The following is a 72,089-nucleotide window of genomic DNA, read 5'->3' on the forward strand; positions in this document are numbered from 1 at the left end:
CCTCATCCACTGCTTTCTCTGTAGCTTCCCACCAGATGTGTGCTTTCTCACCTCTGGCTGTTTGCAGGTACTGCCTTTCTCTGTCTTTCTGGATACTTTGTCTTCACTGTTCTCCACCTTAGAGCCTATAGTGCTGGCACAAGTCTGACACATAAGCCTTCTGTGTGCTCCAGTAGTTCCCTGTACTACACGTGCATAGAATGTGACCAGTGTGGACATTCTGTCCATCTGATTTGGGAGGGTTATATCATATGGTTGCTGAGTAGTGGCTCTTGTCATGAGTCTACTGCTTGTCCTAGTACATGGTTGTTGACAAGATAACAATGGAAAACTATACGACATTTAGATAGATGATAACGGAGTCTGGGTGCAACCATTGGCATATTGCATTCTTCTCATTTTGTGATGTAGTGGTACATACATAACTTTATTCTCAACTATGAGTGGTGCACCAAATATGCCTTACTGACTTATGCTAACTTAATTCTAAATCCTTTGAAATTGAGCATATTATTCTTGCTTCTCTGTCCAGTTTCTGCTCGATTGCATCCTTGTTCCTTAGAAGCTCCTCCCTCCGGACCACTATGCTGACATTCACAATTTATGTCAAGAAGAATGAAAAACATATAGAAGTTTTAAAGAAAATCATTTTCTGAAAGATGACAGAAAACTGAACTGTTTGCATATTCATTTTAAGAGTTTTCTATTAAAATACACTAAGTAGAAATCATTCATTTAAAACTATTTATGGCATCAGGAGCCTTTTGGTGAATTATTTAAGTGATAACCAGTCCTTCTGCCCAAGTGCTACCTCCCTCAATATTATTCATATCACCAAATACTTTGGTAGAGAGAAAAAAAACAGTTGAATGGTGGCTTACCTGCATTTTTCTCCTCTGTAAAACTTTTATGCTGCTCCCTCACCTAGCCTCCATTAACTTCCCATAGCTCCTCATAGAGGGATGGGACCTTATGAGTCTTTCTCAATTCATGATGTAGTGGTGAAGCCTCATTATTGTATAGCTCTGCTCCAGGAAAACACGGCTGCATGGAATTCCTGAGTGCAGTCACTGGTTCCTGTCCTGAAGACCCAGTTTCACAGCCATTCTCCCCCTACTTCGACTTTTACATCCTTTCTGGCTCCCTCTTATGCAGTAACACCTGAGCTCTGGGTGCTGCTGTGATAGTTAACTTTTGCCAATTTGACAGAAACCTAGACATAATGTGGGAAGAGGGAGGGAACTTCTCTGTCACATTTTCCAATAGGTAAGTCAGTGGGGACCTTTTCTTGATTAATTTTTGATGTAGGAAGGCCCAGATTACTGTGGGTAGTGGCAATCTGGACAGATGGTCCTCATTCCCATAAGAAAACAGGCTGAGAAATCCATAGAGAACAGGCCAATAAGTAGTGATCTTCCTTGGTTTCTCTCTCTCTCTCTCTCTCTCTCTCTCTCTCTCTCTCTCTCTCTCTCTCTCGTGTGTGTGTGTGTGTGTGTGTGTGTGTGTGTATGTGTGTTGAAAGACAAGGTAGATATGTAGAGGTCAGAGGACACCATCTGGGAGTTGGTTAATTCTCCTATCATGGATTCCAGGGATGGAATTCAGGTTATCAGGCTTGTATGAAAAATGGTCTTAGGTGCTGAGCCATTTCAAGGGCCCCTTTCCCAAGTTTTCTTCCTATTAACAGTCTTTCCATTAAAAAATAAAACAGAGAAGTGTTTCTTATATTCCTCTCCCTTCCTAAATAAGTAAATGCCTGTAAAATGCTAGCTATTAAGGAAAACATCGGGCTGAGCATGCAGCTTGGGCATAGTGTGAGCTTGCCTTATACATGGAAGGCTCCTGGTCCCCTCTCAAACACTGAAAGAATGCAACAATATTTTAAGGTAACTAAATATTTTTCAGTACAATCAGTAATTGTATAACACACAAGGACCCAATGATCAAGTCCCTGCTTTCCTTATTCCTTTAGACCCAGAAGAAATCATTATATATCCCCTGCTGTTGGATTTCTTCCCATGTATTGTATATAACCATATATAGGCCTATAGGAATTTTTCTTCAGAACGTATAAATTTCTTGTGACTCAGCACTAGAATGAGAGCCCAGTGACACGGAGGGCAATGGATCTCAAGAGACATTTGGTTAGTATTCAGCCGCATCACAGCACCTCATGCCCTATGCCTGGCTGTATAGCAAATGGTACCCTGTCCCTTTAAGAGATGCTCTGTCCCCTGCCAGTCTCTCTAGTGCTCTCCCTCCCTCCTTCCCTCCCTACCTCCCTTACTCTCTCCCTCCCTTCCCCTTCTCTCTTTTTCTCTTTTTCCTCCACTGAGGCAAGCAGGTCTCAACCTCTTTTCCTTTTCTCCCTCCCTCCCTCCCTCTCTTCCTCTCTTCCTTCCTCCTGTCATTTCCTCCCCTCTACACTCCTCTTTTTAATAAAACTTTGCACTCAATCTCCATCTGCATGGTATATTTGTCTGTCCCTTACCAGCCTTTGTTTGAACCTCACCCACCGGCTATGAGACCTGGAAAGATTTCCAAATGTCCCACTGGCACACCGGAAGATATTCAACACCATCAGCCCTCAAGTACTGCAAATCAAAGCTCAATGAGGTGATACTTGGTATCATTAAGATGGTGAAAATACAAAAGATAAGTCAATCATGGTGGTACAGCTCTGCAATCCCAGCACTTGGTAGAGGAGTGTGTGTGTTTGTGTGTGTGTGTGTGTGTGTGTGTGTGTGTGTGTGTGTGTGTGACATATATGAAGTTGAAGCTGGACAACAACAAAATCTGGTATAAAAATTGAAAAGTACATGTTGCATGCTGAGGATATGGGTCACAGGTAGAGCACTTGTCTAGCATGCACAGATGCTGGGACACATGTGAAAGTGTAAAGATACCAGAGAACAGAAACCTGCTACATTACTGCTGACATTGTAGAGGAAGATAGTGCAGCCACTAGTGCCTGATCATTTATAAAAGGAAAAGGGGTGAAACCCTAATTACCTACTTCTTGATGAGTGAGTAAACAAAGGGTGGTGTGTTAGTTTCTAGTTTCTAGCCTTGGAAAAGGGTAGAGAACTGATACATCCTATAACATGAATAAATATCACAAACATTAAACTCAGTTGAAAATAGTCAAAGGACTGAAGAATGGGACACTTCTTTATTAAATGATTTGATTTCTATTAAATACCCAGAATGAGACACTTGAAGCGGAAAGTTAGATTGGTAACTGATAGTGGGTGGGGTTTGGACGAATGAAGAGTAACTACTCATGAATAAAGGGTTTTTTTCTTGAATGACAAAAATATTAAAAAAAAAATAAATAGGGTGATGGTTGCATAATTTTAAGAACATACTGAAAAAAATCCTACTGGGTTGTATACTTTAAAAGAGTGAACTTGCTACATAAATGTATTACTTCTCAATATTTATAGATCACACTTATTTCATGTCTATGTATGTTTTGTCTGCATGTATGTATGTTCGCTGTGTGCATGACTGGTGCCTGCAAAGACACAAGAGGGTGCTGGATCCCCTAGAAATAAATTTACAGATGTCTGTGAGCTTCCTTCTATGTGGGTGTGGTTGTTGGTTGAAGGGTTTGTACTGAGAGGTATTGAGGACTGCCTTTCTCCTCCAGGAGCACGCAGAGTACCTTCCAGTACTGTGAACTCTGGTTAGTAGCTGAATAACCTAGTTAGACAGCAGCTCAGCTTCTCCATATTCAGTGATAGAAGTGTCACCTTCAGAAACAAGACCTTAACATCAGGTTGTGTGAGCAACCAAGAACCTTGGCAATAGCTGTGCTATTTGCTGGTTTCCATGGGTCCCTTTGCTCAGTGACTCAACAGGCTGTAACCTGTTCCTGGCACTGGAGGTTTCATTTGGTGGCACAAGATGTCTAGTTGAAGCCTTCTCTCCCCTGTTGTTTTTTGTCTCCCTGTGGGTTCCTTTCACATATGTATAGGAAGCTTCTAGGGTAGTCGGTTTCCATATAGTTTTACAAAGAACCTTAAGTATTGGTTGTCCCTCTCTATTTTCCCTCCTTTACCTTTCTGTCCCATCTCCCTTTTATTAAACTGTCCAATTCTAGTTTTCCTTTATAGCTTCATAACACTAAAGATTATTCCCTTACCTTGAGAGATACTCTCCTCCCTCCTGGTCCCTTACTAGGTTCCAAACCTCTGTGATTACTCAGAATGTAGTTCCCATATCAGAACCTTAAAAAGGAACACCCTTTTTAAATTTTATTTTATTTTATGTCGTTTTTAAAGACAGGGTTTCTCTGTAGCTTTTGGAGCCTGTCCTGGAACTAGCTCCTATAGACCAGGCTGGCCTCGAACTCACAGAGATCCGCCTGCCTCTGTCTCCTGAGTGCTGGGATTAAAGGCATGAGCCACCACCTCCTGGAAAAAGGGAACATCCTTAAAAGAGAAAACATACAATATTTGTCTACAGGTGCTGAGCACTGTAGGCTTTTGTCTCTGGAGTCTGACATGGGCATGCGCAGAATACACAATGCTGCTCAGCCGCAGAGCACCATTGTGAGCTCACAGTGCATCACTATGTCCATGGAACTGAGTTGCTAAGGAGGAAGCAGAGTTCAGCTCACACTGAACCAAGAATCTGCCCTAGCAGGACGCTTATTTGGTTCAGTGGGGAGACTTAACCAGTGTTTTGAACATTTATTGTTGGGTTTGGGAGAGTGCGGGTAGCTAAAGAGGAAGGAAGGGAAGGCTGGGAGGCTCAGGAGGGCCTGTGGAGCCTTGAGGCTCAACATGCAGGACGACTTTGAATATGATGCCCATACTATTAGAGCCCCTCAGCGGACTCGCTAGTACACCCGCCTGTGGCCCGCATGCCTGGGTCATGGGTGCTTTGGTCCAAAACGGCAGCAATTTCCCCTGTACTTAATCGGATATGACCCTGTGGGGCAGCTCCACAGGGCGGCCAGTGTGAGTGATGTGGCTTCAGTTGAGAGACTCATCAATGGCAGCGAATACCACATAAACGAATATGACAGGAGGGGCAGGTAATGGGGCCTGAGGAGGGGCGAGGAGCAGTAGGGGTGGAAACTATTGGGGACAGTCAGGATCTACCAGGGAGAAACATACTTTTCAGATCTGCAGCCTGAGGGAGGGCAGAGGTCATGCTGCTTAAGGCTCTTCTTTCATGGAGACCACTGGGTTTTGTGCCTGCTTTAGACTCCTAGGCACCTGAAACCTGCACACCTTGGAAGGGCAGCTCCGAGGTCTTCTTTAAGAAAGCGAAACAAAAAACTTCAATTAGTTTACAAATCCTTTTACATTGTCTCTTTTAGAGTACTTTATTATGTGCTTTAAAGGGATTGAACTAAGAAAACTAGGTATATTTTTTTATGTGTACACTTAAAGTTTATAAGGTTTGAGTGTTTTGCCTGCAGGTATTTTCAATGTACCACGCACACTTAGGAAGAAGGTGTTGTATCTCCTGGAAGTGGATTCATGGACAGTTGTGATCTGCTATATGGGTGCTAGGAATCAAACCCAGGTCCTCTACAGAAAAAAAATTAGAGCTTGTAAGTGCCAAACCATCCCTCCAGCCCTTAATGCATATGTTTTAATGCTATATTATGTGCAACACAGAAAATTGTATCTTTTTTTAAATTTTTATTTTTCCATTCAATTATTTACACTTCCTTCCCTCCTCCCAATCCCTTCCTGCTCCCCCACACCTTCTCCTCCCTCTCCCACCCTGCTTGAGAGAGGGCAGGGAACCCTGCCCTGTGGAAAGTCCAAGGTCTTTTCCGGTACATCTAGGCCTAGGGAGCTGTGCATCCATATAGACTAGGGTCCCAAAAAGTCAGAACATGCCTTACAAACAAGTCCCAGTGCCTTTATCAATGGCTTCCCAGTCAGTCCCCATTGTCAGCCACAATCAGAGAGTCTGGTTTGATCAAATGCTCGTTCAGCTGGATTTGGCTGCCTCAGTTGGTGGACCAATCCCTCGCGGTTCTGACTTCTTTGCTCGTTCTCTCCCTCCTTCTGCCTTTCAACTGAACTTTGGGAGCTCAGTCCATTGCTCTGATGAGGGTCTCTGTATCTATCTCCATTTGTCACCGGACGAAGATTCTATAGTGATATTCGAGATACTCATCAGTGTGATAGTGGGGCAAGGACAGTTCAGGCACCCTCTCCTCTGCTGTCCAAAGACTTAGCTGGGAACATCCCCACGAACACGTGGGATCCCTCTAGAGCTAAGACTCTTGCCAACACTAAAATGGATCCCTTCTTCCCTGCTCCTATATCCGCCCTTCCTCCATCTCCACCCTCCCACTCCCCCAAGCTGTTGCCAGTCCTTCCCTTCTCCCTTCCCTCTCCCCCTCTCCCCTTCCACCAACCTCACCCCTACTCCTGCCCCCACCCTCATGCTCACAACTTTTACCCTGCAATCTTGTTTGCTTCCAATTTCCAGGAGGATCTATATATGTTTTTCTTTGGGTTCACCTTGTTGTTTGGCTTCTCTGGGCTTGTAAACTATAGGTTAAAGACCTTGGTCTATGGCTAGAGTCCACAAGTGAGTGAGTACATACCATATTCATCTTTTTGGGTCTGGGTTATCTCACTCAGGATAGTATTTTCTTTTTCCATCCATTTTCATACAAAATTCAAGATGTCGTTGTTTTTTACCACTGAGTAGTACTCTAATGCATATGTATGTTCCACACTTTCTTTATCCATTCTTCCATTGAGGGGCATCTAGGTTGTTAACAGGTTCTGCTATTACAAATAATGCTGCTATGAACATAGTTGAACAAATGCTTTTTTTGTATGATTAGGCATCTCTTGGGTATATTCCCAAGAGTGGTATTGCTGGGTCCCAAGGTAGGTTGATTTCAAATTTCCTGAGAACCCATCACACTGATTTCCAAAGTGGTTGCAATGGATGAGTGTTTCCTTTACTCCACATCCTCTCCAGCAAAGGTTATCATTGGTGTTTTCGATTTTAGCCATTCTGACAGGTGTAAGATGTCATCTCAAAGTTGTTTTGATTTGCATTTCCCTGATCACTAAGGAAGTTGAACATGACCTTAAGTATCTCTTGGCCATTTGATATTCTTCTGTTGAGAATTCTCTGTTCAGTTCAGCACCCCATTTTTAATTGGGTTAATTAGAATTTTAAAGTCTGGTTTCTTGAGTTCTTTATATATTTTGGAGATCAGACCTTTGTCTGATGCGGGGTTGGTGGAGATCTTCTCCCATCCAGTAGAATGCCTTTTTTGTCTTAATGACAGTGTCCTTTGCTTTACAGAAGCTTCTCAGTTTTAGGAGGTCCCATTTATTCAATGTTGCCCTTATTGTCTGTGCTACTGAGGTTATACGTAGTAAGTGGTCTCCTGTGCCCATGTATTGCAGTCTACTCCCTACTTTCTCTTCTCTCAGGTTCAATGTGGTCGGTTTTATATTGAGGTTTTTAATCCATTTGAACTTGAGTTTAGTGCATGGTGATAGATAATGGATTTATTTTCATTCTTCTGCAGGTTGACATCCAATTATAAGAGTACAATTTGTTAAAGATGCTTTCTTTCTTCCATTGTATACTTTTAGCTCCTTTGTCAAAAATCAAGTTCATAGGTTTGTGGGTCAATATCCGGGTCTTCTATTCTATTCCATTGATCAACTTCTCTGTTTTTATGCCAACACCAAGCAGTTTTCATTACTGTAGCTCTGTAATAGAGTTTGAAGTCATGGATGGTAATGCCTCCAGAAGTTCCTTTATTGTATAGGATTGTTTTGGTAATCCTGGGTTTTTTTCTTTTTCCATATAAAGTTGATTATTATTCTCTCAAGGTCTGTGAAAAATTTTGCTGGGATTTTGATGGGGATTGCATTGAATTTATAGATTGCCGTTGGTAGAATTGTCATTTTTACTATGCTGATCCTACCCATCTAAGAGCATGGGAGATCCTTCCATTTTCTGCTGTCCTCTTCAATTTCTCTCTTCAATGCCCTAAATTTCTTATCAAATAGATCTTTCACTTCCTTAGTTAGAGTTAACTCAAGATACTTTATGCTATTTGTGGTTATCGTAAAGGTGAAGTTTCTCTGATTTCCCTCTTTGTTTCTCTATCCTTCGTGTATAGGAGGACTACCGATTTTTTTTTGAGTTGATCTTGAAACCTGCCGCATCACTGAAGATATTTATCAGCTGTATGAGTTCTTTGGTAGAGTTTTGGGGGTCACTAATGTACACTATCATATCATCTGCAAATAATAAAAGTTTGAATTCTTCCTTTCCAATCTGAATCCCCTTGATCACCTTCTGTTGTCTTATTATTATTGCTAAAACTTCAAGCACTATATTGAAGAGATATGGTGAGAGTGGACATCCTTGTCTTGTTCTTAATTTTAGTGGAATGGTTTTGGGTTTCTCTCCATTTAATTTGATATTAGCTGTTGGCTTGCTATATATTGCTTTTATTATATTTAGGTATGATCCTTGTATCCCAAACCTCTCCAAGACCTTTATCATAAAGGGGTGTTGAATTTTGTCAAATGCTTTTCAGCATCTAATGAAATGATCATATGTTTTTTTTCTTTCAGTTTATTGATAGATTTTCAAATGTTGAAGAAGTCCTGCATCTCTGGGATGAAGCCTACTTGATCATAATGGATAATTTTTTGATGTGTTCTTGGATTCTGTTTGCCAGAATTTTATTGAAAATTTTTTGTCGATGTTCATGAGTGAGATTGGTCTGTAATTGTCTCTCTTGGTTGGGTCTTTGTGTGGTTTTGGAATCAGGGTGACTGTAGCTTCATAAAAAGAGTTTGGCAATGACTCTTCTGTTTCTATTATGTGAAACACATTAAAGATTATAGCTCTTTTTGGAATTTCTGGTAAAAATCTGCATTAAAACCATCTGTTCCTGGGCTTTTGTTGGTTGGGAGGTTTTTTATGACAGCTTCTATTTCCTCATGACTTATAGGTCTATTTAAATTGTTCACCTGGTCTTGATGTAATTTTGGTAAATGGTACCTATCTACAAACAAGTCCATTTCTTTCACATTTTCGAACTTTGTGGCATATAAGCTTTTGTAGTAAGACCTAATGATTCTCTGAATTTCCTCAGTGGCTGTTGTTATGTCCCCCTTTTCATTTCTTATCTTGTTAATTTGCGTGTTCTCTCTCTGCCTTTTGATTAGTTTGGATAAAGGTTTGTCAATCTTGTTGACTTTCTCAAAGAACCAGCTCTTTGTTTCATTGATTCTTTGGATATTTTTCTGTATTTCTATTTTGTTGATTTCGGCCCTCAGTTTATTTCCTGTCCTCTATTCCTCCTCAGTGAATCTACTTCTTTTTTTCTAGAGCTTTTAGCTGTGCTGTTAAGTCTCTAATGTAAGCTTTCTCCATTTTTTTAATGTGGGCACTTAGAGCTATGAACTCTTAGCACCACTTTCATAGTGTCTCATAGGTTTGAGTATGTTGTGCCTTTATTTTTGTTGAATTCAAGGAAGAGTTTAATTTCTTTATGTATTTTTTCCTTGACCCAGGGGTGATTCAGTAGTTAACTGTTCATTTTCCATGAGTTTGCAGGCTTTCTGAGAATAGAATTATTGTTCAATTCTGTCTTTATTCCATGGTGATCTGATAAGACACAGGTGGTTACTAATATTTTTTTTGTATCTGTGGAAGTTTGCTTTGTTACCGAGTATGTGGTCAATTTTCAAGAAGGTTCCATGAGATGCTGAGCAGAAGGTATATTCTTTCTATTTGGGTGGAATGTTCTATAGATGTCTGTCAAGTCCATTTGATTCATTACCTTCATTAGTTATTTTATTTCTCTGTTAGGTTTCTGTCTGATTGTCCTTGGTGAGAGAGGAGTGTTGAAGTCTCCTACTATTAGTGTGTGGGGTTTGATGTGTCCCTTGAGTTCTAGTAATGTTTCTTTTACATATGTGGGTGCTTTTATATTAGGTGCATAGATATTCAGGATTGAGACTTCCTCCTGGTGAATTATTCCTGTTATGAGTATAAAGTGTCCATCTCCATCTCTTCTGATTGATTTTAGTTTTAAGTCAATTTTGTTAGATATTAGTATAACCACACGCACTTGTTTCTTAGGTCCATTTGATTGAAAAACCTTTTCCCAACCCTTTACTCTGAGTAGATATCTGTCTTTGTGGTTGAAGTTTGTTTCTTGTAAACAGCAGAATGTTGGATCCTGTTTTCATTACCAATCTCTCAACCTTTGCCTTTTTATAGGTGAGTTGAGTCTATTGATATTAAGTGATATTAATGACCAGTGCTTGTTATCTCCGTTTTGTTTGTTTGTTTGTTTTTTGTTTTTGTTTGTTTTATTGGTTTTTTTGGTGGTAGAGTTTGTGTGTTTCCCTTCCTTGAGTTGTGCTGGTGAAGGGTTGTTAGATGTCTGAGTTATTGTGGGCGTTTTTGGGTTCCTTCAGTTGTGATTGTCCTTCTATTACTTTCTGTAAGGCTGAATTTGTGGCTATGTATTGTTTAAATTTGTTTTTATCCTGGAATATCTTGTTTTCTCCATTGATGGTGAATGAAAGCTTGGCTGGGTATAGTAGTCTGGGCTTGCATCCATGATCTCTTAGTTTCTGCAGTACATCTATCTAAGGACTTCTGGCTTTCATGTTTTCCATAGAAAAGTCAGGTGTAATTCTGATAGGTTTACCTTTATAAGTTACTTAACCCTTTTCCTTTGCAGGTCTTAATATTCTTTCTTTATTCTGTATGTTTTGTGTTTTGATTATTATATGACGGGGAGATTTTGTTTTTATTCAGTGTATTTGGTGTTCTGTATGCTTTTTGTAACTTTATAGGAATATCCTTCTTTAGGTTGGGAAAGTTTTCTTCTATAATTTTGTTGATTATTATTCTGGACCTTTGAGCTGTAATTGTTCTCCTTCTTCTACCCCTATTATTCTTAGGTTTGGTCTTTTTATGGTGTCCCAGATTTCCTGGATGTTTTGTGATGAGAATTTGTTGGATTTGCTGTTTTCTTTCATCAGTGAGTTTATTTTCTCTGTAGTGTCTTCAGCATCTGAGTTTCTTTCTTCTATCTCTTGTATTCTGTTTGTTATACTTGTCTCTGTAGTCCCTGTTCGTTTACCCAGATTTTCCATATCCAGCCGTCCCTCAGTTTGTGTTTTCTTCATTGCCTCCATTTCAAGTCTTGAACTGTTTCCATTATCTGTTTGATTGTTTTTCTTTTTTTTCTTTTTTTTCTTTTTTGGTTTCCTAGGGTATCTTTTAGAGATTTATTTATATCTTCAAACTTTTTGTTATTCTTATCATCCATTTCTTTAAGGGAGTTTTTCACATCCTGTTTAAGGGACTCTTTCACTTTCATTATATCTATTTCTTCTACTTCTTCTGGATTAGGCTGTTCAAGTCTTTTTGTTGTATGTTCACTGGGTTCTGGTGCTATCATGTTGTTTTACAGATTGTTGGAGGAATTCTTGCATTGGCACCTGCCCACTTCTTCCTTCAAATGCTCTCCGATGGATCTTCTGGTCCAGGATCAGGGCCACCTCCTGGCCAGGGACCTCACAGACAAAAGGGCAGGCCTGCTGTGTGCAGGCTCAGTGAACAAAGAAACTCCTGCACAGTTGCAGTCACCACCAGAAAATTGTGTCTTGAGATAAATTTTTACATAAAATGCCAACTCGCAGAAAAAAAAAGAAAAGAATCACCAAGAAATCTTATGTCTGTTTCATGCTTGCTGAGGAATCTCACAAGGAAATTTTCAACTTGAACTATAACTCTGTCCCCTGGCCCCACATATATATGTATGTATACATGTATACATGTATGTATATATACATACATACATATATATATATGTTGTGTGTGCTTTGGTACATATGTGAAGGCTAGTGGTTGACATACTCTTCAAAAATTTCTTTACATCTCATTAAAATTCATATGTGTGTGTGAGTGTGTGTGTGTGTGTGCACATATGCCCCACACATGCCAAGTAAGTGTGTGAAGGTCAGAAGAGAACTGTATTTGACAGTTGTGTTCTGCCACATTGTGGGTTCTGGGGATTGAACTTAGGCCAGTGGGTCTGCCAGTGTGTGCCCTCACCCTGTGGTTCCTCCACCTCAGCTTTTCAGACAGATTCTCTCACCCAAATCCACAATGTGTTTGATTGATTTGGAGTATACTGACTCACCTAGACTTGCAGGCAAGCAAGCTTTGGGGATCCTCCTTGATCCACATCTCCAGCACCAGATTCTCAAGGTGCTGGGGGTTCTGAAATCGATGTCTCAGGCTTGCAGGGCGAGTGCTTACCAACTGAGTTTTAACAATCACTGCAGCCCTCTTTCCTAGTCCTTGTTTCTTATTTCTCACTAGATTATAGGCAGGAAACAATGGCCCTCAACAGTAGATTCTCCATAGCTCACATGCTTCTTGATCGTATCTGTAGTTGTGAGGTTATTTAGTCTATAGTTATTCAGTCTTCCAAATTAAGCATTATCCACATAACAGTAAGTGTTTCAAAGTATTCTTTTGCTTAATAAACGTATCCTTTAACAACACTGAATTTTCCAGCTATATTTATCCATTCTGCCAATCCATTTATTCCCCACGTGTAGCTTAGATATCTACTGTACAGCATACACATCTACTAGCTCTCAAGATCCTCTCATTCTGAAAATATTCATGTTTCTCTGCACAGTCAGCTTTCCTTACATTCTATAAGTTTAAATATTGAATACAATGAATGATGCTCAAATGAATCCCTAGTAATTTTTTTTTGCTTAAAGATTTTTTTAAATTAGAGCAAGGGAGCTGTAATGCCATGGGTTATCTCCTTCTGGATAGATTTGATCAATTTTGGTGCTAATTTGTAGACATATTGAAAGGTATAAGGCAAAGCCATTAGCTACCATCTGGTGTCTGTATTAACAAGGATACTCTGTCTGTTGTCTAAGGACTATGCTGTGTCCCTGTTGGCAGCAAATATACAAACATTACTTCTGGGCATTGATGGGCATTCTAGGTATTGATGACTGAAGATTCAGATTTTTGTTTGTTGTTATTGGTATTCTGTTTACATTTCATAGTTTTGAGAGCTGAAATTTACATAGATACATGTGACCTTTAGAATTGTCATGGGCCTATGGATTGTATCATGTTTCATTTGATGTAAGGCACAATGGACTGCATGATGATGTTTTATTTTGTATGGTAGCAAAGTAGAAAACATTGCCAATTATAAAATATCATGGATTATAAGTGGCCAATGTCAGTGATGCTAAAGTGTGAAATAAAGAATAAGATAAGTGCAGTGAAACTGCCTGCATTCCTACCTACTAGGAGGATTAACAAGTTCAAGGCCAGCTTAGGGAACATAGTTTTAAAATATTGTAAAGTTATTTGGATAAAAATTTTGTATTTGCAGTAGGTATAATTCTGTTATTTCTCTTTATTGAAATACTGTGTTTATTACCATTAGAAAGACCAACGATAATTGTATCCAGCAAACACCGAGCTGTCAGGTGCTGGAAGCATTTGTACGTGCTCTTGAAGAGGTGAGTTGAAGCGTCACAACAGTACTGTGTAAGACAGCTACAGTGTTGAATCCCCATTCTACAGATGGAGAGATTGAGTCATGGAGCTCATAGGAAGGCTAAGTAGTAACTAATAACTAACTGTGCTTGGGGTAGGATTCAAATTCAAGCTGAGTTCATTCTAGTAGGTGTTCTCCTGTAATCCAGAGAGGCTTCTCTGAGGAAGGATGAAGCTTGTGATAGAACACTTTTTTTGAATGGGACAGCCATGCTCTATATGCCTAGCACAGCAAATGAACTCCTGAGTAGAGAAATAAATAAATAAGAAAACTTTAGTTTCTTCTCTTACATCAGAAGGAAATGCACTTTACTATGTAGTATTTACACTTGAATGTGCCTTTACATAGTAATCTTTAATTTCCTAAAATGGCCTCTCAATTTGTAGGACATCACTTCACTATGCCTGTGCCCATAACCGTCCAGATGTGGTAACACTGAATTCAACAACTGTACGGACATCAATATTCAAGATGATGAAGACTGCACACCCTTGATTAAGGTAGCTATCGGGCAACAGTTTTGGTATAAAATGGATTAGATATTATCCTTGTTTGTTTTTTGTTGCTGTGATGAAACACTGGCTAAAACCAGCTTGGGAAAGGACATGTTTATTCAGCCTACAATTCCACATCACAGTCAGTCATGAAGGGAAACCAGGGCAGGAGCTCAATCAGGACGAGAGGTAGGAAATGAAGCAGAGATCATGGGGAAATTCTGCTTTCCCATGGCTGTTTCCAAGGCTTGCCCAGATTTCTTATACTACTCAGGACCACCTGCCCAGTCATACCACCTCCCCTAGGAAGCTGTGCCCTCACATATCAACCTCAATCAAGAAAATGCTCTACAGACTTCCCAGAGTCCAGTCTGATGGAAGTGATTCTTCTAGTGAGGTTCCTTCTTTCCAGGTGTTGTCACCCTGTGTCAAATTATCAAAACAAGCAAATGAACAAGCAACTTCCCTCATTACAACAATGATCAAACAGTGCTGGTGAAATTCTTTAATATCTAGGTGTGGTGGCACACCCCAAAACTCTACCACATGGGAAAGTGTGGTACTTAAGAGGACCCTGTGATGTAGAAGGGTCTTCTTTCTATGTGTTGCTTTCATTGGTAAAATAAAGAAACTGCCTTGGTCTTTTGATAGGCCAGCCCTTAGGTGGGTGGAGTAGACAGAACAGAATTCTGGGAGAAAGAAAGCAGAGTCAGAGAGCTGCCCACCATGAAGCTGCCAGGTCAGACATGCTGAATCTTTCCCGGTAAGCCACGAGCTCATGGTGAGATACAGATTATTAGAAATTGTGGCGCCCTGCTTGACCAGCAAGCAAGAATGACCACGAGTTGAGGATTATTCCCAAATCACACTTTATTGGAGCCTCTCGGTTGAAGGGATAGCGGGGAGCAAGAGAGGGAGAGAGAGAGAGAGAGAGAGAGAGAGAGAGAGAGAGAAAGCAAGGGAGAGAGAGAGCAGGGAGAGAGAGAGAGCACAGGGAGAGAGAGGGAAAGCCCAGAGTCAGCTGCTTTTCTAGGGTGGAGGGACTCAGATACTGTCCTGATTGGTGAATACCATTCTGCTGGTGCTCGGGGCCTCATGATTGGTCAGGGACAAGGCTCAGTTGTGGAAATACAGGCAGGGGTACTCAGCCCCACGTGGCAACTTCAAAAGAATTTGTTTACCTCCAAGCTGCAGAATCATCAGCACCATAATGGCTATATCCTGATGGCTCCTTACAGCTCCTCCTTTTTGTTTTTGTAGAGCAATAAGGCAAAACCTATTTCCCAATCAGGTCCCCACCTCAGGATGTGTGGATCAATCGAGGGAAAGGAAAAAGCAAGATACACCCTCCCCGTGCAATGGGACAAATATTTCCCTGGGAGTGCAAGGGCGGTATCTACACACACTCGCCTATGCATACCTTCCTCTGTGCAATGGAACTATCTGGTCCCTAGAGGGTGCAAAGGCTATGCATAGCATATTGCCTACAAGCTCTTTAAGGCTGAAAGCCAAATCTGGGGTGAAGATTCACATTCCAAGGCAGCCAAAGCCTGTGCCACAATGAGCTTGTCTCTCCTCATTTGGGCTTGCAGACGGCACACCAACCACAGACATACCGCACATCCACCTAGGCAGCATGCCAAAAAATATAAGAGGCTGCACACGGGTGCTGTTCAAGGTGATAATGTGAAACAGCTGCTCCTGTCACCGCCCAGAGGGTCATCCCTGCTGCCTCCGCACAAATCTTCATCCTTTGCAGCATCCTTCACTTCTCTGGTCAATCTTGCTGGCACCCAGATTGGATCCTCTCGATTCTGAGGGAAAACACAAATCACTCCCCTGGATCTGGAAATCACCGGATCCGGTCTGTACCATTTGTTAACCAATACATCTTTCCACATGACCAAATCTTGCTCTGTAGAGCTTTCATAAAGGGCATGCCTGTCTGCTGCTGTTTTTCCAGCATTGTTTTGAATTAAAAAATTAAGTGTAAAGAGTGCAAGGAAGATCCTTTCTCTGGGGGACGCTGCTTCAGCTATTCCCCCTTTTTGTTTTTGGAGAATTTTCTTTAGATTTTTATTTGTCCTTTTTACAATCCCTTGAATTGCTTGTAAAAGGCTTTAAAGCCCTGGGAGGCATAGGCCGGGCTATTATCAGTTTTAAGATAGGTTGGCTTTCCCCAAGCCGCCCAGGCCTCTAAGCAATGCATTTTTACATGAGTTACCTTTTTCCCCACTAGTGGGGTGGCATGAATTATCCCAGAGCATGTGTCCACTGACACATGAACATATTTTTGCCTGCCATACTCCGAGATGTGAGTCACATCCATTCGCCAGAGTGAGTTTGGCTTTAGCCCCCTGGGATTTACCCCAATATGTGGGGGAGGTAGCATGGTCACGCAGGAGGGACAGGCTTTTACTATCCTCCTGGCATTTTCCCTAGAGATCTTAAACTTTAAGCGAAGTGTATTCGCTGGAACATGATAAAGCTGATGGAAATCTCTAGCTAGCTGGAGTGAATCTGTAGCCACAAGGGCGAGTGCTCGAGTAGCACCATCAGCTTGAGCATTGGCCTCTGCCATAGGTCCTGGCAAAAGAGAATGGGCTCGAATATGAGCAACATAAAAGGGATTTTCTCTTTTTAAAATATATTTTTGTATTTGTAAAAGAATATTGGACACTGTACTTGAGCTGTGAATTGAGGCTGCAACCTCAAGAGAGGCTACAGCATTGACCACATATTGTGAATCTGAAATTAAATCAAGAAATCTCTGAAACACCTCCAAAACCACCAAGCACTCAGTGATTTGGGGGGGAATCAGGCCGAAATTGAAAGACCACAGGTTTAACATTTCCTGCCACCAAAGCCCCTTTAAGTTAGGTCTCAATTAGCACTGGTGTAAGGTCCCTAGAAAGCTAACTAGAATAAATGACAGCCAATTAGTAAATTTTGTATTCCAGGGGCCATGAAAAATGGTAAAAATCATTTTTTGTGACCAGCAGAGGTCAAAAAACCATATCCAATCTGTCAAGATTAACCACAGTATCCAATTTTTAATTTGAACAACCATGGCATTTTGCAACCTGTCTTGAAGATACCCATAGTACTCAGCAGAAATAGCTTACAGGATAAGAAAAACTGATAGCAAGCAATAACTGACAAATCAAGGGGAAATTCAGCAGTACAGCAATAACACTACAGCAATAACTGATAGATCAAGAGTAGAGAGCTGGGGGAGGAAGAATTTAGATACTGGATCATTTTTCAGGAACCCACCAGCTCCGCAGCAATCAGGTCAGACAGCTCCATAACAGAGGCTTTGTCCTCAGGCCTCTGGACAGATGAATCCATAGCCAGCATAGCAGCAGTACCCAAATGGATGTCAGCGTTTTTGGAAGAGACATAAACAAACTCTTCCCTAAATTAATGCATGAACTGGACCATATTGTATATTGGGAGTAATAAAATACTCAGAACAACACTTAGTTCAGCCAGCATAGACGTCGGCTGGTCTTGAACTTATAGACCTGTAGGTCTCTGCTCCAAAGAGCAAATCCTATTGGCCTGCGCCACTGCAACCAGCCTTAATATTGGGCTGAATAGCCAACCTCAAAACATCCTTTTTTTTTTAGTTGGCCTGCACCATTGTAGCAGGTCTTTGAATTGGGCTGAATGGCCAGCCCCAAAACATCTTTTAGAATCAGCTCCGCCTGGAACTTTTCCAGGGGCAGAAAATAATTATCTGATCCAGTACGTGAACATTTACACAACTGGATAGAATTATTAAAATTGTTATCTTTATAGGGACACATTGCCTCCCGCCAACATTTAGAGAAATAATTAATAGGATCGACATCTCTGGTTATAGATTTGGAAATCTTTGTCAGTCATCAATCCATATAAAAAATACAAGAACTCCAGAAATAGTCCTCCAAAGAACAATATGCAATAAACCTAAACTGAAAACTCCCAATAGATGAATTTAAAATGACTGAAAGACATTTAAAAAATCTTCAAATATAACATCTTTAACTAAATCTAGATTCACAAACTCCTCCAGCACTAAACTTATGGGGTTTTTCTTCCCCTTTTTTCTTGTTATTATTTCCGGATCCTGTTCTTTTGATTTTTCCTTTTTCCTTTTAGGCCTATATTTTTTTCCTCCTTATGATCTGATTCTGAAAGGCTGTCCTGGTGCTTCTGTAATGCCTTGTGACCCTTCTTTTAATATCTCTATATTATATTCATCCTTTAAACAACTCCGCATCAACCTCCAAAGAGGAAATGTGCCCCTTCCAATCCTTCCTTCTCTTTTAGCTTGTTTCAAATCCCTGCCTAACTTAACGGCAAAGTTAAATCACCTGAAGCTGCAAATCAGGGTTAGATCTTATCAATATCCTTAACAATCATAGTGACTGTCCCTGAAGAGATCTTTAGACCGTGCTGTAGTAAAAGCGCCTGGATTGAGCCATAGATCTCACTGGGGCCCGAGGCGGTTCCATAAGAATTGCCCATGGTACACACTTAACTACGTGTGACTTACCCCCTGGGCTAATGAACCCCCCTTTTTACTCATAAGGGAGTTACGTTCTTTTTAGAAAAATGCCACTTGATCTACTGCGGACTTAGTTTCACTTTTGACTAGACGCGGTTACAGCAGCAAAGACACTCACAACCTGGTTGATGGCAACGCAGCCAAAAGCAGCAGAGAAGAACGAACACAACTGTCAACTCTAATACAAGGCCAAATCACTCTGGACCAACCCCAGCGATCAGCATACCTGGAGGATATTTCCGACGTCGCCTCGCCGTATGTCAGGTTCTGAATTCTCTGCCCTCTCACTGGGTGACCGATATGTTGTACTTGTCCGGCGTCCCGGGTTTGACGGCACCAGTTGTGGCGCGTTGCTTGACCAGCAAGCAAGAATGACCACGAGTTGAGGATTATTCCCAAATCACACTTTATTGGAGCCTCTCGGTTGAAGGAATAGAGGGGAGCAAGAGAGAGAGAGAGAGAGAGAGAGAGAGAGAGAGAGAGAGAGAGAGAGAGAGAGAGAGAGAGAGCAGGGAGCAAGAGAGAGCGCAGGGAGAGAGAGGGAAAGCCCAGAGTCAGCTGCTTTTCTAGGGTGGAGGAACTCAGATACTGTCCTGATTGGTGAATACCATTCTGCTGGTGCTTGGGGCCTCATAATGGGTCAGGGACAAGGCTCAGTTGTGCAAATACAGGCAGGGGTACTCAGCCCCACGTGGCAACTTCAAAAGGATTTGTTTACCTCCAAACTGCAGGACCGCCAGTGCCATAATGGCGATGTCCTGATGGCTCCTTACAAGAAATGGGTTGAATCAATATGTGAGACATCCAGATCAGATTCAAGACTGCTGCCTGAGATGATCAAGATTCACAGGATACTCCAGTCAGGACTTGATGATAATTCTAAATTTTCTTTAGGTCCCCATAAGATTATCAGAGCCCCCAACCAACAGGAAGTAGCCTGGAAAACTATGTCCACATTCCTAAAAAATGGACTATGGATATTTTCCTTTGTTTAAAAAAAGGAGGGGGGAGAAATGGTACGGGAGAATTGTCTGTATTCTGTCAATCATATCTTAAATAAATGCTGATTGGCCAGGCAGGAAGTATAGGCAAGTCAACCAGATAGGAAGTAGAGGTGGGCAAGGAGAACAGGAGTATTTTGAAAAGAAGGAATCCCATTCCCCCAATTCCTGTCCAGACCACCAAAGAAGAGGCAATATGTAAGCTGCCCTGCTGAGAAAGGAACTGAGTCGTGTGGCTAGCATAGATAAGAATAATGGGTTAATATAAGTTACAAAAGATAATAAGAAGCCTGACCTAATGGGCCAATCAGTTTATAATCTTATGGAGACCTCTGTGTGATTTTCTTTGGTGGTTGCTGGCTGTGAGGTACTAGGCAGGACAGAAACCCCAACAAGCAGGCCCCTTCATGTTACAACCCTGTCTCAAAAAGAGAGAGATAATATGCATAACTTTAACAATTGGTCTGATCCAAGGGTGACTATTCAATGTAATTGTTGGAATGCTTATTCAAGTTCTTGAATTCAGTATCTTGTTCTTTATACAATACCCATAGGCGACCCAGCGGGACAACATAAAGTGTGTTCCTACATTACTGACACAGGATGCTGATCCCCACCTAGTAGATTTCAGTGGAGATACAGCCCTCCACCATGCCATTTCCAGAGGAAACACCACAATTGCCAGCAAACTGCTCGAATACAACACAAATATTGAAGCCAAAATAGAGGTAAGAATTATTCAACTTCATTCGCAATGTACCTCCAGCAATGATACTCAGATCACTTTCCACATTCTGAAGCTCAAGCAGTCTCACTGAATCTGTTCAGAATCAAACATTCTTTCCAAATCTGTTTTTCATAGTTTTGTAGGTATTTAAAGGAAATCAGCAAAGCATACTTTGTTTCAGACTTGGGCTTTACTTTAAAATTGAACAAGTAAAGGTTTTGGATCCACACATGCTGTGGGAAAGTTACAGCTAATACCTATCTGCTTACTGGGACGTGGCCTCATGGACTATTTACCTGGATGCAGAAGCACATCTGGCCCCTGCCTTCCTCTCTCTGCTTGCCCCTGGGCCCAGTTTTGGCTGTTTGGTTTGCTTTGGATCTGATCTTCATCCATCATCCAAGCAGAACATCCTGACTTTCTAAGTCTACCCCTTAATAAACACTGATCTGTTTTCTTAGTTCTGAGCTAGTGTGAGATTCCTTTTTTGTTAAGCATCCGATCATTTCCACCTTCAATTGGCACCATGTGGGATTGAACTTCCCACCCTCCGGGCTGGAGGTTGAGCCCTCCCACAGCCAGGACAGATTTGCTTTTGCATGAGCGATATTTTCTTATAACATACCCATCACAAGGGAGTTTACAGCCTGAGAGCTGGAGGCATGGATAGAAGCACTATTTGCCAGCCACTGAAAACTCCCTGGAACAACCCTTTGTCCCAGAGGATGCAGCAGTAGGGACGCAGGGCACACAGTCAGCTGAGTGGCGTGGGACCCTCAGCAACAGCTGTGGCATTAACCCTGCATTGGGGTCAGAGCCACAATCCCCAGGCAGTGACCAGTGAGCAGCACTCAGAGGTGGAGCTGTGAACTGATTGTCAGCCGTTAGAAGCTCCCTGGGTGTCTGTTCTCTGTGCTAGACTCTAGGTTTCCTTGCTCTGTATATGGAATTGATTTAAGTACATCTAACCTCTTGAGATTCGTTTTTCCCCAGTTCTTTAACAAGTATCAAGGTAGATTTTACCACAGGATCTGTCTTAACACCATTGCGTTGACTTTTGTGACCTGGAAACATCACCATCTGCTGGTTAACAGGTAAAATGGCAGATTTCATTTCTAATGGGACTCTCACTGTGGTTTTTACTGCCACTATGGAAGAAATCACACAGGTCTCTATGACCTTGGATATACCTCAATTTACGTGTTACTAGGTTTCAGTTTTCTTCCCCATATTAGATAATTATGGAAGTATATGGCACTAATTGCTAGGATTAATGCCATGATAGGCAAAATTGACTCCATATCTAATGGTACTAGGAACTTACCTGAAAGAGTCCAGGCTGTTGAATTTGACATTCAGAAGTTATCACAGAGTTTTGATAAGGTAACAGACAGAATATACTTCCAGGATGGCAATTTACACGATATCTAGGAGCAACTAAAGTAGGAGATGTTAGCTTTGAAAGGAAACATTAAGACCTTGGAATCACAGGTACAGAATAGGTACCAGAAAATTAATACCATAGGGAAATCACTAGAAACATTTGCAGGTCAGGAGATTCAGCCTTTACGAGAAACAATGATAAAGAGATTTGAAATGATTGAGGAAATGATTGGAGTTGATGTATAAGGTGAGAAGGCACAAGGGCAGGATACAATGTCACCACCGGCTGTCAGAACTGGTTTACCCAAGACTTTAGCGACATACCCTGTAATTTACTCTGACAAGGCGTCAACTTCTAAAGGCTCAAAGAGAGCCAAAGAAAGTACATGGACGCTGATAGAAATGAATGATCTAAAGGAAATTAAGCACACCATCATTACTTATGGCTTTCACTCTACATTTGTTAAGGAAATGATAAGGACTTGGACTTCTAATGTCAGAGCTACACATCATGATTTCTCCCAGTTAGCATCAGCGGTGTTAGAGGATGGCCCTTCCTTGATGTTTGAAATTTATTTCGGAGAAGAATCCAAACACATGGAACAACAAGGAAGAACAAAGGGTGTGGAGGTTTTCCAGGATCAAATTCTTGGCATAGGAGCTTATGCTGGTCCACAGGCCCAAGCTCTTTACGATGGAGATGTATCATCCCTATGCCACAAAGCAGCCTTGAATGCTTGGGATAGGATACCAGAACTAGGGAAAAGGATGGAATCATATACCAGGGTTAGGCAGGGACAGGGAGAACCCTATACTGACTTTTTTCAAAAATTAATTAAGGCTTTGCACATAGGAGTAACAGATCCAGAAGTTAGATGAATAATTCTTGAATTGCTGGCTTTTGAAAATGCAAACTTAGAATGCAAAAAGATAATTGGGCCTTTAAGGTCTAGATCAGCACCTATGGATGAATGGATTCAGCATACAATGAATTTTCAGACATTTAACAACAATGATGAATTTTGGGTAGGAGAAGCGATTTCCAAAGCAATGAGGGGACATCAAATTTCCAAATGTTTTAATTGTGGTAAATTAGGAAACCTGAAAAGGGATTTCAGGCAAGGAATTACCAGGAATAATACCTCATATGGGAATGGCAAGTGTAGGAAACCTCAGACTTCAGGTACATATAGGAGGTGTGGTAAAGGATGACATTGGAGCAATGAATGCAGATCAACAACAGACAGACAAGGCAATGTGATACCATCGGGAAACTCCTTGAGGGGCCTCTCGCAGGCCCCCAAGCCAGAAGTGGCCCAGTTGTTCCCAGTAATCATGGAGGACATGTCACACCAGGAAAATTAAAAACTCTGGAACCTTCTGTGCAAGACCATAAGGTTCTAAATGATGACTCAAAATTGGAGGATGAGTCAGAAATTCAAATAGGAAATAAGAAGCGCATATATTGGTAAACTTCTATAAATGATGAGAGTCCAAAGCTGAGAGTATGTATTGTGATTGTTGACTTGATAGACACAGGAACAGATGTGAGTATCATCACTCCAGAATCTTGGCATCCAAATTGGCCTCTTCAAGAGGCAGATGTTCAATTACTAGGAATTGGAACCCTATCTCGAGTTAAACAAAGCACAAGATGGGTTGACTGTATTGGGCCAGAAGGTCAAAGAGGAAAGCTAAGGTCATAAGTAGCTGATATTGCAATAAATTTATAGGGCTGTGACCAACCACAGCAATGGAATACCCAGATTGACATTCCTGAAGTCCCAGGAACTCATAATTCTGGGACGTATGTAATAAGGTATACAAAGGTCACCAGCCATTCAGGCTGTACAAGAACATAAAGCAACTAACAAAACTTAAGAGGTAACAAAAGCCCTACCTTTAGAATAGCTGAGAAGCCAATATGGGTTAAGCAATGGCCCTTAGCTGAAGATAAATTCCAGGCTTTAGAAAGATTGGTACAGGAGCAATTAGATGCTCGACATATTGAGGAGTCAACTAGCCCTTGGAATTGTCCAGTGTTTGTTGTAAAAAAGCAATCTGGTAAATGGAGAATGGTGACAGATCTAAGAGCTGTCAACAAGGTAATTCAACCTATGGGCCCTCTACAGTCTGGAATTTCTCTGCCTTCCCTGTTACCAAAAGGATGGCCTCTTATAGTTATTGATTTTAAGGATTGCTTCTTCACTATATCTTTAGAAGGAAAGGGTAGGGAAAAATTTGCCTTCACAGTGCCTACTTATAATAATTCTCAACCTACTAGGAGATCCCAGTAGACTATACTCCCTCAGGGAATGCTGAATAGCCCCGCCCTGTGTCAATACTTTGTGAGTCAGCCATTGGAAATAATACATAGGCAATTCTCAAAGTCAATAATTTACCATTATGTGAATGACATTTTGCTATCTGATTCAAACATAGATACTTTAGAAAGAATGTTTGAGGAAGTAAAGATAGTTTTACCTGAATGGGGTTTGCAGATTGCTCCTGAAAAAATACAGAGAGAAGATTCTGTCAATTACCTAGGTTATAAAATAGGCTTGCAAAAAATTAGGACACAAAAGGCACAAATTAAGAGAAATTGATTATGGGCTCTTAATGACTTTCAAAGATTGTTAGGAGACATTTCCAGTCTATGACCGGCTGTTGGGGTAACACCTGATCTAATAATTCAATTAAACAAAACCTTAGATGGTGATAAAGACTTGAACAGTCTTAGAGAATCAACAGCTGAAGCAGAAGAGGAACTGACAATGGTTGAGGAAAAATTACAGGAGGCTCATGTGGATAGGGTGAACTTCTTGGATTCTTCCTCAAATTGTCCATGATGCTTCAATAACTGGGGCTCATACATTTTATACTGATGCTAATAAATCAGGAAAGGCAGGTTATGAATCAGACGAATTGAGTAAGGTGGAACAAAGACCTTATAATTCTATCCAGAAGGCAGAATTATATACCGTTCTTATGGTGCTAAGGGATTTTAAAGAACCTCTTAATATAGTTCCTGATTCACAATATGCAGAAAGAGGTATCTTGCAAATTGAAACCGCTGAATTTATACAAAATGATACAGAATTGACTTCATTGTTTATCCAGGTGCAAGACATAATCAGAAATAGACTTTGACCAATGTACCTAACACACATTCAATCCCATATGGGTCTGCCATGTCCTCTAGCACAAGATCATGCAGAAATTGATCAATTACTGATCAGAAGCATGTTGCAGGCCTCAGAATTTCATAAAGCATCACATCAATAGCTAAAGTTTAAAGAAAGAGTTTTTTATTACATGACAACAAGCTAAAGAGATTAAAAAGAGATGCCCTACTTGCTCTTTCTATAATCAAACACTGCTACCTGTAGGGACTAACCCAAAGGGTACTCAAAGGAATGAAATCTGGCAGATGGATGTGTTCTACTTTGCAGAATTTGAAAAATTAAAATATGTACATCACACTTATTCAGACTTTCAGTGGGAAACTATTTAAACTCAGAAAAAGCTGATTCAGTAATCACATATTTATTAGAAGTTATGGCCATCATGGGTATACCTGCACAAATAAAGACAGATAATGGTCCAGCTTTTGTTTCTCAGAAAATGAAGCAGTTTTTTGCTTATTATAATATTAAGCATGTTACAGGTATACTACACAATCCTACAGGTCAAACAGTTATAGAAAGATCAAATCGAACTATAAAGGATATGTTAAACAAACAGAAAGAGGTGGAAATGCCCCCAGAAATAGATTACATAATGACTTATTAACTTTGAATTTTCTTAACGCTAATGAGAAAGAGATAACAGCAGTAGAAAGACATTGGATAATGGAAAAGTCTGCTGAATTAAATAAACTGATTTATTTCAAGGATATGCTGACCTTGCAATGGAAGCCAGGAGATATGCTGCTTTGGGGAAGGGGTTTTGCTCTTGTTTCCAAAGGAGAAGGAAAAATGTGAATACCATCAAAATTAATAAAGGTTCAGTTTGAAGATGAGAAACCTCTTGGAAAGAAGAAATGACAGCTCATCCTCAATGATGATAATCGTATAGGTGGTAAGAAAAACATATAGGATGGGGGCAGGGTTCTGTTCTTATCTCTGCAGGAAAAAACTCATCTTTGAAAAATTCAAGGGATCATGGGTGGTTGAATAATGACAGATGGGAAAAATTACTACTCAATACGGATCAGCAAAAAAATCGAATAGGTTCCGTAAGTATCAATATATGTTTATATATGTGTATGTTTATATATTTAATTATATACATTTATATAAAAACCATATAAATATATGTTTGTGTAAATATATGTTTATATGTGTGTATATATACATATGTGTGTATTTATATTTATAAATATATAGAGCTGATTTTGGAGTTGGACTCTGGCTCAGTCCCTCTCTAATTCCAAGCCTGTTCTTAAGAGAAAAACTCAGAGTTTCTGTCTCATGTCAGGAGCCATGATATGGGACAGAAGGTAAAAAGAATTTAGGAAACATCTTTGCTTTTCTTCATATCTATCATACCTTTCATTGAATATATATGTCTGTATATGTCTATATAATTAATGCATAAGTTTTCCACAATGAACAATGGAATTTTCTGCAGTTATCCTTCAAATTTCCAGGAAGAAGATGGGGCCCCATAACAACTCCACCTGGATGATATGACGTCATGATACTGATAGCACTACTATAAGACCTGTTTTGGGTACCAGCGACACAAGGTGGTTCCAACATGGTTAGCTGAAATGGTGCACATCTTTTACAACATTCTTGCCAGACCTCCACAAAATACTCAGTGATTATTTGCAATTTTACCAGATATTAATCTTGAAATTTAACCTTCATTTTACTTTCACAGGATCCCCTAGAAAGAATGTCGCCCTCATGACAGCTGTAAGTAATTCTAGAAGACAACATCTCTCCCAACAAAGTTTGTCCTCAGGGTTAGGGACATGATTTATGGGTTGATTATAATTGGTATAGAGTTGATGGCTGGGGGGAATTTCATAGGTTCAGGGATCTTTTTAGAAAAAAAGTGAAAATTGGATGGGATAGGAGCTAGAGAGATGGCTCAGAGGTTAAGAGCACTGATTGCTCTTCCAGAGGTCCTGAGTTCAATTCCCAGCAACCACAATCATCTGTAATGAAATCTGGTGCCCTCTTCTGCCTGCAGGAATACATGTAGATAGAACATTGTCAACAAAATAAAAAAATAAATCAGATGGGATAATAGATTTTATTTTATTATCTTTACTCCTTTAATCTATGTTTGTCCACTCTCTTTTATATGACTTTTATTGACTCTTTAAAGGCTTTGTTTTATTTTTAAAAAACCATTTACATATTTTTATAACTATGTTCTTTTTCCTGTCTCCCTAGTCTATGTACATTTTTTTAAATACACTGTGACCCATTCAGAGGTTTATTTCTGTCTGAATCTGTCTTTATCGCATATCTGTAATCATTCTCAGACCAGGAGTGCCTTTTTTATGCTAAGCGGGTGTGGCTAGGACCAACTCTGTTGCTCTGATTGTTTGCTCCACCCAGTTCAACATGGTGGAGGTGTGTTCACCACCTCTGCAAGCCATGCTCACCGCTCCAGCTCCAGGGATGCAGAGGGTCTAAGTTGCCACCAAGCAACTATTAGCACACTGCTCACAAATCCCATTTAAGTACTCCATAGCTAGACACCCAAAAGAGCAACTGCGTTTGCCAGTAAGAACCAATAAACCTTCTCTTAAATAAGCTGCACCTCTGCTTGCAACCAGGAAACAGGGCCTATCTGGGGAAAAAAATGTGGCTACCAAGAAGCTGTGCTTAACTCTGTTCTTTTGTGTCTAGAATTCCTTCCCAAGCTTCCTTAGTTTTTATATGGATATAGTTAACCCACACTGGCATCATTATATACGGTGAAGCTCTATTTCGTTTCCCAGTCACCCAGACCTGAATAATAACACAGAAACTATATTAATTATAACACTGCTTGGCCAATGACTCAGGGATATTCTAGCTAGCTCTTACATCTTGAATTAGTCCATTTCTATTAATCTGTGTATTGCCATGAGGCTATGGCCTATCAGTAATGTTCTGAGCATCTTTCTCCTTCAGCAACTACATAGCATCTCTCTGACTCTGCTTATTCTCTATCGCTTCCAGCCTGGCTGTATTCTGCACTGCTATACGCCAAAGCAGCTTCTTTATTAACCGATGGTAATAAAACATATTCATAGCATACCGAGGGGAATCCCACATCAATATTCCATGCTATAGTTTGACAGGTAGATATAATTTGTGTTTTGATGTTACAAGATGTCACAGTCCAAACATTACCTTGAGTGGCAGAAGAAACTGGGCACTCTAGCAGTGCTGGGGCTGTTCCATAACGTAGAGATCTTTGAAATTTGGCCAAATACACTTTGCATCATCGTTTGGCTTTGAGTCTATCCTGACCTGTGTCAAAACATGGATGGTCAAATGAAAAGTCTCCCAGGTAGTATGCTGTATTTGTCTTTGCTGTGTAACCTTCACTGGTGACTCGTGATACCACAAGGAAGAGGAGCCTTTCTGGAGAAATGTGCTCACTGATAAAAAAGGTTGAGTGTTTATAACCTCACCACATTTTACTTGCACATTTAAACTTAGCAGCCTGCTTCCTTCTCATGTAGCCACATCATTACCACCATTAGAGAGTCCTTTGCTAAATAATGTAAGATAAAATAGAAGCAACTCCTTTCTTTACTAATTCATTTTTATTGCCTGTTGACTTATGTTTATATTTTTAGCTGGCAAAAATAGTTTTTTGCTCTTGTGCTTAACTTTACCCACATCACTTTACCCACATCATGACTTTTAAACTTGGGAAGCAGTTGTTGTTTTTTTCAGCTTAAGAATGCATGAATTCATGATATGAATAGTGGACTCCTCAACCAGTGAATTGCAGAAGTCTCTATTTTTGTATATGCTTTTGCATTTTTAAATTTTTCAAATGTTGAAGGAAAGTCACTTGTTTGTTTCCCAGCTGTCTAGCCCTGAAATAATCACACAGAAACTGTATTAAGTATATCACTGCTTGTCCCATTAGCTCTAACTTGTTATTGGCTAACTCTTGCATTTTAATTTAGCACATTTCTAGTAATCTCTGTATTGCCATGTGGCTGTGGTTTACTGTCTAAGGTTCCAGCATCTGTCTCCAGGACTGGACTACCTGGCTGATCTCTCATTCTGCCTCCTTTCTCCCAGCATTCAGTTTAGTTTTCCCCACTTAGCTCTGTGCTACTCTATCAGGCCAATCCAGTTTTCTTTATTCAGCAATGGTAATCACAGCATGTAGAGGTGAATCCTACATCACCTTCCCTTTTTTATTTAAATAAAAAGAAAGGTTTAAACTTTAACACAGTAAAATTATATATAACAAAACAGTTATCAAGCAAGAATTATAGTTACAATATTTATATCTATTTTATTTTTTATCATGACTAGGGAAAACTATAACTATAAATTCTTCAACCCCATCAAAGACTACAGAAGGATATATTACCTAAGTAAACTGGAAGTGCATTGTAAGCAACTTCCCAAACTCTAAAATTAACAGAGACATCTTGCTGCCTGTACAGTCACCCAAAGTTCTTCTGTACCATTAAGGCATACATTTTCAGTTGACAGGCCCATAGTATCTTGCAGACTTTTCCACGAAGCAGGAAATTTCAAAGACAGTTCTTCCTATATTGACAGCTTGTCAGTCACTTTCTTCTGTGTCCTGCAGAATGTCTGGCAGACTCTTTCATGAAGCAGGAACCCTGAAGAATAGTCTTACCTTTAGGCAAGTTTAGCAATCATTTCTCTGTGGGTCCTGCATGTCCAGTTCATACATTATACCATCAAGCAGTCCAGGCAAGAGCAGTTTCTTGCCAAAATGGCTATTAAACTTCATGAGCCTCTTCAATGCCCATCTTTCTCTTGAAGTAATTGGTGCTGCCAGGAGCAGATGTATCTCATTGTCGAAAAGTCCTAAGTTCTTAAAACATTTTAAATGCCATATTCTGAAGGTCTTTGAAAAATTTGAAGAATACGTAACTGAAATATATCTCTATATATCTGGTAAACCTAACATGACTACAAGCTTGCATATTATAAATTATTTTCTATTAACCTATATTTCTTAATTATGCATTAAATGTTTAAATGAGTTACACAAATGTAATACCATAATCAAGAACAGAAATACATATATACAATATAACAAAACTGACCTTAAATTTGTATCAATAAACCAAGATCCACACCCATGCAAATCTCTATAGCATATCCCACTTTAAATATAAACAAGCATTTATAAACAATATTTGGAAATATGGATGTAGTTCTGTTCAAACTGCTTCCTCTTTTTGTTGGGCAAAGTAATTTTTGGTGGTGTTCCCAGTGACCTCTCAGGAGGTCTTGGTGAATCAAACCACATTAGCCTGGAATGAATCCACAGGTTCTCATCCTCTGTGGAAACTTAAGAAAAACCTCTTTTTCAAAGCGGCATATCCTTTGACCCAAATTCGGAAATCATGGTACGTTTAGAACATATATGCTGATTTAGCTTAGCAGCCCATACAATGAAATGTCTCTCTGTATTTAGCTCCTTCACGGTCAAGAAATTCAAAGGAAACACAATAATATACATAATCTAGACTCTATGATCATATTCCATCTTTAAGTGGCTTATTTTTCTTTAATCCCTTTAATCTATGACTGTCTGTACTCTGTCTCTTTAAAGGCTTTACCTTTTTGAAAAAATCATTTACTTCTTTTTATAACTCTCTATACTTTTTCTTCTCTCTCCCAAGCCTACATACATTTTTTAACACTGTGTCTCATTTAGCGGCTCTTTTCATCTGAATTTCTGTTTACTATGTATTTATAATTATTTTCTGACCAGCACTGCTTCTTAAAATGCTAAGTGCCTCTTAAAAACTTAAGCTGCAGCATTACTAGGATATATACGGTACTTCCTACTTGCTCTGCACAGTCCAACACGGTGGAAGTCCATTCACCAACTCTGGAAACTGTGCACATTGCTCCAGTTCCAAGTATGCAATGGGTCTATGTCATGCCATTAAACAATTATAGCATTCTGCTCACAAAAACCATTTAAACGCTTAATAGCTGGACCTCCTGAAAGAGTCAGAGGTCATGCTGGCAGCATGGCCCAGAAAGTCAGCATTTAAAAAAGGTCATGGCTTTTTTCTGCTACCAATGAGTTAGAAAAACCTCTCTTAAAGGTGCTGTGGCGTGCCACCAGTAAACAGCAAGAAGCTCTGTGTTTTTGTGTCTCCAATTCTTTTTCAAGCCCTCTCAAGTTTTAAGTGGATTTTAGTCAACCATGTTGGCACCAATTTGTTGAAAGAGGCCGCTTGGCCTTGTGTGAATCTTCTGCTTATAAATATGAATGTGTACCACTTGTCTGCTTGGTATTTACTGAGGTCAGTGGAGAGCATTGAGTTCTATAACCTGATGTTAGGAACAGTTGGGAGACTCCAGTTAATGCTGGACATTGGTCTAGGACCTCTTCAAAAGTAACAAGTAATCTTATCTGTTCACTAATCTTTTTATACGCCATCATTTTATTATTGTTGAGGGTTGTTGTATTATTTTCACAATCACCATTTACTTTACTTTTGCAAGAATTCTTTGATCTGTCATCAATAACTTGTCAAAAATGCATTTCTTTCTTGAAATATTAACTTTACTGTTTAAAAAGTCTCACTCTAGTTTATGATAGACAAGTACAGAATTGTAGTGAATGCTTAACTCTATGGAGAAATCCAGAGGGAGCCCCTGAATAGTTTTTGCATGCTTGTTTAATTGAGACTGGATCTCACTGTGTACCTTTGGCTGTCCTGGAAATTTCTACGTAGACCAGGCTGGCTTCGAAATCACAGAGTTTAACTTGTCTCTGCCTCTAAATGGTTAGCAGGCTTTGTAAGGCGCCTCTTCGATGCCCATCATTCCCTTGAAGTAAATTGGTGCTACCAATGAATTGCAGAGACTTTTATCAGTGGCTGAATATGATTGTGATAGGTCTGATGACCTCAGTTCATCTTATGGAAGACATGGTTTATCTGTGTAGGCCTAGCAGTCCTGGAACTCACTCTGTAGACCAAGGTGTCCTTGAACTCAAAGAGATCAGCCTGCCTCTGCCTTATTAGTGCTGGGATTAAAGATTTGCACCACCACATCTTGCTTAGGATTCTAAGATATATCTTAAGGCAGTATCCATGGATTATTTTTTATAAAGTCTAGACCCTTTTTTTAGATATGTCTTTAATAACATGTTAAAGTGACTGGCAAGTCATTAACAATGTGGAACAATTTACCTTTAGTCTCGTTATCAGTAAAAGATTATTCTATGAGCTTTTGCTTTAGTAGTCACATTATTTAATAAGCTAATAACCTGCTCTATTTCAGATGCTGCATTTTTTTTTATAATAAACTGAGAGTTTCCAGAAAGGAACTCAAAAGGCACAGCCAAATATTCAGTAGTGAAAAAAGATAAAGAGCATTTTTAAGTTTCAAATCCTGGACAAACAGCTGATGTTCCTATTTAACTTATTAAAGGTGGACCTGGCCACCAGATTCTCCCAGCGTCCTTCAGTCCCTACAGGGTTATGGATACCATACTCCACCCCTTACCCTGAACTCTCCAGCCAAATGGTTCAGCTGCCCTTTCTCCAGAGGCTTTTCTGTATTTAATCCAGACATTTTGGTCACCAATCCTTCTTTCTAACCTATATACTCCAAGATTTACACCACCACACCTGGCTTGGGATTTTAAGATGTAACTTTAGGCAATAACCTTTGAGTATATTTGTAAAGACTTGATAAAGACTCTCTGAAAAATAGATCTTTGGTGATATATTAATGTGACATGCCAGTTATTAATAGTATGGAATGAACAATTTTTGTTGTACAAAAATAATAGTTTTAAAATGATGTTGTAATAAAAAAAGATAAAATTTCTTATTTTGCTTTTGTTCCTACCAAATTATTGACTAAATGCATAATTTGATCAAACAACTAGCTATTAAATATACCTGATTTTAAGCAAACTAATTTTTTGTTTTTAGTTAATTGCATTAGGCAAAATTTTGACATATATAGAAGAGTAAAACTCATCTTTTTAAAAGAATCATGTTTATACTTAGAATGACTGGAAACTTAGTTTGAGCACATTAAAGGATTTGATCATTTATATGGTGATTGTGTTGACCATTAATTTACATGTCTTAATTATTCTTAACAGCTTATAAGGTTGTAAGTAGCTTTTATATGATTAGGATTTTACAGTTTTAGATATACATCTCTGAGTTAATTTTTGTTAACTTGAGTTTAACTTTATAACCTTAGGGATTAAACATTGTACAAAAGCCATTCTAATCTAAAATATTTTTGAGAGCTGTTGTTGCTTCCAAAATTTCAAAAGAAGATATAAAAATAAACAGAGGATTCATTAGGACTAAGAAATTTTATAGGTACTACCCTTTACAATAACAATCATAGTTCCTGACTTCCCTACTGTCTAGGTTTTTCCTGCCAATATTTTTTTAGAGATGGAGGTACCAGTGGTTCTGTGTTACTGTCATGTTTCAATAAGATTGGATTTATTTATTTATTATTTTTAAAGCAAGGAAGCTGAGGGGAAGGAGCACATCAAGCCTTTTTTCCAACTCTTGTCTACCATTTCTATCTCCAAAGTCCTCATGTTTCATCCATTCCAACTTTCTGTTAACCAGACTCCAGTCTCAAGGACCTCATTCCCAAGACTTTCTTCTACTCCATCCTCTCTATATTCACAATCCTTCTGCACAATCCTCTCTCATTAGGTCACTAATAATTCTATTATTAGTGAATCTCTGTCCTTTATGTACTAATTTAGATATGAAGTCGGTCAATGTTGAACCTCAGTCTTTTTTAAAGATGCCCATTTTAGATGAGAATACGTAAATGGTTCCAAAGCTATCAATTGTGATTATAAAACTCTAATACTTTCTAGTCCTTCCAAAAATCTATCATGCAAATCAACAGAGTCAGTTAAAATATTCAGGGGCAGCCAGGTGCATGCCTTTAATTCCAGCACTCAGGTGACAGATGCAGGTTGATCTTTGTGAGTTCCAGGGCAGATTACAGAAAAGGGATAAATTGCCAAAGCAGATTTCAACGTAACTTTTTAACTATTCCTTTACACTAATTTGCATTGAGTGCTCTCAATTGAAGGAACTCACTTGGCAAAGGCTACAATCAACCACCCAAGTCTCCTGGTGAATACTTGGACTGAAAAGGGTGTAATATTTAAAACTTAAGCTTTGAAGACCCATGGTGTTAGTGTATTAGAAAGTGTTTAAGGTGTGTAAAGGCACATTTATGCAAGATCTGAGCATGTGAAAGCTTAAGGGGTAATAAAGTGATTTAAAGTATATAAAAAGAATGAAAAATGCTCTTTCTCTTCCTGTCTTAGAGGTTTAACATTAATCAATGGAGTTCTGATAAGCCATTAACCTAGCTCTGGCAATGCACTCCTTCTATTATCAAGGTCACAAGCTCAAGATTTTAAATTCTCCTTGAATGCTTTCTAAGTATAGACTGAAAAGTGTTCCTCATTGTGCTAAAAAGCACTGTCTCGTGTGTATACACCCAGTCTTCCGGACAGAAGGAAGAGGCCCTGCTTTTCCTGGTCTGAAAATCATGGTCGAGTGAGCATTGGCCCTTCATCTCTGAAGGTTTCTGTCCTACCTGAGCTCACTTTAAAGGGTGTTCATGTTTCTAACCCAGAATCATTTCTGGGTCCCCAATCTTTTACTATGACACAGAAGCTTGAGTCCACTGCTCTTTCCATGTATGGATTTTAGTAGATTACAAAAGAGTAATTATGCTAAGACGTTTAACACTTGTACCTCATTTTATAAACTTAAAACAAATTCTTGTAAATTTCAGGGAATAGGCTTGAATTCATATCTAACATGTCAAATGGCCTTGTTTATAAAATGAGGTACAAGTTTGAAACATTTTAGCATTACCACTGTTTGTAATCTGTGCTGAGAACCTCTTTCCTTTTCCCTGGTCTCGGGACTCCCCTCACCAAGCAACCAGGGCCATGAATCTAAAGGTTTCAAAGGTACACCTAAGAAAAGAATTTCCTTAGTCCCCTTAACATTGTGTTCTGCTCCATATATTCCGGAAGATTTTCAAGTAATTAAAGACTGCAAACTGCTCCAAATACTGCCTGCATGTCTGTAACTCCAAATGGTCTTGCAGAACCTGGACAATGAGTGAAACAACCTCTTCTTCTCAGATTTGGCCAACATTCCAACTTTTTGGGTCCCCTGATATGATGCTCCAATGCCAAGAAGAGGTAGTCATAAATGATTTCTGTGTTAGTTTGAAAGAAAATGGCCCCCAAAGGGAATAACACCATTAGCAGGTAGTGTGGCCTTCTTCCTCCTTCTTGGAGGAAGTTTGTCGTTATAGAGGTGGGCTTGAGGTAGCACATGCTCCAAGTATAGCCCAGGGTCTGAGACCATTTACTGTTGCCTTCTGATCAAAATGTAACCTTGTCTGCATTCACACCACCATGTTCCCCACCATTTTGACAACAGACCCAATCTCTGAAAGTATACACCACCACCTCAAATAAATGTTTTCCTTTCTAAGAGATGCTGTGGTCATGGTGTCTCTTCACAGGAATAGAAAGCCTTAGTAAGACAATTACATCATCGTTATCATTCATTTATTGTCAGCAAAAGTCCAGGAGGTCACATTTCAATCCTGGAGCAAAAGGCTGAGTTGCCTATTTAAAATATCAAAGCTGGTCGCAGACACCAGGTCCTCCTAGCAGCCTCAGTCCCTACAGGTGTGGCTGGAATTTCCTGCCCTCCACCCTGAACTCTCCAGGCCAGGGGCAGGGCTGCCTTTCCCCCCAGAGGGAATTTCCTATAAAATTCAGACATTTTGACTACATGCACCTTTTTTACCTTTGGTCTCTTGGCTGCTGTTCCTGGACCCCCTCTTTTCTAGCTTTATTCCCCTCCCCCTCTCTACACATGACCCTTCTCGGTATGACCATGTCTACTCTGGACTCTCACTATGCTCTCCCAGGTATCAGTAATAAACTTTCTCCTTCACCACACTTAGGAGCAGCCATGTTCTTTCCTGTCCTTTTTATTTCTTTTTTTTTCATTCAATTATACCCAATGATGTAGGTCAAAACTATTTATTTTCTCTGTTATCTTATTTACAATGAAAATTAAGCATTCATTTAAGCACTAACTAAAGGATTAAGAGGAGAGAACAATCTTTGTATAATGAATGACTAATACTTCTGGAAATTAAACTGCCTTGGATTAGTACCATAAGCCCTGGTTGTGAATGTTTTGTATGAGAAGTTGGCCTTGTTTTCATTTTTTTTTCTCCCATGAAGGGATCATTGATTTTTTGTGTTATTCCTTCTATTAGAGAAAAAGAAAAACTCATTTCCCATCAAGAGACCTTTAATATTGAGGTATTCCCACTATGAGGGAAAAACAAGATTAACAAAAAAACTTTGAACGAAAATCAAGCAAAGGTATAACAAGGAAATTCAACGTCCTGGACCATCTGGGCGAGCTCATGGTGCAGCAGTGCAGCCCAAATGGCTTTAGTGGGCCCTGGGCAGGAAGACGGAAGAGTGCACAACAGCAGAGCTCTGACTTCCAGTCAGCGTGTGTGAAGGCATGTCCCAAACTTACAGGGCTGACCTAGAAACTGAAATGCTCTGGAGTCCATTCTGCCTGTCAAGATGTGTCCAGCAGAAATTCTCTCTCCATTTAAAAAAAAATATTTCACAGGGACTTTATTACCCAAATCCAGCTCTGACTGGGTTTAGATTTAAAAAAATAAATAAATGGGCAGAATGAATAGAAGTTGGGCATGGTAGTGCAGCCTTTAATCTGAGCCCTCTGCATCAGAGGCAAACTGATCTTTATGGCTAGCCTGGTCTGCATAGTGAGGTCCTGTTCAGCGAGGGCTACAGAGTGAGACCCTGACAAAGAAAATGAAACACTAGGAACATGATGTAAAAATAAGTATTCTTAATTTGGTTTACTTATTTTCACTAATGTTGCAGAATTGGCAGAAAAATAAATCTGTAGAGCTGTATGTCAAGTGAGCAGTAAAATATGAATAATTTTGTCATCAGAGTCTGAGGCTCTACAGTAAACATGGTGTGAGAAGTAACAAGCTCACTCTGACCACGTAGGGTTTAGTTCTCTAAATCCTGTGTTCACACTGATGGGCTTTTTCCATAGAATAACGGTTTAAGAGAATGCAGATTAGCGCATTTTTTTTTTAAATCAAATTTTCTCTCTACAAAAATGAAAATCAGCCCGTTTTCCACAGTGGGCCTGAGATATCTAGCTCAGGAAGTGGCCGGTTTCCTTTGTCCTTCCTCAGTTTCATAGCAAAACCTCACTAATGTCCTAGAAAAGAGTCCTACTGAGTGCAGGGATTGTTCAGGGAAGACTTTGCAGTCCAGCCCCTAGTTCTGCGGCAATGTCAGTCTCTGCAGGTCTGGGGTGGAAGCCAGGGCTGGGAACCTCTGTCCTGCATCTCTTCACAACACTTGATCCCTAAGGACGCCGCTCCTGGCACTCAGGCCTCAGTAGCCAATCAGAACCTCCAGATGGACTGTCAGTCAGAATGGGAGGGCACTTCCGGTTCGCCTTTCGGTAAGCACCTTGTCTCTGGACTGAGGAAGGTTGTTCTGTTCCATTAGCTACGCTGTGACCTGCTGCCCGGAGCCAGGAGCTGTGGGGAGAGCGGGGCGAGCTCGGAATCCGCCATGGTGAGCAAGGGCCGCCGTCCCCAGACGGGAGGAACCGCGGGAGCCGGTGTGGGGTCCTCCCGGGTCTGTGGGAACCGGCGGTGGGAACCCTTTGCCCCCCGAGGTCCTTGCAACTCCCGCGGTGAAGCGGGACCTCTGAGTGATTTCGCTCCGCGGCGTGCGCAGAGCCTGGAGGAACCTGAGCTTTTGCGTGTGAACGTCCTTTTTACCGTGCAGGACGTCCGTTGTTATCAGACAGATTTATGACTCTCCATGTTTGCAGAAGACTTTCGGGCTTAATTTGTTAAAATAGTTAAATCAGCGGTGGTGGTGCATGCGTTTAAATCCAGTGCTTGGGAAGCAGAGGTCAGCCTGCTCTATAGAGCGCGTTCCAGGACAGCCAGGGACTACAGAGAGACATCCTGTCTGGAGAAACAACTACAAAAACAGAAAGGTAAATAGAATTTAAAACTTCTGTAACCTTGTGTGACGAAACATCCACTTTGCAGCTTCCAGATGGCGTCATCTACAACAACCACACTTAGGCACACCAAGAGACTGATGCCTTCATTGCTTCCACCAGACCTGATCCAAGGTTCCCAGAGTTCTCTGAGTGAACTGGGTACGGAGGGAAACAAGGGATCATGCCATGCACTCAGAGAAAAGATGTTGATTTAAAAGAAGTTTGGAGGCCTTGAATTGTTTAATCTCTTCTTAGATGGGGTAGGGAAGGTTATATTAAAGAAGCCTGTCACCAGCCAAAGAAGTTGACTCCCGCTATTTGGAGGAAATAATTTTTTCCTTTTGTTTGTCTCTTTGTCTCTTTTTCTCTGTCTTATCGTCTTCCTCTCTGTCTGTTTTTCTTAGTGTCTTTCACTCTTTTCCTTTAGAGCTCTTTCTTCATAGACTGTATTCCTGTCGTGGTTTATATTTACTCAGCATCCTCATGCTCCTATCTTTGAATAGTTGGCCCCAATTAGTGGAAGTAATTGAGTAAAATTAGGGGGTCTGCCCTTCTGGGGGTAGATGTGTCTGGTTGATTTAGGTGTGTCACTGTAGGTGGGCTTTGAGGTTTCAGAAACCCAGTGCAAGACAATTGTCTCTTCCTGCCTGCCACCTGCCTGTGTATCAGGTTTTAACCCTCAGCCCCATGCCTGCCCATTGTGAAGCTTCCTTTCAGGATGAGAATGGACTAGCCCTCGGTCACTATAATCAACCCTCAAGATAAAAGCCTTCCATTATAAGAGAAGCCTTGATCATAGTGCTTCTTCACAGCAAGAGAAGAGTCAGGAAGACAGGTTGTGTAATATATTATCTCTCTGTATTCTGTACATGTCCTGGAAAATAAGATAAGTGTGAATGAAAGAGCAGAGGACTGATTTTGTATTTGGGGGGGGGGGTGTTCTTGGTTACTAGAAAACAATGATTTTTTTAAAGATGCTTATTTTATGTATATGAGTGCTTTGTCTACATGTGTGTCTTTGTTCCAGGCGAGGGCATCAGATCCCAGTACAAATGATCGTGAATCACTGTGTGGTTGCTGGGAATGGAACTTTGGATATCTGGAAGAGCTGTCAGTGCTCTTAGCTGCTGAGCCACCTCTCCAGTCCCTTGAGAAAGCATTCAGTCTGTGGCATGGTTATCACTAGCAAGACTTTCACTTCTGTCTTTATTTCTGTCTTAACCCATTTTTCATTTATTAGAGATGTCCTGAGAGTCCACATGTTGTTCCTGATTCTTCTGCTGTTGATATCCAGCTTTACTCTGTGGTGGTCTGACAGGATGCAGGGCTTATTTCAGCTTTCTTCTATCTGTTGAGCCTTGCTTTGTGCCTGAATATGTGGTCAGTTACGGAGAAAGATTCATGAGTGCTTGTTGTGATCTTCACCAGAGAAGTTTGCTGGAACATGGATTTAAGGCAAGAGAGAGTTTTTATTAGCTGACCTGCAGCTACACTGGCTGTTCTTGTATCCCAGCATAGCCCTGAGCCTTTCCCAGCACAGAAACCATGTTCTGGGTTGACATACTTCAGTTAACAAGAACAATTAGTCAGAAGCAGAACTATAGACTAAAAAGCAAGGTTAGTACATGTAGAGACTTCCTGTAAATATGCACTTTGGTGGATTAGGCCTTTGTTTTCTTTTGGCTGGTGGTACTTTCTGTATGTGGATAAGATCTTGACCCTGAGTTAACTTGTTTTGTTTTGTTTTGTTTTGCATTAAACTAACTTTAGCTGCCATTGCTCTTAGACAGATGGGCCAACATCTGGCTACAAGGTTCAATCATTTAGACATTGCCATGACCCCAAAGTTTGGGTTAAAACCCCTTTTGTTTTCTGTTTCTTGAACAAATAGATGAAAAGGTTTAGAGACATCTGGAAATTCTATGCCTGGAGTGGAAATCAGACCTGTTTTTAAAGCCTTAAATTCGTTTTGTTGAGTCTCAGTCCACATTAGGTGCCCAGGGCCCCTTTGTACTGGTGTATAGAGGCCTTCCATTTCCACAGACTCTGGTATCCAGAGACAACCATATCCAGCTGCACCTAGGAACTGTTTTACCATTTCTTAGTCTTTGGGGTTGGGATCTGAAGGATGGCAGCAATCCCGCTCTGAGGTTCCTTTTATCTCCCACTTCGGTCGGTAGCCAGATAGGCAGCTTCTACAAAGTTGGGCTTTCTTAGCTAACATCTTGTAGCCAAAGGTCTGTAAACCCTCAGGAGTCCCTCTGTGGTCTTTATAGTCTGTTTTCCCAGGAAACCTGGAGGAGGGGAAGTCACTCTGCTTTTAGTGTCCTTAACTCCAGGACAACCTGGTCCAGGTTAGTTGCCGACTATAACCTCCCCCGGATCTGTGCAATTACAAACAAAGATGGTTGACGCATCACTGCCAATGAGAGGATGGCGAATGCATCTTCCAGGTCCAAGCCAGTACACACGCTTCTCTGGAAGAAACAGACTCACGAGAATTAGAGGTACCAGGTTTCCTCATAGGCAGGAGCCACATGCTCCAGTGTGACTGACAGACCAGGATGCTTGTCTCATCAACCAGGCAATATGAACTTCATTTACCTGTTTTGTTTCCAGGGTATTTGGTGTTATTTATCTTTTGATTGGAGGCCTAACTTTCAGCTAGGAGATATTCTTCTGACAGAGGGTAGATACCAAATTTTTTGCTGGGTATCTCTAAGTCTCACCGCGTCTCATTATCAGAGAAGGTGAAGGTGACCTTCAGTTTGTGCAGAAGTTCCTGTCAGTTGTTGTTAGTTAAACATCTTTTGAACTGCCTCCAGCAGCTGGGACCTTCTTTTACTTTAAAAAAATTTAAACTTATATAACATTTTTCTAATACCCTGACTGACTGGGTAATCTTTCTAAAAAGAACTTAGTGAAATTCCTTAAATGTCCTTGGAAAGAAGGGAGTATCTGTTCTTTCCAGGCTGTGCTGCCTGGCAGCAGTGCCCTTGCCTACCACAGGGGCAGGGATTTTACTCTTTTCAAAGAGAGTGGTGGGCGTTAGAGATCACTGATTGAAAAAGAGACAGAAATTATGAAATAGAAAATAGTGGAACTTAATCTTTTCTTTTTGGTTCGTTTCGGTTTTCTCCTTCCCTGGAATTACTTAGAGCAGGCACAAAATGGAGGGAATGCTCACCTGGGAACTATTCCCCCCCATGCATTTGTTCTTAGGTGATGGTGAGTTGTGGGTGTAGCCCGGTGGCCTGGTGCCTCCCCCCCCAGGAACCATGCTGTGTGAGAGCGGGGCTCAAGCAACAGTAGAAGGAAGCGCTTCTGTGCCTAGAGTGGCACAGAGGGAGGGGCTGGGTGAAGCGTCCTGTAAATAGCACTTAGGTCCATTTGGTTTATGATGTTTGGTAGCTTCAGTATTTTTGCTTAGCTTTCGTCTGGGTGGCTTCTCCACGGGAGAGACCTGGGTATTGACACCTCCCACTCTCAGTCCATGAGGGTCAATATTTGATTTGAGCTGTAGTAGTGTTTCTTTTCCTTATGAAGGGGAATAGATGTTAGAAATGCATTGATTGAGGAGGCCAGCCCGGACAAGTTATACACACCACACTCTAATGTTAATGGAAGAGCCTTGAGTTCCTCTTGCCAGAGGTAGGGAGAATTACTCCCATTTTAGTAGGCAGAACTTTCTCCAACCCATTGAGGAAATGGGGCTACTGTTTAAATTCCTGACTTTGGGAAAAGGATTTTCTCCAGGGACCAGATACTCCATTATACAATATTGCACAATTTATCCAAATAGCTAAAGTTTAAAATAAGCAAAGACTAAGATAGACAAATAGTACTGTGAACCTGAGTAGACCTTAGGAATTTATAAATTTCGATTTTTAAATATACATTTTTATCAAACAAATCTTATTTATCAAATATACCTTATTCATCAAGCATATGTTATTTATCAAAATTTTTTAGCAGCTTGGTGTTAGCGTATGTGGAAGCAGGCAGAGTGATCATTTTATATGGTTCCACAGTGGCACAGATTTTTCCAAAGAATTATTTTGTTTAAAGAGGCTCCGTTGTATACACCCTCATTCTCCAGTAAAGTCCACACAAAATTTCCCAAAGGAAAAGACATAAGGGAAGTAGAGGCCTGTATTTCCATTGATGAGCTCTTTCTACAGAATAATAGTTAAAGAGACCATAGATTTCTGGTGCATTATTAATCGCAGAATTCCCAGATCTGCTCCAGGGTAATAAAAAGAAAGCTTCAGAGTAGCAAAGGTTTAGGGGGGGAAAAAAAATCTTATCTATTGAAAAAGCCTTTTATGAAATAAACAGGCTCACATGATCGATCTGAAAGTAACTTTCTTTATTACTGTTTCTTAAAAAATTCTCTTTCAAAAAAACCCTAGCCAATATAAGAGCTATTGAGTGTCATATTATATTCCTTAAATAAACAATAGGGACAAAGCCATGCTATAAACACAAGGATTCAGAAAATTTTTCTCCCAGGCTTTAAAACTTCATACTGATGGTAACGATGACGATGCTCAGGTGTCCGCCAGCTTCCTTGATGTCTATTGTCTGTAAAGCAGGCAGAAAGGCACAGGGCAAAGACAGTGACCTAGAGAGTATCCCAAATCTTAAGATGCATTTTTCTATTGTATAAATAGTTAGTTAAACCTTGAATTTTATAACATAAGAATAAGTGCAGAAAGTCAGTTACTGAGACAAGGAGTTGTGTCTTCATGATATCTGCCAGGTTCTCTTTGTGAGTGAAAAACTGGCACTAAAGTTATTTCATGCCTGACCTTGAAGACTCCCGGAATTGTCCTCAGAAGAGCACTCTGTCTCCAGGACGACGAGTCTGTTTGAATTTGCTGAGGCCTCAGCTGGAAACCTGGCTGAGAAAGCATGCTTTGTTCACTAACATTTTATAGTTTAAGAAGTCATCCTTCTAAGGACTCACAGATAGACTTATGCCCAGAAAGTGTAAAGCAATCAAAGGTTGTGGAAAGAACCCCACAGCTGTTCTTGTTAGGGAGGTAAATAAATAAAGTCACTTGAGAACATTACAGGCAGGAACAACCAGTCATTCATTTGCCAAGTAGGGCTCCCCACCAATGTCTAGTGGCTCAGCTTGTTAAATTCTAGTTGTCATTACTGTGTATTCTTTTGGTGACCTCCAACAACTTTTTTAATCAAAGTTTCCCTTTACAAAGCTGAAAATCGTAGCACATTTTTCCACAGCTCGCCCGAGGTATGGCTGGGGAAGAAACTGGCGCATTTCCTTTGTCTTGTCTCAGTTTCATAGCAAAACCTGGCTAATTCCCCAAAAATGAGTTCTCAGCCCCCTAGAAACTGATCAGTGTTGTCTTCTTTTTTAAGGGTTGCTACCTTTTAAGCTACTTACTGTCAACAGCAGCTGAGGCCCAAGAGCTAAGGAAATTCTGTTCCCTTAGGCACTAACTCTTTCAAAGCTACTAAGAGAACTTACCTAAATCTGTTCTGATAAAGACTCCTGATTGAAAGGTTGAGGTAGAATCCTGCTTCCTAGAGAGGCTGAACAGCAAACAGCTGACCTAGCTCACCTCACATCCCCCTTAAAATAATATTCTACATTTTCTCCTTTTTGTCTAAATAAAGTTATTTTCATTATTGTAGCTCTATAGTAGAGCTCGAGGTCAGGGATGGCAATGACTCCAGAAGTTTCTTTATTGTACAGGATTGTTTGGGCTATCCTGGGTTTTTTTTTTTTCTTTTTCCATGTGAAATTGAGTGTTGTTCTTTCAAGGTCTGTGAAGAATTGTGTTTGGATTTTTACGGGGCTTGCATTGAATCTGTAGATTGCTTTTGGTAAGATTGCCATTTTTACTGTGTTGATCCTCACTATCCAAGAGCATGGAAGCTCTTTCCATTTTCTGATATCCTCTTCATTTTATTTCTTCAAAGACTTAAGTTCTTGTCATACCACCAGCAAAGGAAAGGTAGAGGCCTATCCATTCTTTGGTAGACTCCGGTGAGTTTTGTTCTTTCCGTTGTTGTCTTCTCTCTTGTTAATTCTTTTTCCCTAGCCAGAACTCTGACGTATGTATGCAGAATGAGTGTCCAGTCTATACCTACAGATTTAACTATTAACTGAAATATTTTGGCTATAAAAGTGTATTGTTGGACTCCTTTCCTAGGAGGAGGCCAAATCAGAAGGCCAGTTCCTGGAGGACCTTTTTAAGCTATTATTTGAGTAGGTTTAGTTTGGGTTGGACCACTTCTACCAACCCAGAATGGGTATGTACAGAAACTAGCAAGTACTTTTATACTCCCGCAATCAGCCAGATATTGGTGAAGTTTGTTTTCCTAGAGTTCTTGGTAGTCTTACTCTCTTACCTGTACCCTTTCCTTCAGAAGAGCTCTCAACTATGTTGTTTGTTGTGGGTATAAGAGCTTGACCCAGAGTTAGCTTGTTTGTTTCCTTCTCATTATACAGCTCTCAGACTGGTGGGCCAGCCTGTGGCTACATGGTCTAATAATTTGGACTGGTATGTCACAAGGCATTTTCATGGCCCCAAAATTTGGGTTAAAACCCTTTTGCCTGTGCTTCCTGGGGAAACAGATGAAAAGGTTTTGAGACATCTGGAAATTCTGTGGCTGAAATGGAAGTTATAGCTGTTTTGAAAGTGGCTTTTTTTATGTCTCAGTTCACATTAGGGACTCAGTGTCCCTCGTTTGTGCTGGTGTGTTTCCAGAAACTCCGGAATCCAGAGGCAGTGATACCCAGCTGCACCTAGGAACTCTTGAGCATTTTTCACAGTCCTTGGTATTGGTATCTGAAGGATGACAGCATTCCTACTTTGAGACAGGCTCCTTTTGCTTCCCTTCAACTGGTAGCCAAGGTAGGTAGGCTTCTATAACCTTGGGCTTTCTTAGCCAGTATTTGGTAACCCAAGCCCTGTAACTCTTGTAGTCAATCCCTCAATGGCCCCTTTTTAATGTGTTTTCAAAAACAAAAACAAAAAAACCTGTGAAGGAAAGATAAGAACTCTGCATTTAGTGTGTTTACCTCCTGGGGCGACCTTGTACAGTGTGTTGCCCACTGCAAGCTTCCTCTGGGTCTGATCATTTAAAAGCAAATATAGAATAATTCGCCTTTGCCAATGGGAGGCTAAAGAATGCATCTTTCAGGAGAGCGAACACCCGTTTCTCTGGAAGAATCAGACTCAAGAGGATCAGAAGACCCAGGTTTCTTTATAGGTAAGAGAGGCATGTTTCAAGGTGACTAGCAGGGTGCCAGGATGCCTGTTTCTTCAAGACAGACAGTTTAGACTTCAAATTCCCCCTTTGTTTCCAGGGTCATTGGATATTGCTTATCTTTTGATTGGAGGTAGAACTTTCTGCTAGGTTATAGTCTTCTGACAGATGTTAAGATACCAAAATTTTATTGGGGATCTATGAGTTTCACTGTGTCTCATTATCCGAGAAAGTGAAGTTGGCTGTGAGTTTATGCAAAAGTTCTTTTTTTGCAATCAGTTTTCATTGGTAAACACCTTTTAAACTACCTCCAGCAACTGAAACCTATTTATACTTTTAATCTTTTTTAGTTTTTGCAACACTTTTCTAATATCTGGGGCAACTGTTGTTGTTGCAGTTATCTTTAATCTTTCTAAAAAGTTGGACTGAATGAATTTCTGCATTATGGTATGGCTACAAACTTGTGGGGGGGGGCAAGATATGTGTTGGTTTGCATTGGATTGGCCCCCATAGACTCGTGTCTTTGAATGCTTGGCCCATAAGGAATGGCAGTAGGAGGAGGTGTGGCGTTGTTGGAGTGTGTCATAGTGGAGGCAGATCTGTGTGTCTCTTTCTCCTGCTGCTGTGAATCAAGATATAGAACTCTCAGCTCCTTCTCCAGCACCATGTCTGCCTGCATGATACTGTGCTTCTCTCTCTCTCTCTCTCTCTCTCTCTCTCTCTCTCTCTCTTTCTGTGATGATAATGGACTAAACCTATGAAATGTAAGCCAGCCCCTGTGAACTGTTTTCCTTTATAAGAGTGGCTGTGGTCATGGTGTCTCTTTACAAACTTAAAATCCTAACTATGACACCTGGGGACCTGGAATATTTCAGGTTCCCAGCCCCCTAGCAGTTGCCTGACTACTGGACTCCTCTTCCTTCCAAGGGGCTCTGAAACCCCTGGTGTAGAGGTTCGGTCTCTGGATACTCTGTGAGACCTCGAGTAATGTTTTGGATAGTTACCATAGAGGATGCTGGGACATGGGTTCAATCCAATAGAAAGTCTTTATTAGCCAGCCGGGGACTACACTGCTTATTTGGGATCTGAGTATAGCATCAAGTCTTCTTCAGCATGCACTTTTTTTCCTGCTTTTCTTTTTTTTTAATTTTATTTTATATTTACACTTCCTTCCCTCCTCCCAATCCCTTCCAACTCCCCCACATACTCTCCTCCCTCCCCCTCCCAGCTTGAGAGAGGGCAGGGAACCCTGCCCTGTGGGAAGTTCAAGGCCCAACTCCCTACATCCAGGTCTAGGAAGCTTTGCATCCAAATAGACTAGGGTCCCAAAAAGCCAGAACATGCAGTAGAAACGAGTTCCAGTGCCTTTATCAATGGCTTCTCAGTCAGCCCCCATTGTCAGCCACAATCAGAGAGTCCGGTTTGATCACATGCTCGTTCAGATCCGGTCCAGCTGGATTTGGTGAGCTTCCATTAGATCAGGCACACTGCCTCAGTTGGTGGACCAACCCCTCGCAGTCCTGATTTCCTTGCTCATCTTCTCCCTCCTTCTGCTCTTCAACTGGACCTTGGGAGTTAAGTCCCTTGCTCTGGTGAGGGTCTCTGTCTCTATCTCCATCTGTAGCTGGACGAAGATTTTATAGTGATATTCAAGATAATCCTCAGTGTGATAGTGGGACAAGGACAGTTTCGGCACCCTCTCCTCTGCTGCCCAAGGACCTAGCTGGGGACATCCCCGTGGACACCTGGGATCCCCTCTAGAGCCACGTCTCTTGCCAACCCTAAAATGGTTCCCACAGGAGCAGGGAAGAAGACACCTTTTGTTTTTGTTTTGTTTTTCGAGACAGGATTTCTCTGTGTAGCCTTGGCTATCCTGAAACTCAATCTGTAGACCAGGGTGGCTTTGAATTCACAGAGATCCGCCTGCCTCTGCCTCTCGAGTGCTGTTGTGCTTTTAGGCACAAAAACCATGTTCTGGGTTGATATACTTCTGTTAAAACCAACAGTTAGCCAGAAGCAGAGCTATAGAAGCTCAAAAGCATGATTTACAGACTTTCCCATAACTGTGGACATAGGTGGATTAGAACTTTGTTTCCGTTTTTGGCACATGGTGCTGCATATGTGGTGAGTTTTCCAGCCTGAACAGCCCTTCCCTGATGGAGTCAGTTATGCTTAGGTCTGGGGCCTGTTACAGTGCTGAGATGAAGCGATATTTTCTTGTGTTTCACTGGAAACGCAAATGTTTGTTAGGTCCATTTGGTTAATAATATCTGTTAGCTCCAGTATTTCTGTTTAGTTTTTGTCTGGATGACCTGTCCATGGGTGAGAGTGGGGTGTTGATGTCTCCCACTATCAGGGTGTGGGTAACAATATTTGATTTAAATTGTAGTAGTGTTCCTTTTACAAATGAGGCCGCCCTTTTGTTTGGCAAATAGATGTTAGAAATTGGTGGGCATACTAGAAGAGCAATGAGGCCACATTTATTAATTTCTTCGGTGGGATTCACACATGATAGGCAAAGAGTCTGCTACTGCATCAGCTTTCCTACAGAATGTCCTTGAGCCAGACATGTGCGCCACACCTTTAATTCCAATACTTGAAAAGCTGAAGCAGGAGGCTTCAGTCTAGACCAGAGCATAGAATGAGACATGGCCTGAAAGACACAGAATAATTTCCTCATTATAATACCAAGAATTCAGTTGGGCATATTTGCAAGTTCTACAGTGTATCATTGAAAAATAAAATACAGTTTTCCTAGGCCGATAGAAGGCCAAATGGTTATGCCTTTTACACGGCTAGACAGTCCATTACTAGAGTTAAAAGATTTTAAAATTAATCTGTCACTTTCACTTTATTTTTGTTCTTCAAGAAATTGCCATATATTTCTGTATTTTGCTCTGATTTAGTCGTTACATTTAAGTAGCTGAGCATGAGGGCTCACACCTGTCATCATAGTATTTTAGAGACAGGTGCAGGAAGTTCAAGACTAACCTCATCCAAGTAGTGAGTTCCAGGCCAGTCAGAGCTATAAAGAGCTCTTGTGGCAAGAAGCGCTCAAAAAGTAGAAATATGTTTAAGATTAGGAGTGAGACCATCTGTGAGTTAGAATTTGATCAGATACTGCTGATGAGGTGGCTCCATTGAAAAGTGCTCTGTGTGCAAGCCCGATGACCACAGTTTGATCCTAAGAACCCTTGGTGAATGGAGAAACTGATTTCTTAATGTTGTTCTCTGATCTTCAAACTCTCACTGTGGCACTCTTGTGCCTGCCCCAACATGCATACCACATACATTCATCACGCTAATATATGCAATACTAAATTTTTAATTGTCTAGATAGGAAAAAAGAATATATTTTTGTATTGTGATGGGATTAAGATATCAAGTCGATGTATGATATGTATTAATAAACAGATAATTCTTGTACTGAAAATGTAGTGCTTTTATGTAACATTATTTCTGCGTTTCTCCGAAAGCTCCTTTTAATCAGTTGGAACTAAAATAGTTCACTATAGAGGGAATTTGTTTTATTTTTTAAGATTAGATCTTCAGTGGCTAAGGCTGACCTTGAACATCCTGTTTCCACCTCCCTGTTCATAAGATCGTGGATGTCAGGTATCCATGCCTACCCGACAAATACCTTCACAAAAGACTTTATTTTCGTGAGACCTCTGTTGTGTAGGTTGTAGTATTTAGCCTAATACTCAAAATGTAATTTTAGAGCCACTCCTAAGTCTATAGTGCGATGATCAGTGTAACTGGACAAGCAAAGGCTGTTCGTTTGGTCCTATGGATTCTTGCCTGTGGACAGTAAATTCCTGTTTCATTTAGAAACAGCCATTTCTGGGTATACTACAAGTCTTCTTCCTCCAAGATAAACATGTACGTGTCTTCTGGTAATAACAATCACAAGTTGAAGGCACTATACTGAAAGTTTCCACGGGATGTAAAGATGTCTCATGTAATTGTGCACGTAGAGCTTGCAGAAGACAGTTCCCATACCCAGGTTGACATTTCTTTTAAGTATGAATGGAATCAATACCTGTTCCATATTTGTGGCCTTTCACAATTCTCTTGTAACATGCATCCCAAACCCTTTGTTCTCCTTTTTCCTGGAGTATTCTTATATGATTCTTTTTGTGTTCTTGTTTCTTGAAGTGGTAGGGTCTCATATACCTCTGGCTGGTCACAAACTCCGTATGTCCCCAAGAATGACCTTGACTTCTGATCCTTCTACCTCCAACTTTGAAGAGATGGGCTTACAGATATCCTGGTCCTTGCCCCTCTTAAGAAATAGGAATTGAACTGAAGGCTTCATGCATGCTGTGCCACCAACTGAGCCACATCTTTAGGCCCTTTAATTGTTTTCTTTTTAGTAGGGCTTAGTTTTAATTTTTCTATGTATAAGTGTTTTGCCTGCTTATATGCCTGTGTACAGTGCGTGTGCCTAGTGCCCAAAAGAGACCAGAAGAGTCAGATCCCCTAGAAGTGGAGTTAAAGGTGGTTGTGGGCCACTATGGGTTGCTAGGAACCAAACCCAGGTCCTTTGGAGGAATGTGAAGTGCTGGTAACCACTGAGCTACTTGCTTGGCCCAGAGTGTTCTGAATCTAATCATCCCAAATTCTCTAGTTCTCCAGACATTTTGTTTAGTCTGATCTTCTTTTGTAAGTTACTGCTTTATGGTATATGTATGGGTGTTTTGTCTGCCTGTGTGTCCATGTGCCACATGCATGTCTGCAGTCAGAGAATGCCAGAAGGGGGCACTGAGTCCTTTGGGACTGTATTTAATGATCACCGAGTCACTATGAGGTTTCAAGGAATCAAACCGTATCCTCTAGAAGAGCAGGCAGTGCTCTTCAACCACTGTGCCAGTGTAAAGCTTGAGAGGTCTAAACAACAATTTAGGTCATGTCCTGTATACATATGTAGTCTCAAAAGTGAAGGCCTGACAGTGAAGAGCCGTGGAGAATCAGCTCCTCCCAATCCACCGTTTTCCTAGCCCTCTGTTGGCGCTGCTGTAACCATGCTTCAGTGCTTTGTTTATCCAGCGCACTAGCACATTACCCCTGGTTTTCTCTTTGCCGGGAACGGTCAACTGTTATTTCCTTTGTGTTACTTAAAGAGGGAACGCTACTCTAATCACTTCAAAAAGCTGGAGCCTTATATCCCAGAGTGGTGGATTGTGCCTGTAATTCTAGCACTTGGAAATTAAGGTAGGAAGATCAAGGTCAGGGCTGAGCTGTCTTGGTTGCACATGGATTCAGTATCACTTGGAGCTACAGGACACCCTGCCTCACTGATAATAAAAATCTGCAATCTTAGTGTGGGTCCTGGGCTTCCGTGAAGAAACTGAGACTTACTTGCATGGAGGCATGAGATACAGCCTCAGTTCCATTTTGATGTTACAATATATTCAAATACCCAAACTTTAAGAAACCTGCCATTAAAAGCTGTATGTAGGAAGTAGAAGTGGCCAAAGAGAGAGAGCGAGAGATGAGAAGTTCTAGTGAGAAAGAGCCGTGTAAGCCCTTTGGAAATGAAGCCCCAGGTGTCTGACACAGAGCTGCAGGATTTAAGATTACCCTGCAAGGTTTTGGACTTGTTTGGTCCAATCTTTTCTTAATACTTGTGTTTGATAGCTATAATTTGTGTTTTCGTATTACAAGATGTCACAGTTAAGCGATTGCCTTGAGTGTCAGAAGAAACTTTGCATGTTTGAACAGTGCAGGGACTGTTATATCATATGATTATCTTTAAAGCTCTACTAAATGTATTTTGCTTCATGTTTTGGCTGTTCAATGAAAAATCTTCCAGATAGTATATTGTATTTGTGCATTTGTCTTTGCTGTGTGGCCTTCATGAGTGACTTAAGAAACCCTGAGGAGGAGGAGCCTTTCTGGAGGAATGTAGTCTCTGGGGAGTAGCTTTGAGTGCTTATCCCCTCACCCATATTTTGTGTGGTTGAAACTCAGCAGCCTTCTTCTCCTGCAGCCATCCCAACACCATCCTTAGATGTTCCTAAAGAATGGAAGGCAAAGTAGAAGCAATTGCTTTCCCTTGCTGATCCATTTTTCTTGCCTGATATTTTTATGCTTATAGTTTTGACTGCAAAAATTAGATTTTTGTACATGTCAAGTATTTCCTCTTGTACTGAGGTTTGCCCACGTCATGCCTTTTGAACTTTGATAGAGGGTGTCATTTTTCAGACAAAGAATGCATGCAGTCATGAAATTGATAGTGATCTCCTGAATCACTGAATTACAGGTGTGTAACAGCATCCCTTCCTTTGTGATTGTTTTTCCATTTTTAAAATTTTCAAATATGTGAATCATTTGCCTATATACATGGCTGTGTACCATTCGTCTGTCTGGTATTTAGTGAAGTCAGAAGAGAGCTTTGGAATCTCTTGACCTGGAGTTTAAAATGTTTAGGAGCCTCCAAGTGAGTATTGGGGATTGATTCCAGTTGTCTTCAGTAGCAGTAGGTGATCTTATTTGTTGGCCCATCTTTATAATCTCTTTCTCTATAGGTATTGCTATTTTTTATTGTTTCAGGATCAGCATTTGTTTTACTAACATTTTTAATTACTTTTACCTGTCAGTCAGTAACTTCTTAAAAATGCCTTCCTTTCTAGGAATTATTAGCCTTACAGTTTAAAAGAAATTTTTCCAGTTTATGATGAACAGGTTCAGAATTGGAATGGATGTTCTAATTCTATGTAGGAATTTTGAGTGAGCCCCTGAGTGTTTTCTGTTTTTGTTTGTTTGAAACAGAGTCTCACTATGTACCTTTGGCTGTTTTGGCTAGCTCTTCATAGACCAGACTGACTTGGAAATCACAGAGATTCATGTGTCTCTTCTCCTGAGGTTTTGGGTTATATGTGTGCACCACCACACCTATCCTTTTAAAGTTAATCATTTTGATAAAATTTTTCTGAGTTTGTGTACTGAATCGTGCTACTCTGTTTATAAGTTTCTCTGTAGGTATTACTCGGCAGTTCTCCTGCAATGCCGTATTCTATCTGGTGGTCACAGAAAGAGAAGGCATCATCCTCCTTTTCAGTTTCCTTCTAAAATGAATTGGTTATTGTATTTGAAATTCTATGACCTATGTCATAGAATACATTGAGTACACAGAGTTATCTAACTATATTCTCAATGAAGTATACATTTACAATGAAGTCAATTTCAACATTTCCATTATATACTTATGGGACATTTTAGGATGCAGTGACCTATGAAGATGTGCATGTAAACTTCACGCATGAAGAGTGGGCTTTGCTGGATCCTTCCCAGAAGAGTCTCTACAAAGATGTGATGCTGGAAACCTACTGGAACCTCACTTCTATAGGTAAGAATATGAGCTTTCTGTCACTTTTTAACCTAAGGGGCCAAGCCTTTTTTGCTGGTTGGTGCTCTCCGTGATTTTGACTGTGGAAGAAGAATCCAGTGAATAAATTAGGGATTGTTCTAAAGTTCCCTGAAGATAGAAATTTAAATTGTGCCTAATATTATGTAATATATTCTTGGTACTGTATTTTAGGCTACAAATGGGAAGACCATAATACTGAAGAATATGATCAAAGTTCTAGAAGACATGAAAGGTAATTTTCACATGCAAGCTGATACATATGTACCAGGTACCTCTGAAAAAATGTTGAGGTATCCTACACTTTTAATAAAAACCAGTAGTGTAAATAAGCACAGCTTTACAATGCTTATTAAATTCTCACAACACCTTGTACTCTAATGTCAGGTGCTGATCATTGTTTGCAAAGCATTTCTTTAAGAAAGAAGACAAGGAAACAATGCCATAATAGATGTCACAATTTCAATAATAGACATATGAGAGGCTTGTTGTATAATTGACCATCCACATAGTTTCATGCCCATCAAGTATTGTAAAAGGAATACACATTGACAAAGGATTTAGTTTATGACCAAGACCTGTTATAAGCAAATTGTCCTTATTATTACTAGTAGTCCTCAAATCCTTGTAGTGAGGGACTTACTATAGTTTAATGAAAGGAACAATTTATGAGAGTCAAGGATCTTGTTATCATGTGAAACCCTAATCCATACACCACTTCTTCATGAGGCATAAAAAGTTAGACCATGTGAATGCAATGTGAAAACATTTTGTTTTTTATCCTTCCTTTGATAGGTACATCATCTTCAAAGACACACAAATATTCAATACTCAAGAGGATCTTTATGAATGTAAGCAACATGATAAAATATTTGGATCTGATTTCTCTTTGAAAGTACATCAAAGGACTCATTTAGAAGTAAAAAACTATGGATATAATCAAAGTATTAAAGCCTTTCCATGTCACAATCCTGATCAAGTATGTAGACCTCATACCAGAGAGAAAACACATGGATATCGTCAATGTAATACAGCCATTGCACACACCAATTATCTTCTAATACGTGAAAGAACCCCTACTGGAAAGGTACCTCATAAGTGTAATCAATGTGATAAGACCTTTGCACAGAAGAGTCGTCTTTTCAGACATGAAAGAATTCATACTGGAGAGAAACCCTATGAATGTAGTCAGTGTGCTAAAGCCTTTGGACATAAATATGATCTTCAAGTACATGAAAGAACCCATACTGGAGAGAAACCCTATGGGTGTAATCACTGTGGTAAAGCCTTTGCTTATAAAAATCAACTTCAAATACATGAAAGAATTCATACTGGAGAGAGACCCTATGGATGTAGTCACTGTGGTAAAACCTTTGCATGTAAAAGTAATCTTAAAATACATGAAAGACGTCATACTGGAGAGAAACCATATGAATGTAACCAATGTGGTAAAGCCTTTGCATGTAAAAGTAATCTTCAAACACATGAAAGAGGTCATACTGGTGAGAGGCCCTATGAATGTAATCAATGTGGTAAAGTCTTTGGACAGAAACGTGATCTTCAAATTCATGAAAGAATTCATACTGGAGAGAAACATAATGTATGCAATCAATGTGGTAAAGCTTTTGCACAGAAGAGTCATCTTCTCAGTCATGAAAGAAGGCATAGTGGAGAGAAACCCTATGGATGTAATCACTGTGGTAAAGCCTTTGCATGTAAAAGAAATCTTCAAATACATGAAAGAAGTCATACTGGAGAGAAACCCTATGAATGTAGTCAATGTGGTAAAGCCTTTGCATGTAAAAGTAATCTTCAAACACATGAAAGAGGTCATACTGGAGAGAAACCCTATGAGTGTAATCATTGTGGGAAAGCCTTTGCCTATAAAAGTCATCTTCAAACACATGAAAGAAGTCATACTGGAGAGAGACCCTATGAATGTAATCACTGTGGTAAAACCTTTGCTTATAAAAGTCATCTTAAAATACATGAAAGAAGTCATACTGGAGAGAAACCTTATGGATATAATTAATATGGTAAAGCTCTTGAATATATTGTATTCCAAGAATATGGGATAATTTGAACAAAAACCCATTTGCAAATGAAAACCCTATTTATGCTGTCATCCATTATGTTTGAATTGTTACTTTATTCTGGGGACTAAATACTTCTTTATATATTCTCAGAACTCACCAATGAATGCCAGAGAATTTTACCAGTGAGTAAATGTGATCACTACTAAGCCTGATAACCAGAATTCATTCTCTAGGAGACCCACATTTCTCCTACAAGTTTCTTTTCTGATTACTGCACTTGTGTTGTATGCACACTAACACACCAGCACATAACAAATTTTGAAGCTGAAATCAGAGCCAGTGAGTTCACCAGTTTAGGGCACTTAACTGCCAAGCATGACTACCCTGGTTTGATCTCTAGTACTCACACAGAGGAACTAGAGACCAGATACCTGTAAGTTGTCCTCTGACTGGCACGTAGACACCATGGCACTGTTGTTTATACACAGTAATTCCTTCTTATTTTTGGAGACATTGTTCAGCAGTGAAGGCTTCATAGCCCTGAAACTCATTCTGTAGATGAGGCTGACCTCAGTCTCAGAGATATCCATGTTTCTCTGCTTCCCATGTATAGGGCTTAAAGATATGCCACCACCACCCAGCCAGAGTTAAAAATGTTTTAAAATAGGAATGATATATCCTTGAAATCAATTCATTGAAAAATTCCTAGAACCATCACTGTTTATTTTTTTAAAAATGTGATGCTTCTTGTTTAAATCTTATCCTTGCATTGTCTGATTCAAAGTTGGGTCATTTTTAAAAAACATCTCTCCTGGGTATAGTGTTATAGTCTTATAATCCCAGAATTTGGAAGAGAAAGTCAAGAGGATCTGAGTTTTGAGGCCAGTCTGGGTTAGATATTGTGTTCCAGGATGGTCATAGGTATAGAGAACTTGTCTCAAAAAAGAATCTGAAAAGATGTCTGCTTTTCCCAAGGACCCAGGCTCAGTTCTCAGCACCCAGTTCTTTAATGATTTACAGCAGTCAGTGAAAAAGCTAATTTCATTTATGAATAACTTCTTAGCTCCAGGATCTCCAAATGTTATTTCCAATGTCATCAAAATCAAAATGCATCTAATTGTACACTAACCAATCTGTTTAAAACTATAGAAGGAGAAATGCCATTGTACTGTCTTTACAAATTATCCTGAGAGGCAAAAATAATTGCAGTTATATGAATTTTAACAAGTGAAGCATTTGTGTATTTTGTATTCTTCACTGCCTTGAAACTTATTTCTCCCATTGCATTGTCTCCTATAGTATTATGGCACAAGAGGATTAACCTTTGCAGTGGATTTATGTACAGGATAAAGGTCTGAAATTATTAACTAGCAAATGGATCTTTATAACTGTGCTTATCTTCCACAAAATATCAGATTGCTGTACTATATTGATGACAGTATATTGAATGGATCAAGTGAGCAGGAGGTAGTAACCACATTGAACTCTTTAGTAACACATGTAACACATGCCCAGTAGAGGATGGGACATAAATCCAACCAAAAACCAAGGGCCTTCTACCTCATTAGTATTCTTAGGAGTCTAGTTCTGTGTGGCATGCAGAGATGTTCCTGCTAAGGTGAAGGACAAGTTATAGCACTTGTTCCCCTTCTACCACTAAGAAAGAAGCACAACACTTAGTGGGCCTGTTTGGATTCTAGAGACAGCACAGTCCTCACTTGGGCGTGTTATTCCAGTTTATGTATCAAGTGACTCAGAAAGTTGCTAGTATTGTGTGGGTCATGGAATAGGAAAAACTTCTTCAACTGGTCCAGGGTGCTGTGCAGGCTGCTCTATCACTTGAATCATATGATCCAACAGGCTCTATGGTACTTGAAGTGTCAGTGGCAGATAGGGATGCTCTTAGGAGCATTTGTTGGTTCTCTACTGTTGAGTCCTAGAACAGATCTTTGGGATATTGGAATACAGCTCACCACCATCTGTACACAAATGTTTGCTTTAAGAGACAGCTATTGGCCTGCTTTTCAGCGTAAGTGAAAACTGAACATTTGACAATGGGCCACCATGTTACCATCCAGCCTGAGCTTCCCATCCATCAGAAGATGGGTATTATCTGTCCCATTAAACCATAAATTAGGACTTTGCAGCATCAATCTCTTATTTGTAACATGATGGGGCCTGCTTGTTGGGGCTTCTGTCCCGCCCAGTACCCCACAACCGGCACACCCCAAGGAAAACCACACACAGGACTCCATAAGATTATAAACTGATTGATCCATTAGGTCAGGCTACTTATTAGCTCTTATAACTTATGTTACCCCATTATCCTTATCTACGTTAGCCATATGGTTTGGTACCTTTCCAGCTGTCAGCTCATATATTGCTTCTTCAGTGGTCTGGGCAGGAATGGAGGAATGGCTTCCTCCTTCCTGGAATACTCCTGTTCTCATCGCCCCGCCTCTACTTCCTGTCTGGTTGACCCGCCTATATTTCCTGCCTGGCCAATCAGTGTTTTATTAAAATACATGATTGACAGAATACAGATAATTCTCCCACACCACTTATTAAATGGAAGTGATATATTTATGATTTGGCTGAGCATATCCTGAAGGCACAAGCAAGTTACATAAAGTTGCCTTAATGCCTTAGGTTTCTTCTCACATTATAATTCCCTCTGCTGCTAAGATGTCCTGTATAGACTGTGAAAGGTTGATGGGGCCTGTGACAGATGGGACCAAAGAGGGGGTCTGGAATGTTGGGATGCTGCTGTGGGCACAGCGACAGGTTGGGAAGGGTGGTGTAAGCAGCTGGAGGATCAAACAGGTTAGATCAGGTTGGAGACATAGATGGGTGTTAAAGTTTGGGGAACTTAGGAGGAGGATTTGGATAGGGGCATTCATCACATTGGGTGGAGCCACTACTGATGGGTAGGTTGTACAGGGCCACATCCAAGAAAAGTTCAGCAGTGGACAGGACAGAGGCTGGGAAAGGGAACTACAAGTGCTGAAGTGGGTAGAACCAAGATAGGTGAAATGAGCTTGATAAGTTTGGCTGGCCAACCTTGCCATACCAGAGCTTTACACAGGCATTTACAGGTGCATTTACAACACCTCTGGCTCCAAGGATTCCCACAAACCCAAACACCCATGAAGACTTCTCCAAACACACATGCAACGATGGCAACCATACTGACACATGCATCACATATGCCCTACACATCAGTATACCACTCTCAGATACATACCACAAACATACTCCCATAGTTCATAAAATGTACAGTTAGAGTCAACAAGCTGGGACAGCCAATTATGTGGCCTGATGCCAACACCAGTGACCTAAGTTTTCTCCCCATATGATGGTAGAAGAGAACCAGTTCTCAAGGAAATCTCTGACTACCATCTCTGTACTGTGATGTGTACACCCACCTGCAGATACACACAGAGGAAATAAAATGTGTTAAAAATCTTTACAAGTACATAATTATACACATATTTACAGAGATATTATCTATTTGGGGAGGTGCTAGGATGTCAACGTCTAGTGCATTGCGGTCCCTGGGTAAGGGTCTCGTGCAAATGAGGACACGGGATGCAGAGTGTGAACAACTGCATAACAAACTTTATTTTGTATGGATTTTTATACAGACTAAAAAGCATTACCTCAACTCTGAAACCCCCCTTAACTCACGTACATGATCATGAGAAACTCTTGCCTCACCTTGCAAGAAACAATACCTCAATTAATCACAGTAATAAAAATGAAAAGAAGTACATAGAAACAAGGCATAAAGTATACAGAAGCAAAGCACTCCTTTGTAACTGGTAGAGCATGAAAAACTGGGCTCAAAGGCCACTTCCCTATCCAGGGTACAGATTCCGACAGAACGTTTGAGAAAGTTTGCTTTCATCTATGCTTGGTTTGCCAAGCAACCATTTCCCAGGTTCATCTCATCTGTCCCAGGAGGAGCCTGCACTCTAAGCCAGCTCTGTGTCTCCACACTAGGATTCAAACCGAGAGCCTTGATAATACATTTCTCCACCTGATTTGCAGCCAGGAAGTCCTAGAGCTCATGGGCAGACACCCTACCAGGCCATATGACCTAGCTGCAGAGGCAGCTACTGAAGCTTGCTTCGAGGCATGAGAGAAGAAGAGGAGATCTTACACATTAATTGCTCCTGCCACTATGCTCTCCTGAAGGTATTTCCACATCATGGGTACCTTTCTGCATATGAGGGCACTGTCCATTAGAAAAAATGGGGGTTGGGTCTCCTAAAACTTTGGAGTTACAGATTTGAGCCACCATGTGAATGCTGGAAACTGAACTGTGTTTTCTTCAAAAAGTACAAAGTACTGAATCATCTCTCATCCCTTTTTATTTCTTTTAAGATTTAGTTTATTATTCTTGTATTTGTGCCTGTACCTACATAGTACTGTGCAAAAGTAAGATAGCAGTCTGTGGGACCTAGTCCTCTCAACCTGTGGGTCTTAAGGACCAAAACTGTCAGGCTTGATCTACAAGCACCTTTACCTGCTTAACCATCCCATGCTCTTGAAGTCCAGGCTGACCTTGGAATCATGACTCTTATTAGCCCACTGGGATGACATGCCCTTTGCATGCAGAGGCATAAACATGCTTTGCCAGTATAAACTATCTACCCAATGAGACCCACCTAAAATAAAAACTGAATTAGCCTACTTGTTTGGTTAGACTTACTCTTGAGATATTTTATACTATTTGTGGCTATTATGATATTTCACTGATTTCTTTCTCAGCCCATTTATTATCTATGTACAGGAGAGCTCCTGTTTTTTTTTTAGTTAATCTTCTATCCTGCTACATTACTGAAAGTGTTTATATTTTAGCTATACTAGTTATTTCCCAAATTGAACTAACTTCTATAGTTGGCACCAAATTGTAGGGCTCAGGTCTTTAGCAGTTTTACCCAGCTGCCGTTAGGTTCCACACCATTCATTTGGGTATAGAATTCCTGTACAGTGGCCCTGAGCTGCTAGCTATGGTCCTTTATATTTTTTCATTGAAAGTCTCAGAGCTGCTCCAAGTCCTCAGGCACCTTGGCCACCTGCAACTGCACAGTTGGCTTCAGGATCCAGGTTTTCTGGCACTCGCTGAAGCTCAGACAGGATGTGTGGTTCCCTGGGTGTCTCTGTTAGCATTGCTTTCTTGCTAGCTTTGTGCTTATGTGGTTGCTGCCCAGTCAGGGACTTCTGCGGAACATAAAATCTGTGATTAACACTGAATAATTGTTTTTAATTTGAGCATATCTTCCATTATTTAACACTAAGATCAGATTCAAGCCAGCCTCTCTGCTACACGTGTGCTGCAACACCTACTGGTAGGTAATGGTTATTGTACCTACTCCAACCCAAACTCAACCACAGATAGGATTTATAATTTAAAATATAAATTTATATTTTAAAATGACAAGATGATGGACAATTTAACAATCCAAGACTTCAATAGCTTTTTTACTTATACCATGTATGATGTTATGCAAGTTTTAAATGATTTCCCTCCTACATCCCTCTATTTGATTCTAGGGATTAGCTTTGTTCTTCATATTTCTTCCTTAAAAATATGATTTGATAATAGGGCTAGGAATGAGGCACTGTTAGAAATAATACAGTCTTTTTAGACTGATAATGACCAAAAAAAGGGAAAGTCAGCACTCTGGACAATGATACAATCAATTTGGCAAACAAAACCCGGTCAATGACAGAGGGTGTTGAGACAATGCCGGACCATATTAATCAGACTCTATCAAACGGTTATGATAGACTGACTGCTAGAATGTGTCTCCAGGATTGTAATATGCATGCTATAAAAATTTTGTCCAAGGATGAGACATTATCTCTACAGGACAGACTTCATACCTTAGAATCCTCAATGATGGCTTTAGAACAGAACACTGGACAGGAGATCCAGACTTCACAAAAGGCAGTGGTAAAAGATTTGAAAAGCTTGAGGAATTTATCAAATTTGATGACTAGATACAAAAGATACAAAGACAAAATGTAACCTCATCATTACGTACCAAACTCTGGGATAACTTACCCAGAGTTCTACCTGCCATTCTGGTGATATCATCAGAAAGAGCATCTGACACCAAATATCCTAAGGTAGTCAAAGAATATACATGGGAATCCATATGTATGACTGATCTAAAAGAAATTAAATAAGCAATTGTATCATATGGAATACATATGATCAAATATGGGGTTCAAACAACAAGGCAACGCCACAAAATTGGATTCAGTTAATCTCAATGGTCCTAGAAAATGAACCTCAGTTGCTTTGGAAGTGTTATTGGAGGGAAGAAGTGAAAATTTTAGAGCAATAGGGAAAAGCAAAAACACTTGAGATTTTCCAAGATTGAATTCTTGGTGAAGGACATTTCTCTGATCCATGGGATCAGGCTCTTTACAAAGAACACAGAAGATGTAGAAGAAAACGACTTTAAATGTATCTTTATGAATATTATGGAGACCTTTAAAAAGGAAGTAAAAAACTCCCTTAAAGAAATAGAGGAGCAGAGAAACAGAAAGCTGGAAAAAAAATTAATAAATCCCTCAAAGAAAACCAAGAAAAAGCAATCAAACAGGTAGGTAAAGGAAACAGTTCAAGACTTGAAGACTGAAAGGGAGGTAATAAAGAAAACACAAACCGAGGGAACCCAGGAAATGGAAAATCTGGGTAAATGAGCAGGAACTCCAGAGACAAGTAGAAGCAACAGAATATAGAGATAGAAGAAAGAATCTCAGGTGCTGAAGATACTATTGAGGAAATAGACTCATTGTTCAAAAAAAAACCCACTAAATCCAACAAATTCTTAACACAAAACATCCAGGAAATCTGGCACACCATGAAAAGACCAAATCTAAGAATAATAGGAGTAGAAGAAGAAGAACTCTAGCTAAAAGGCACATAAAATATATTCAACAAAATTATAGAAGAGAATTTTGCCAACCTAAAGAAGTATATCCCTATGATGGTTCAAGAAGCATATAGAACACCAAATAGACTGTATCAAAAAAACATCCCCTCACCATATAAAAATCAAAACATACAGAACAAAGAAAGAATACTAAGAGCTGCAAAGGAAAAAGGTCAAGTAACATATAAAGGTAAACCTATCAGAGTCACACCAGACTTCTCAGTGGAGACCATGAAAGCCAGAGAAGGTCCTGGATAGATGTGCTGCAGACACTAAGAGGCCATGGATGCAAGCCCAGACTACTATACCCAGCAAAGCTTTCATTTACCATTGATGGAGAAAACAAGATATTCAATGACAAAGATAGGTTTAAACAAAATGTATTCATGAGCCCAGTCTTACAGAAAGTACTAGAAGGAAAACCTCAACCCAAGGAAGCTAACTACACCCACAATAACACAGACATCTGATAATCCCCCCCACCAGCATAAACCAAAGAAGGGAAACACACAAACACTACTACCAAAAGATAACTGGAGTTAGCAACCACTGGTCATTAATATCACTTAATATCAATAGTCTCAATTCACCTTTAGAAAGACACAGGCTAAGAGAATGGATACAAAATAGAATCCAGCATTCTGCTATTTACAAGAAACACACCTCGACCTCAAAGACAGACACTACCTCAGAGTAAAGGGGCGGGAAAAATTTTTCCAATCAAATGGACCTAAGAAACAAGCGGGTGGGGCTGTCCTAATATCTAACAAAATTTATTTCAAACTAAAATCAATCAAAAGAGATGGAGAAGGAACAATTAAGATGAAGTCTCAATCCTGAACATTTCTGTCCCCAATACAAGAGCACCCACATATGTAAAAGAAAGATTACTAAAACTTATACATCAAACCCCCCACACTAATAGTAGGAGATTTCAACACTCCTCTCTTGACAATGGACAGGTCAACCAGACAGAAACTTAACAGGGAAATAAGAGAACTAACAGATTTAATGAATCAAATGGACTTAACAGACATCTATAGAACATTATATCCAAACAAAGAATATACCTTCTCAGCATCTCATGGAACCTTCTCTAAAACTGATCACATTCCTGGTAACAAAGCAAACATCCACAGATACAAAAAAAAAATTGGATTAATCTACTGTGTCTTACCAGATCACCATGGTATAAAGTTAGAATTCAACAACAATACTACTCTCAGAAAGCCTACAAACTCATGGAAACTGAACAGTCAATTACTGAACCATCCCTGGGTCAAGGAAGAAATACAGAAACAAATTAAAGTCTTCCTTGAATTCAATGAAAATAAAGGTATGACATATCCAAACCTATGGGACACTATGAAACCAGTGCTAAGAGGAAAGATTATAGCACTAAGTGCCCACATAAAGAAAACAGAGAAAGCTCACATCAGTGACCTAACAGCACACTAAAAGCTCTAAAACAAAAAGAAGCAGACTCACACAGGAAGAGTAGAAGACACAAAAAAAATTGATGGCTGAAATCAACAAAATAGAAACAAAGAAAATGATACCAAAAAATCAATGAAATAAAGAGCTGGTTCTTTGAGAAAATCAACAAGATTGACAAACCCTTATCCAAACTAATCAAAAGGTAAAAAGAGAACATCCAAATTAACAAAATCAGAAATGAAAAGGGGGACATAACAACAGACACTGAGGAAATTCAGAGAATCATTAGGTCTCTGTACTCCACAAAATTTTGGAAAACGTAAAAGAAATGGACAATTTTTTAAATAGATACCATAAACAAAAATTAAATCAAGACCAGGTGAGCAACTTAAATACACCTATTAGTCATGAGAAAACAGAAACTGTCATCAAAAACCTCCCAAGAAAAACAAGCCCAGGGCCAAATTGTAGAATTCTACCAGAACTTTCAAGAAGAACTAATACCTATACTCCTCAAAGTGTTCCACATAAAAGAAACAAAAGGCTCTTTGCCAAACTCTTTTTGTGAAGCTATAGTTACCCTGATACCAAAACTGCACAAAGACTCAACCAAGAAAGAGATCTACAGACCAATCTCACTGATTAATATCGATATAAAAATTATCAATAAAATACTGGCAAACCGAATCCAAAAACTAATCAAAAAATCATCCATCATAATCAAGTAGGCTCCATCCTAGAGATGCAGGGCTGGTTCAAAATATGAAAATCTATCAATGTAATCTAGCATATAAATAAAATGAAAGAAAAAAATGATCATTTCATTAGATGTGGAAAAAGCATTTGACAAAATTCAACACCCCTTCATAATAAGGTCTTGGAGAGATTAGGAATACAAGAATCTTATCTAAATATAATAAAAGCAATATACAGCAAGCTGACAGCTAACATCAAATTAAATAGAGAGAAACTCAAAGCAATTCCACTAAAATCAGGAACAAGACAATGATGTCTGCTCTCTTCATATCTCTTCAACATACTTCTTGAAGTTTTAGCAATAGAAATAAGACAACTTAAGGAGATCAAAGGGATTCAAATTGGAAAGGAAGAAGTCAAACTTTTGTTATTTGCAGATGATATGATAGCGTACATCAGTGATCCCAAAAACTCTACCAGAGAACTCCTACAACTGACAAATACCTTCAGTGAAGTGGCAGGATTCAAGATCAACTCAAAAAAAAAATCAGTAGCCCTCCTATACACAAAGGATAAAGAAGCTGAGATGGAAATCAGAGAAACATCACCTTTCACAATAGTCACAAATCACATAAAGTATCTTGGGATAACACTAACAAAGGATGTGAAAAACCTATTTGACAAGAACTTTAAGTCTCTGAAGAAAAAAATTGAAGAAGATACCAGAAAATGGAAAGATCTCCCATGCTCTTGAATAGGAAGGATCAACATAGTAAATATGGCAATCTTACCAAAAGCAGTCTATAGTTTCAATGCAATCCCCATCAAAATCCCAACACAATTTTTCACAGATCTTGAAAAAATAATAAACAACTTTATATGGAAAAACAAAAAAAGCAGGATAGCCAAAACAATATACAATAAAGGATCTGCCAGAGGCACTACCGTCCCTGATATCAAGCTCTATTACAGAGATACAGTAATGAAAACAGCTTAGTATTAGCATAAAAACAGAGATGTTAACCAATGGAATCGAATTGATGACCTAGATATTAATTCACACACACCTACGACCTAGTGATTTTTTTATAAAGAAGCAAAAATTATTATACAATGGAAAAAAAGAAAGCATCTTCAACAAATGGTCCTGGCATAACTGGATGTCAACATGTAGAAGAATGAGAATAGATCCACATCTGTCGCCATGCACAAAACTCAAGTCCAAATGGATTAAAAACCTCAATATAACTCCAACCACACTGAACCTGATAGAGAAGAAAGTGGGAAGTAGTCTTCAATGCATGGGCACAGGAGACTACTTCCTACATATAACCCCAGTAGCACAGACAATAAGAGCAACAATAAATAAATGGGACCTCCTGAAACTGAGAAGCTTCTTTAATGCAATGGAAACAGACAATAAGACAAAAAGGCAGCTTACTGAATGGGAAAATATCTTCACATCAGACAAAGAATTGATCTCCAAAATATATAAAGAACTCAAGAAATTGGACATTAAAATTCTAAATAACCTAATTTAAAGAAGTGGTGTGCTGAACTAAACAGAGAATTCTGTACAGAAGAATTTTGAGTGGCCAAAAGATACTTAAGGGTATGTTCAACTTCCTTGGCTATCAGGGAAATGCAAATCAAAACTACTCTGAGATGCCGTCTTTTATTTTATTTATTTTGTAGTTTGACTTTGAGTTTTATTTCAAGAGGCACACTTTATTGTCTGAAGGAAACTAGGCTAGGTCTCGATGGGCAGCAGTCACAGTTATTAGGCAAGTAAATGCAGCAGTACTTCCGTGTTGCCTTTACTTCTTTATGTTTTCAGCCTCATCTGGCTCTCTCTCAATGCTCTCTTTCCCATCTCATTTCTTTTAATTCTTGTTTGTATTTCTGCTCAATGAACCGCTTCTGATGGGCCATCTGGGGAAAGTTATATTTCTCAAGTGCATCCATTGCTGCTCCCATTTCTGCCTGCTGAATACTTGGTCCTTTCCCATAGCCTATCCTTTCGCCTTTGAAGTAAACAGCCACAGTGTAGGTTCTAGCATGGGAGGGCCCCACTGTCTGCAGAGTCTTGTACAAAGGGATGTCCGGCTCTTTCCCTTCTGTCCTAAGGGTCAGGCAACACTGCTGCAGCTGGGACTTGGGGTCATTCCAATCCTGATTCAAAATGAACTCCTTCAGTCGTGGGAATAAGCAGACATTCATGAAAGTATGGACATATTCCAAGTCCTTGTCAATGTACAAGGCTGCAATAAATGATTCCAAAAGGTCCGCCAGCATCTTGGTTCTCAGGGCCACGGGCCTCTTGATTTTGTCATTGGTGATGGCATGCTCCTGCATGCCCAGCTCCTCTGCTACCTTGGCTTGAGTTCTGTTGTTCACTAAAGAACTTCACAACAATGTTAGGTGTCCTTCATGATGACTGGGAAAATGAATGAACAAGTACTCCGTGGCTACCAGCTGCATTATGGAGTCACCTAGAAATTCCATCCTCTGGTTGTGGCCAAGGGTCAGGTGGTTTAATCCCACAGTTCTCAGTGTGAACACACTTACCAGAAGTCAAGCATGAGTAAAAATTACTCCAATTGCCTCTTCAAACTCCGTAAGTTTCTGCAGAACTGGAGAAGTTTCAATAAGTTGTCGATCTGTATTTGGCTCTTGTAATTGGAGTGGGTGGAGAGGATAATGAAGCCAGACTTCTCGTAGGTCCGGGTCATTAAAGAGTAAACATCCAAATAACTGTCTGGCTTCCTCCAGGCTGCCCTCCAAGTAAACGACTCCTATCAATGCTTCAAAACAATTGACCATTACATGCCGGGGGTCTGATACTCTGCACAGGTCTGGCCCATGGGCATACAGCACAAATCGATCCAGTTCAAGTTTCTTCACAAGCATGGCCAGGTGCTGGTTCTGAATGATAGCCGAGCGATAGGTTGCCAAGCCACCTTCTTCCAAACTAGGAAACAAATAGTACAGGTGGACACTGGTCAGAAACTCAATGACAGCATCTCCCAGGAACTCCAACCTTTCGCTGTGATTAATCCTTGAAGGACTTGGATCATCTTGGCCAAGGCATGACATAATAGTTATTAGGGTGTTAATTCCTTTCTTCCGCATGTGCATGTGATGGACTTTCCTGTCTCCGTGTTTGGGCTGTCGAATTCCACAATTGGATAAAGAGTTCCTGGCATGATCAGAATTCATCCCGAAGTTTAAATGGTGACTCGGATGAGTCATGGCCAGCTGTAGCAGACACCAGTCTTGGAAAGTATAGCCTATCAACTTGCCCAAGTGCATCAAACACTGATGGTATCGGATATGATGGGTCAGAACAGGCAGTATCATTGCATGCTGACAGACATCAGAACAAATGCCAGTTTTCCAGAATCCTTGGCTACTGAGTTCCACAGTTACTTCTCGTCGCATTGTGTTCTTCTGCCATATTTTCTGGAGCGCTTCCTCCCTCTGCGCCATCTTCTGTTTGTCCATTTGTTTGACTTTGGACTATTTGTTAGGAGGTGGCGAAGTTTCACGTAACTTTTCTATAATTTTTGGTACTGTGGGTCTCCTGCATAACTCAACTGTGCAGGGCATATCCCAAAGTGGACGATAATTGGAAAAGTAATGACATCAGGGTTGAATTGCTCACAATTCAGTTGATCAAAGCGGACAGAGCTTGGTTTTGTCCCAGGGTTGGTAGCAATCATGCCTTTGCATTCTTCTGCATATTTCTGCCTCTCAAGCTCCCCCCACTGGAGCATATTGGCAATTTCCTCCTCAGGCATCAAGGCCTTGCTACACCGGAGCAAGTAGAGAAGGATCTGGTGCATCGATAACACTTCTTTGCCGCTGTCTGGAAGAAATCTTACAAAACGTGGCATGAAATGAAATCTTGGACAGCAGGGAGGACTGTCTTCAAACAAAGGACCTTTAAGATTCCAGTCATACAGTTCCAAAATATCTCTGAATAGGAAAAGTGAAAACAGTTCAAGTCCTATTACACAAAAATTCTCAGGCATCATCTCTTCAATAAAGTGAATCATGTAGTCTATGTTGAATTTAATCACTTTACACGGTGGAATATTGGACAAGGGAGCATGTGCAAACATAAAAAAAAATCCTTTAAAGACATACTCATGATCATCATATTCTATAACTGTTGGCCTGTCAGTTAAAAAGTTGGTAGATGGGGAGACAGTAATTCGGTAGTGGAAAAGATGTCCAGCGTTGTTAGTCATGGGACCGCAGGGCTTGATTGCCTCTTCCCCAGGATAGATGCTGTGCCAGATTCCTGTGCGTCTGGCTTTGGCGCTGCATTTGCAAAGTGGTCCATCGTTCATCTGGCCCGGGTCATTGTACCAGAGTTCATCATGAAGCCGGTCAGGGTGAACCTTTTTGCGTTTGATCTCGGCAATGACATCAAACACCTCGGTGGCTGAGCTGCTGGAGCAGGTGCTCTCCTCAGGTCAGACTCACATTCAGGTCACTGGAACTCTCTAAATCTTCATCTAACTTTGTCTTCGGAGGTTCCCACGGAGGAGGAGCAGCTTTGGCCTTCTCTTGCCTGTTCCCCAACTCTTCCTCAAATTTGTAATATAAGTCACGGAGCCTACTTGTCCCGTGGACAGTAGAATCTCCCACCTGATCCATGGGGTCGCTGGAGTAATAACTCTCTGAATGTGTGCATCGAATCCACACAGGTTTAAGCAGTTCCTCCTCCTGCTGCTCGTTTCTGTCAGGAGGCGCCTCCTCAGGCTCTTTTTCTTTGACGGAAGTGTAGTTCTTCTCTTTGACAGAGCTCTGGCTGTCACCCCATCTGTCTTTTTCCTCCTCCCAATGAGCTCTCTGCTTCTCCCTGCTTGGAGAACGATGATTCACCGCGGTCTCTGGAGCTGGGGCCCAGGAATCTGAATTTTTAGTAATCTCCCCAGGTGATTCTGGTGTGCACCCAGCAGCTTCAGGAGCAACTGGTAAACCATAACTCCCCCTGGATCTCTTATACTCTTTCTTGTAGGTCCTCTCCGGAGATGGTGATCTGCGGTTGTCCCGGTGCTGTGTCTCTATCGTTTCTGCTCACTGCTCCTTTCGTAGCTGTGGTGGCGAGACAGTGTTCTCCCCTAGTCATACTCTGACCAGTAGCGGCTATTGGGTCTTCTCCTTTCAGGGCCGCAGCCTCGCTTCCGGCACTCCAGGGACCGATGCCTCTCGCCACGCCCATGACTGTGATCTCGGTGTCGGTGGTCATCATAGTGCTTAAGCCTTTCTGGGGACCTTCTCTCACTCTGAGCCTTTGGGAGTGAGTATGGGGGGGTGTCTAAAATGAGGGCTACTGCTATTGTTAGCACTGAGTGGAAAAGAATTGGAGTTGCTCTGGAAACTGCTGAAGTTGGGAGGTGGGAAACTGTGAGTGGCCAGGAGGGTAATGGTAATTAACCTGCTGGGGCATGACAGGAGGGGGTGGAGGGTGGAGCATGGAAGGCGGGGGTACCATGAAGGGGAAAGTGCCTTGTCCAGGAGGTTCTCCAGAGACTGGTGGGTTATTAGGGCAAGGCATTGGAGGGGGCATGGGTGGAAAACAGGGAGGAACAGGAAAAGGGTGTCTCATCTGGTGGTTGGGGAAAGGGGGCCTAACAGGGCAGGTGGGACAAGGCCTTGGGCTGACGGAGGCATGGGTAGAGGAAAAGGTACAAAGTTTGGTCGTGGAAGCATAAAATTGGGGGCTTGAGAGTTCGAGGATGTGCTTGAAGGTGCACTAGGAGTTTCATATTGGTATTGCACAGGAGGCTGCTGCGGATGAAGAAGTCTCAGATTTTGGGGCCTGAAAGCTGGCGCCAAGGGTCTGTCTCCATGTCCTCCTTGTCCTCGGGGACACCCTCGTCCCGGGTGGAACATTTTGGGACACGTATTGCCTTGCATGGTCACGTATCCTCCAGATATGCTAGATTTTCCACTCAGAAAGTAAGTTCAGAAATGGCCTCACGTGACAGCCACCCATGCCCATGTTGAACTACTAGATCCTTGAAATCATGAGTTCAGTCAGTCATTTCTGCATCCTTCAATTTAGAGAGTCCTCGGGTCACCGCTGGAGCCGAGCCTGGTTACTACAACAGCCTCCATGGCAGACCGCCCGCACCCCTGAGATACCATCTTACTTCTGTCAGAATGGCTAAGATCAAAAACATTAATGTGGAGCAAGGGGAACACTCATCCATTGCTGGTGGAAATGCAAACTTGTGCAACCACTTTGGAAATCAGTGTGACGATTTCTCAGAAAACTGGGAATCAACCTACCTCAGTATCCAGCAATTCCACTCTTGGGAATATACCCAAAAGATGCTCAACCATACTACAAGAGCATTTGTTCAACTATGTTCATAGCAACATTACTTGTAATAGCCAGAACCAGGAAACAACCTAGATGCTCCTCAACGGAAAAATGGACAAAGAAAGTGTGGCACATCTATACATTAGAGTACTACTCAGTGTTAAAAAAATAATGACAATCTTGAATTTTGCATGCTGATGGATGGAATTAGAAAACACTATCCTAAGTGAGGTAACTGAGACACAAAAAAATGAATATGGTATGTACTCACTCATGTGGATACTAGGCATAAACAAAGGACATTGAACCTATAGTTCATGATCCCAGAGAAACTAAGTAATAAGGTGAACCCAAAGAAAAACATATATAGACCCTTAAGGAAATTAGAAACAGACAAAACTTTGGAATGTAGGGGCAGGGACTAGAAGGAAGGGGAAGAGGAGGGTTGAGGAGAACTTGAGAAATGGGATAATTGAGATGGAGGAAGGACAGACATTTGAGCAAGGAAAGAGATATCTTAATTGATAGAGTCATTATGGAGTTAGCAAGAAACCTGACTCTAGAATAATGCCCAAGAACCCACAGAGATGACCCCAGCTAAGACCCTAAGCAATAGAGGAGAGGGTGTCTGAACTGGCCTTACCCTGTAGTTAGACTGATGATTATCTTAAATATCACCATAGAACCTTCATCCAACAACAGATGGGAACAGAAGCAATGACCCACATCAGAGCACTGGATTGAGCTCCCAAAATCCAGTTGAAGAATGGAAGGAGTGAGAGTATGAGTAATGAATTCAAGACCATGGGGGGGGGGTCATCCACTGAGACAGGTTGCTTGACCTAATGGTAGCTCACCAACTCCAACTGGACTGGGAGTCAACTCTGAAGGGGTTTGACAGTTGGAACAAACTAAGGGGCCACTGATAGTGACACTGGGATTTGTCTCTACAGCATGTACTGGCTTCTTGGGATCCTATTCTCTTTGGATGTAAACCTTGCTCAACCTAGACGTAGTAGGGAGGGCCTTGGACTTTCCACAGGGCAGGGTGCATGGCCCTCTCTTAGGATTGGAGGGGGTGCAATGGGAGAGGAAGAGGGGAGAGAGTAGGAATTTGGATTGATATTTTTAAAGTAATAAAATAATAAAAAATATATAAAAAGACTTAAATAATACCAGAGAATTAACAGCTGAAGCAGAAAAGGAATTGATGTTGTTGAGGAGAAATCACAGGAGGCACATGTGGATAGGGTGAATCCAAATATTAACTGAATTCTAGTCATATTGCCTTCCAGAATTTCTCCCATGGGAATTTTAATGCAGAAGGATGATATTATCTTAAAATGGATCTTTTTTACCACATAAACCAATTAAAATTAAAAACTTACATAGAAAAAGTCTCTCAGTTAAATATAAAAGATAAATTGAAACTTTGTCAATTAGCAGAGATTATAGTGCCTTTTACTACTGATGAAATTAAAAAGTTACAGGAAAACAGTGAACCATGGCAAAGAGCTTGTGCTAATTTTTTAGAAGAAATTAATAGCAGCTATTCCAAAAGCAGTACAATTAACCTTATAAAGATAACTTCTTGGATTCTTCCCTGAATTGTACATGATGCACCAATAATGAGAGCCCATACATTTTATATTGATGCAAATAAATCAGGGAAGGCAATTTACAAATCAGAAGAATTAAGTAAGGTGAAACAAAAACCTTATAATTCTGTCCAATAGGCAGAATTATATGCTTTTTTATGGTACTAATGGATTTTAAAGAACCTCTCAATATAGTTACTGTTTCACAATATGCGGAAAGAGTTGTCCTGCATGTTGAAACCATTGAATTTATACCAGATGATACAGAATTGACTTCATTATTTATCCAGGTGAAAGACATAATCAGGAATAGGCTTTGTCCTATATACAT

General features: G+C 40.4%; 1 protein-coding gene and 2 pseudogenes across 2 annotated transcripts; 2 read left to right on the top strand and 1 right to left on the bottom strand.

Moving 5' to 3' along the window:
* Nucleotides 1-4,790: 4,790 nt before the first annotated feature.
* On the top strand, nt 4,791-34,154 carry LOC125396613 (ankyrin repeat domain-containing protein 33B-like; annotated as a pseudogene).
* Nucleotides 34,155-37,489: 3,335 nt separating this feature from the next.
* On the top strand, nt 37,490-54,823 carry LOC125396607 (uncharacterized). 2 transcript variants are annotated; one of them, XM_048428591.3, is made up of 5 exons: nt 37,513-37,642; nt 37,859-38,075; nt 52,554-52,680; nt 52,873-52,933; nt 53,494-54,823. In XM_048428591.3, exons 2-5 carry the CDS (start codon nt 37,956-37,958, stop codon nt 54,728-54,730), a joined length of 1,545 nt encoding a protein of 514 aa, XP_048284548.2. In that variant the 5' UTR covers nt 37,513-37,642; nt 37,859-37,955; the 3' UTR covers nt 54,731-54,823. The 2 variants fall into 2 exon arrangements, with proteins under 2 accessions (XP_048284547.3, XP_048284548.2); XM_048428590.3 differs by lacking the exon at nt 37,859-38,075 and having other exon boundaries at nt 37,490-37,642.
* A 10,814-nt stretch (nt 54,824-65,637) lies between these two features.
* Nucleotides 65,638-69,751, bottom strand: LOC146894003 (ribonuclease 3 pseudogene; annotated as a pseudogene).
* Nucleotides 69,752-72,089: the final 2,338 nt, after the last annotated feature.

The sequence above is a fragment of the Myodes glareolus genome, chromosome 8 (genome assembly GCF_982192425.1).
Source record: "Myodes glareolus chromosome 8, mMyoGla1.1, whole genome shotgun sequence".
Lineage (NCBI taxonomy): Eukaryota > Metazoa > Chordata > Mammalia > Rodentia > Cricetidae > Myodes > Myodes glareolus.

What these genes read in the sequence shown, in the direction of transcription:
- LOC125396607 (XM_048428591.3), top strand. Translation starts at nt 37,956, where the DNA reads ATGCGTTTAAATCCAGTGCTTGGGAAGCAGAGGTCAGCCTGCTCTATA. An exon ending in CTGGAACCTCACTTCTATAG is followed by an intron (nt 52,681 to 52,872) that starts GTAAGAATATGA and finishes ACTGTATTTTAG; the next exon opens with GCTACAAATGGGAAGACCAT. An exon ending in AGTTCTAGAAGACATGAAAG is followed by an intron (nt 52,934 to 53,493) that starts GTAATTTTCACA and finishes TTCCTTTGATAG; the next exon opens with GTACATCATCTTCAAAGACA.